This window comes from Bos javanicus, chromosome 26, assembly GCF_032452875.1.
Source record: "Bos javanicus breed banteng chromosome 26, ARS-OSU_banteng_1.0, whole genome shotgun sequence".
Classification (NCBI taxonomy): domain Eukaryota; kingdom Metazoa; phylum Chordata; class Mammalia; order Artiodactyla; family Bovidae; genus Bos; species Bos javanicus.
In genome coordinates, this window is record NC_083893.1 from 26125163 (window position 1) to 26197251 (window position 72089).

The following is a 72089-nucleotide window of genomic DNA, read 5'->3' on the forward strand; positions in this document are numbered from 1 at the left end:
GTGTTCCCAATAGATGAAGTATGGACTGAAGACTAGAATGCCTGCTTTGGGGGTTCTAGCTTTTTCATTTTGGGTATTTATTATATGTAACTGTGGCTGAGCTATCTACCTTCTCTCTTCCTCAGTTTCCTTATATGGAACATCATGATCATCATCCCTAGAGAATAGGAAGTATCTTCTATTTCCTCTGCATTACCCAAACCATAGAGGATAAGATTGAACACATGAGATAATTTAAATTCTGTGTGTATGTGTACATGTATGGAAGTATGAAAGTCCTTGGGTAGGGAATGCAGAAAGTTTACAAAGATAGAATTTCAATAGCCTTCTCAGTTGAATGTTTTTTGATGTCAAAGGAATTTATAATACTGGGATAACTTTGTCAACTGATAAAGCCCTCTTTCTGAAAATGCTGAAAGGTGCAAAAGATGCTCTTTTCTTTCCAGTTTTTGCAGCTAGGCCTCAGTTTCTTCTGGCAGGTACATCTTTGACTAGGTGTTATTCAGTCCATCCCTGGGTCTGGAACATCCTCTGGAGAAGGCAATGGCAACCCGCTCCAGTACTCTTGCCTGGAAAATCCCATGGGAGGAGGAGCATGGTAGGCTACAGTCCATGCGGTCGCAGAGTCGGACATGACTGAGCGACTTCACTTTCATTTTCACTATTCAGCTCTTAGGGCCAGCGCTTCCTCTCCACATGCCAACTCTTGTGTGGACACACATGAAAGCCATGCTTGATGTTAATTCACAAAAGCACCTCACAGGGGCTGCCAGCCCTACACCTGGAAAATGACTGCCAGGCTGAGATTGACTCCAGACAGAAACATGGTTCTGTTTAATTTGAAGGCTTTTTAAATTGTGCTCAGGGAACGATAGATGGCTAATGGAGAAAGTGAATTTATTAATTTTAATTTTATTAAGCTGTGGCTCCTTATTAAGAACTCTCTTATGTAAAATATGCTGGGATTGTTTGGAGATAGCAAAGCATTCTTGCACTGATAATCTTTACACATTAAGTGCTCCTGGTGCTGGGGCTTTATTGCAAATCCATGCTCTCCAACCTCAGCTGCAAGAGGTCTCTCAAATCATCCACAACCCTTATTCTTCTGATCTTAGCCCTGCTGCTTAAACACTGGTCTCCACAAAAGACCCCACTCCTCACTTTCTAGTTTTCTAAGGATATATTTAGTAAGTGCCCATCATAAGCTAGGTATCCTGATAAAAAGGACCCAAATGAGTAGTACACAGTCCCAAGATATACTTCAGATAATCTGCATATTTACAACTTTTGCCTCAGTTCTGCTAAAAAATATATCCTGGAATCCTCCTCTTCAATTAAATAAAAGAAATAATATATGTTCCTTTTGGGGCAATTTTTAAAATTACATATATGAATTATGACAGAGTCCTTAATATAAATGTGTCAGACTCTGTCCTAGGTCTTTTGAATACCACAAGGGTGAAGAGAGGCCAAGTCCCTATTTTTTAGAGATTAAATTACAATTATAGATATATTTTATTTAAAAATATAGCTGAATAAAGTGATTCTGGAGAATAATAATAATGTTATAAAGAAACTAAGTTCTATCATGAGAGAAAGAGAAAAAAAATGTGTATATATGTGTGTGTGTGTGTTTAGTGTTCCTTCACATATGGTTATCAGGAAAAATAGTATTTGAAGAGTTGACACTAAGTAATTAAAGACCAAGCCATACAGCTATTTTGGAACTGAATATTCTGGAGAGTCAAATCAGTGGGTGCAAAGGTCTTAGGCTTAGCATATTCTAGTGAACAAAATGAAGGCCTAAGCATAAGAGTCAAATCATAAGAATGAGGTAGGAAAAGAGATAGGAGAGGAAAAGGGACAGAAAATGAGGGCTGTGGTCAGGAGATCTTTGAGGATTGTGTCAGGAGTTTGGATTTTATTCCAAAGCTGTGAGAAGGCAATGGAGAGTTTTGTGAAGATAATAAAATTTTTAAATTTTAATTTCAAATATTATTCTTAATTTACAAAGAAGTATGGATGTGTTGTTGTTGTAGTTCAATCACTAGGTCATGTCTGACTCTTTCAGACCCTGTGGATTGCAGCCTACCAGGCTCCTCTGTCCTCCCCTGTCTCCCAGGATTTGCTCAAATTCATGTCCATTGAATTGTTGATGTTATCCAGCCATCTCATCCTCTGTCACCCCCTTCTCCTTTTACCTTCAATCTTTCCCATCATCAGGGTCTTTTCCAATGAGTTGGCTCTTCGTATGAGGTGGCCAAAGTATTGGAGCTTCAGTGTCAGTTCTTCCAATGAATATTCAGGACTGATTTCCTCTAGGATTGACTGCTTTGATCTCCTCACAGTCCAAGGGACTCTCAAGAGTCTTCTCCAGCACCATAATTTGAAAGCCTCAATTCTTTGGTGCTCAGCCTTCTTTATGGTCCAACTCTCACATCCGTACATAACTACTGGAAAAACCATGGCTTTGACTATACGTACCTTTGTCAGCAAAGTGGTGTCTCTGCTTTTTAATACACTTTCTAGGTTTGTCATAGCTTTTGTTCCATAGAGCAAGTGTCTTTTAATTTTGTGGCAGCAATAACCATCGCAATGATTTTGAAGCCCAAGAAAATAAAATCTGTCATTACTTCCATATTTTCCCTATATTTGCCATGAAGTTGTGGGACTGGATGCTGTGATCATTGCTTTTTGAATGATGAGTTTCAACCATGCTTTTTCACTTTCTTCTTTCATCATCAAGAGGTTCTTCAGTTCCTCTTTACTTTCTGCCATTAAAGTGGTATCATCTTTATATCTGAGGTTTCTGATATTTCTCCTGACAATCTTGATTGCAGCTTATGAGTCATACAGCCTTGCATTTTACATGATGCACTCTGAACAGAAGTTAAATAAGCTGGGTGACAATATACAGCCTTGTAGTACTCCTTTCCCAATTTTGAACCAGTCAGTTTCCTGTGTGGTTCTAACTACTCCTTCTTGAACTGCACACATGTTTCTCAGGATACAGATAAGGTGGTATGGTACTGCCATCTCTTTAAGACTCTCCCCCAGTTTGTCATGATTCACACAAAGTCTTTAGTATAGTCAATAAGGCAGAACTAAATTTCATTTTTTTAAATTCCCTTGCTTTCTCCATGATTCAACAAATGCTGGGAATTAGAGCTTTGGTACCTCTGCCTAGCTTGTACATTTGGAAGTTCTTGGTTCACATACTGCTGAAGCTGGAAGAATTTTGAGCATAATATTACTAGCATGTGAAATGTACAACAGCATAATTGAACCATTGTTTGAACATTCTTTGGGATTGACCTTCTTTGGGATTTGAATACAAACTGACCTTTTCCAGTTGGGTTATTATCAGCAAAATGGGGAACAGAGAACCAATTCCATGAGATCACTGGAATTAGTCTGTGAAACAAATAATTATAATATGGTCCAGCGTGTTATAAACAAAGCAGAGAGGTTCACGATGTGTATTGGGTGTAGGACTAATGAGAATTGCTGATACATTCAATGGAGGAGATGAAATATAGAAAGAATGACTCTTAGGATGTTCGCTTGTATCCGTCTATGTTGATACCATTTACTGAGGTGTGAAAGACTGCAGGAGAAACACATTTGATAGTGATGAAATATGTAGTTTTTCTATGGAGGCTATAATTCTGAGATGCTTATTAACTACCTAAGAGGAGGTGTCAAGTAATCAGTAAGTTGGTGTTTGGAGCTCATTCAAGTGGTCAGAAAGAGAAATTATAAATTTGAGCCTCATGATTACACAAATAGTACTTGGCTGAATGAGATCAGCCAAAGAGGAACAGAGAATGTATCGACAAAAGAAGTGATACAATAGAGGACAAACATATTTAGAGATTGAACAGAGGAGGAAGAGCCAGCCCAAAATAGAGAATTGCAAATGGCCTGAGGGAGGAAACTAGTGTGATGTCATTAAATTCAATAGAAGAAAATACAGACAGTCCCTAATCTTTGATCTTGTTGTTTTCTCAATCCCTCAACAAGTCTTTCCTTTCATACTGTACCAGGGTTTCTCGCCCTCAGCACTATGTCCTTTGGACTGCATGATTCTTTGTTGTCTAGAGCTCTCCTATGCTCTGTAAGATGACTAGCAGCATCCTTGGCCTCTAGTCACTGGATAATAGTGGCAGGCACTCCTCTCCCCATTGCGACAACCAAATATGCCTGCAGATATTGTCAAATGTCCCCTGGGAGGAAAATTGCCTCATTGAAAACTACTGTTCCATGCTACTTACTTTTATTATCCCCACCCTCTGATTGCTAAATTCTATAATTTGGTTTCCATATCATTAGTCAATAGTTCTCTTTCTGTGAAATTTTCTTTAACCAAATGCAATGACTATTTGGCCTATATCATTTTTGTTTCCCATCCAATTTTGAAAATCTTTCTTGAAACTACCTTCCATTGGCTTCCATGATATTCTATCTTCTGTTATTTCATTCCGCTTCTAAAATTACTGCCATTTTCAAATCTCTTCTCCTTCTGTACTTACCATGTAAAGCTCTATAAACCTGACTTTAACCACATCTATTTCTATTATTTCCTCACTTAAGCCCCAAACTTCCATTTTGACCTCGCTGTAAATAGGAATCAAATGTTTATAGAACCTTAGGCTCTCTTCCAGTCTAAGAATTATATTTCTTCCTGTCTTCTTTTTCCTTATGTTTATAAATTTCTCTGAAACTTGAAAGTTCAAACTCAGTAACTGACCATTTCTCTCAGCCATACAGGACATTCCAACGTAGTTATTTACGTTAATGATACCACAACATTCCTAATACTTTAGTGTCAGAGTGCTAGTATAATCTTTGATCGTATCTCTGTAGCATTCTTAACCACTGTCTTGTACTGGCCTAATTCCTTCATCTACACAGACATTGCCCAAATTTAATCATTCATTCACTGGCCTAGAATATTCCTCTGGCTGATTTTATGATATCCTGGCCTACAATTTATTTATCTTCTAATTAGCCCTTGACACTGCTTTTCTACTTGTTTCCCTAAAACAAATACATAAACATGATGCCATGACATCCCTCCACTCCATCAATTACATCCCATGTTACACAAATATATTTCTAAATTGTTTAGGCTACCATCAGGTCCTCTTTTATCTGGTCTAAACTGTCTTCCCAAATTGAGTTCCCTTTGCATAAATCAAACATGACACAGACATGTCCCTCCTGTGTAACTCACATTTTTCTTTTTTTTTTACATTTTCGGATTGCTTATGATTCTCAAGTATGGAACAACAGACTGGTTCCAAATAGGAAAGGGAGTACGTCAAGGCTGTAGATTGTCACCCTGCTATTTAACTTATATGCAGAGTACATCTTAAGAAACGCTGGGCTGAAGAAAGCACAAGTTGGGATCAAGATTGCCTGGAGAAATATCAATAACTTCAGATATGCAGATGACACCACCCTTATGGCAGAAAGTGAAGAACTAAAGGGCCTCTTGATGAAAGTGAAAGAGAGTGAAAAAGTTGACTTAAAGCTCAACATTCAGAAAACTAAGATCATTGTGTTTGGTCCCATCACTTCATGGCAAATAGATGGGGAAACAGTGGAAACGGTGACGGACTTTATTTTTTGGGGCTCCAAAATCATTCCAGATGGTGATTGCAGCCGTGAAATTAAAAGATTTTAATCTTTTAATGTAATGCTTACTCCTTGGAAGGAAAGTTATGACCAACCAAGACAGCATATTAAAAAACAGAGACATTACTTTGTCAACAAAGGTCCCTCTAGTCAAGGCTATGGTTTTTCCAGTAGTCATGTATGGATGTGAGAGTTGCACTATAAAGAAAGCTGAGTGCCGAAGAATTGATGCTTTTGAACTGTGGTGTTGGAGAAGACTCTTGAGAGCCCCTTGGACTGCAAGGAGATGCAACCAGTCCATCCTAAAGGAGATCAGTCGTGGGTGTTCATTGGAAGGACTGATGTTGAAGCTGAAACTCCAATATTTTGGCCACTTGATGCGAAGAGCTGAGTCATTTGAAACGACCCTGATGCTGGGAAAGATTGAGGGCAGGAGGAGAAGGGGATGACAGAGGATGAGAGGGTTGGATGGCATCACTGACTCAATGGACATGAGTTTGGGTAGGCTCTGGGAGTCGATGATAGACAGGGAGGCCTGGTGTGCTGCGGTTCATGGGGTCACCAAGAGTCAGACACAACTGAGAGACTGAACTGAACTGAACTGAACTCACTCTGCTTTGATTCATGCCCCGGCTGTCTTACCGTGAAACAAACGTATCTGCTTTGACAAATTCTCCTAATCTATCCAAAACCTTTAACCTGCTATCTCCCCTTATTTGATTTATTGGAAAGAAAACATTTTTACAGAGTTCTTACAATCCATCATGCACTATGATAGATTTAAATATATATACTACATAATATAGTATATATAGTAGTATATATTTGGACTGCTTGCAAATAGGGAAAGGAATATGTCAAGACTTTATATTATCACCTTGCTTAGTTAATTTATATGCAGAGTACATCATGAGAAATGCTGGGCTGGATGAAGTACAAGCTGGAATCAAGATTGCCGGGAGAAATATAAATAACCTCAGATATGCAGATGACACCACCCTTATGGCAGAAAGTGAAGAACTAAAGAACCTCTTGATGAAAATGAAAGAGGAGAGTGAAAAGGTTGGCTTAAACTCCAGTGTTCAGAAAACTAAGATGGCATCTGGTCCCATCACTTCATGGAAAATAGATGGGGAAACAGTGGCAGACTTTATTTTTTTGGACTCCAAAATCACTTCAGATGGTGACTGCAGTATTGAAATTAAAAGATGGTTACTCCTTGGAAGAAAAGTGATGACCAACCTAGACAGCATATTAAAAAACGGAGACATTACTTTGCCAACAAAGGTCCGTCTAGTCAAGGCTATGGTTTTTCCAGTAGTCACGTATGGATGTGTGAGTTGGACTATCAAGAAAGCTGAGCACTGAAGAATTATGCTTTTGAACTGTGGTGTTGGAGAAGACTCTTGAGAGTCCCTTGGACTGCAAGGAGATCCAACCAGTTCATCGTAAAGGATATCAGTGCTGAATATTCATTGGAAGGACTGATATTGAGGGTGAAACTCCAATACTTTGGCTACCTGATGTGAAGAACAGACTCATTGGAAAATATCATGATGCTGGGAAAGATTGAAGGCAGGAGAAGGGGATGACAGAGGATGAGATGGTTAGATGGCATCGCTAACTCAATGGACATGAGTTTAAGTAAACTTCGGGAGTTGGTGATGGACAGGGAGGCCTGGCATGCTGCACTCCACGGGGTCGCAAGGAGTCGGACATGACTGAGCGGCTGACCTGACTGACTGACTATATAATATAGAGACAATGTAGTGTACTTCTATACTGTATGAATATATATGTATGTGTGTGTGTATGCACATGTGCAGTTGTGTCCAACTCTTTGATCCCATGGAGTGCAGCCCACCATGCTCCTCTGTCCATGGAATTTCCCAGGCAAGAATACTGGAATGGAGTGGGTTGCCATTTCCTCCCTGGAACTGTGTGGATCTAAGACCAGGGCTTCATCCACTCTAAACATGACTTAAGAAGTAACATTACCTTCCTTTAACTGTTCATTACTCTTTTTCTAAACTTCTATTTTTTTTTTTTTTTTTTTAGCATTTGTCTTTCAATATTGTGCAATAGTTATGTATGTAGATATTTCATTTTTCCTTAAGCTCCCAGAAGGTCTTTATTTGAATCTTATGTATATTCTCCAAAGTATATCACCCAGCACTTCACACATTCAGGTGAGTTTTGCAGAAAACCTCTATGACTGAAAGATGCAGTTTTGTTTTTGTGGATACAGCACTGAGCTGAGGTCTAGATAACAGTTCCAATTCCAGACCCAGTGTACTGACTAGTGCTTTCAGTCATCACAGCTTGAGCTTTAGACCCCTACCATCTGAAGAAGCGTCAATATGCCTAGTGTTATATTAAAAGGAATTAGACAGGGTCCCTGCCTCTAATGGGCTTCCCTGATGGCAGAGCAGGTAAAGAATGTGCCTGCAATGCAGGAGACCCAGGAGATGCAGGTTCGATCCCTGATTCAGGAAGATCCCCTGGAGGAGGAAATGGCAACCCACTCCACTATTCATGCATGAAAAATTCCACAGACAGAGGAGCTTGGTGGGCCACAGTCCAAAGAGTCACAAAGAATCAGACATGACTGAGTGACTAAACATGCACACCTGCCTCTTAATACTGCAGTCCCCAAATTTTTACCTGAATTAATGTATTTATTTCATGCAAAGATGGGCTCAATAAAGGACAGAAATGGTATGGATCTAACAGAATCAGAAGATATTAAGAAAAGATGGCAAGAATACACAGAAGAACTGTACAAAAAGATCTTCACGACCCAGATAATCACGATGGTGTGATCACTGACCTAGAGCCAGACATCCTGGAATGTGAAGTCAAGTGGGCCTTAGAAAGCATCACTACGAACAAAGCTAGTGGAGGTGATGGAATTCCAGTTGAGCTATTCCAAATCCTGAAAGATAATGCTGTGAAAGTGCTATACTCAATATGCCAGCAAAATTGGAAAACTCAGCAGTGGCCACAGGACTGGAAAAGGTCAGTTTTCATTCCAGTCCCAAAGAAAGGCAATGCCAAAGAATGCTCAAACTACCGCACAATTGCACTCATCTCACACGCTAGTAAAGTCATGCTCAAAATTCTCCAAGCCAGGCTTCAGCAATATGTGAACCATGAACTTCCTGATGTTCAAGCTGGTTTTAGAAAAGGCAGAGGATCCAGAGATCAAATTGCTAAGATCTGCTGGATCATGGAAAAAGCAAGAGAGTTCCAGAAAAACATCTATTTCTGCTTTATTGACTATGCCAAAGCCTTTGACTGTGTGGATCATAATAAACTGTAGAAAATTCTGAAAGAGATGGGAATACCAGACCACCTGATCTGCCTCTTGAGAAATGTGTATGCAGGTCAGGAAGCAACAGTTAGAACTGGACATGGAACAACAGACTGGTTCCAAATAGGAAAAGGAGTTTCTCAAGGCTGTATATTGTCACCCTGTTTATTTAACTTATATGCAGAGTACATCATGAGAAACGCTGGACTGGAAGAAGCACAAGCTGGAATCAAGATTGCCAGGAGAAATATCAATAACCTCAGATATGCAGATGACACCACCTTTATGGCAGAAAGTGAAGAGGAACTAAAAAGCCTCTTGATGAAAGTGAAAGTGGAGAGTGATAAAAGTTGGCTTAACCCTCAACATTCAGAAAACGAGGATCATGGCATCTGGTCCCATCACTTCATAGAAAATAGATGGGGAAACAATGGAAACAGTGTCAGACTTTATTTTTGGGGGCTCCAAAATCACTGCAGATGGTGACTGCAGCTATGAAATTAAAAGACGCTTACTCCTTGGAAGGAAAGTTATGACCAACCTAGATAGCATATTCAAAAGCAGAGACATTACTTTGCCAACAAAGGTTCATCTAGTCAAGGCTATGGTTTTTCCTGTGGTCATGTATGGATGTGAGAGTTGGACTGTGAAGAAGGCTGAGCGCCAAAGAATTGATGTTTTTGAACTGTGGTGTTGGAGAAGACTCTTGAGAGTCCCTTGGACTGCAAGGAGATCCAACCAGTCCATTCTGAAGGAGATCAGCCCTGGGATTTCTTTGGAAGGAATGATGCTAAAGCTGAAGCTCCAGTACTTTGGCCACCTGATGCGAAGAGTTGACTCATTGGAAAAGACTCTGATGCGGGGAGGAATTGGGGGCAAGAGGAGAAGGGGACGGCAGAGGATGAGATGGCTGGATGGCATCACTGACTCCATGGACGTGAGTCTGAGTGAACTCCAGGAGTTGGTGATGGACAGGGAGGCCTGGCGTGCTGCAATTCATGGGATCGCAAAGAGTCAGACACAACTGAGCAACTGATCTGATCTGATTGGAGGAAAAATCATTATAACTTGTAAAGTGGAATCATAGTTGGGTGGAAAAACACATTCATTTGTAATTACTGTTGATTACAGGATTTGTTTCTTCTATTTACAGCAGATCCTAGGTTATACCATAACATGAGTGTAGAGGAGAGTCTAAGTTCTATACCCATCTCTAATATTTACTAGTTATGTTGATGTGGTCAATTTTTTAAACATCCTGAGCCTCAGATTCCTCTTCTGTAAACTGAGGGGTTTGCTAACACCTACTAGGGTTGTGAGAGCTTTGATTGGGTAACATATAAAATATTTAGCAGAGTACCCAACACACTGAAAACCCATTTTGAAAATAATAGTAATATTCATATGTGAGGAAATTTACACATACAGGGATATATGATACTGTAAATGTATATATACTTATATGTGGAGCTGTATGTGTATATACTCATTTGTAGAAAAAGATAGTGTCTTTGTAACTCAGTCATACAACACTTCCTCTGCCTCCACCTCATGGGAGGATGAGCATATAAAATGCAAAATAACGATGTCAGAAAATAAGCCTAATATCTGTGGAGTATCCTAACTCTCACACATCTCGTTTTTCTCCTCTCTCTGTTTCATACATATTGATCTGAATAACAACTTCATGGATAGCAGTTCGATTATAGCCATTTGGAAAGATCTCAACACTAGTAGCAAGTACATAAGGATGTTTGATGTGACACCAAGTAGAAGGACATTATTTGGGCTGCTTCCAGCCATTCATAGGGGCATTTTGTTTGCTTCTTGTGACAGATGGCAAAACCTTTCCGCCTCTTAGGAGAGATTTTACCTCTCAAGCTGAACTGTTATGGGGTATAAATTAAATGCTGATCCCAGCTAACCAAAGGGCTGAGACTGATAGCTTGGTTGTAAACTGATGATGACATGTAAATTCTAGATTGAGGAAGAGGGCCAAAGTGAGCTGTAACTAGATTTCAGGATAAGGTGCCAGTAGGCAGTGGACACAGAGATGAGAGATCATTGACAAAGCAACTCGTTGACCTAGAGTGATGTCTCACAGCTTTTCTGCACCTTATTTTCTTGTCTATACAATGGGAATGATAATGTAAACCCCATCATATTGTTGAACTGTGAAGAAATTAGGTATGTAAATGTGCCATGCAAGTCATTTTTATGACTCTTGACCATAACAAATTGGTGTTATGATGTTCAGAGCCCTGGTTATCATTCTGTGAGAGCCAATGCTCTAATAGGCTCAGTTTCCATGCACTGAAGATTTTTCTTGCTTATGTCAAAGGCACCTTGATTTTCAGGTGGGACTAACAGCTTCCAAAGATATGATAGGTTGGGCAAGAGAGTCCTGATTCTCTCCTTCATTGAGTGATTTGTCTCTTGGAAAAAATCTTTTCCTATATTAGGAGAAAGAACATACATTTGAGACCAGGAAGTATGTGCCTATAGTTGTGGTAATTTTTAGAAAGGCATAGCAATAGGATAAAAATAAAGTGTCCTTAAATTCTCACTGAGTTTCTTTCAGTATGGAGCTGTATTTTCTAAAGTAAAGCTCCTTTTTCTCCCCTCTATTATTTTAGAAGCCTTGTCCATTGGATAAAATATTAATCAGCTCATGGTAACATATGACCATGATAAAAAGACAAAGGTTTTAATCATTCATTCGGCAGAAATTTATTTTGTGCCTACTGTAGGCTGGGCTCTGTGATCCTCACAGTCTGGAGGAAAGGGTGGAGGTGATGTGAAGACAAAGAGGTGTGCAGTGAAGTACAATGATACACAGCAGGCAATTAACTCAGATGTGGGGATCAAAAAGTGCCTCAAAGGAACTAAAGAGACCTGAAGGATGAGAACAAATGAAGACTGGAAAGGAAATGTTTTCAACTTGGAAAGAGCCATATGTGCTAAGACAGTGCATTTGTGTAACTCTCTTCTTGAGTGAACCATATTTGATCACTGAAGAAGGTTGGAAGGTGAGATGAGGGCAGAGCATGTAAAATTATGCAAAGCATGTTAATTTGAGCTTTACCTTAAAAGCAAGAGATAGGGTGGCATCAAACTATTGTACCAGGCATATGATTCAAGTTTTAGTAAGGCTGAGGCTTAGAAAAACTGAGATATCCCATCAGGTACCCAGGAGAGATGGTGGTAGCCGGATCTAATGTACGGCTATTTAGCAAGTACATAGCACACACATATTGTGTCACTAGATTTGTCCTGGGTCATATTGGAGAAATAAATTGTGTTGGTGCCTTCCTACAAGGGAAATCTGTTTGCTATTTTGTTAAAATTTCCCCAAACAGCTCTATGGCAGAAGGGAGGACATTTGTGTCCTAGAATTTTCTTGGCCCTCAAAGCAAAAGTTGCACTGGACAAAGTTAAAGATGGAAGGAAGACTTTTTCAACACGATTGCAACAGGAGATAGAGACCAGACTGCAGTCTGAACTCAATATTGCTGAAACAAGAGGCTGGAGAGATTTTAAGAGCTAGAGTGGGGAAACTCTTAGGCCATCTGTGTTTGCTAATTGGCCTTAACCAAAGGAAAAATAAACTTTCTCTTATCTTCCTGACAGCAGGTAGTTTTATGATGAAACTCCCACAGAAGTTAGACCCCTACTCTCCCAGACACTTGGTGATAGGGATACTATTTTCCCTTGGTGATTATATTTCAAATAGATAGCTCCCAGGTCCTTGAGAAAGACATTCCTGGATGATAAAACTGGCAAGAGACTGGAAAAAGATTTACATCTCAGAGGAGCAGATAAAGAATTTGTAATTACAAGTTTCTAAAGTAAATGCTCTTAAAAAAAAAAAAAAAAAGGATGTCAGGGGCTTAGAGGCAGGAGAAACTTTTCTAAAATTCAGTCAAGCTGAGGGAAACATTGAGGCTGACTTGGTCAGAAGCAACCTGCCATCATGCAGTATATTGATCAGAAATACAATTTTATTTTGGAATCATATAGTGTGTATTTTATTTCACAGTGTATGTATTTATCAGATGTAAAGATGTTTGGCTTGGCTTGGGTTCTGCCAAGAACAGAGCTTGAGATAAATACTTGATTTGGGGTGGTGTCTTTAGGAAATCATTTCAAGAGGCATCAGTGAGAGTGAGGTGAAAGAGACAGGGAAGGTAGAAAATTCAATAAAGGCATATTATAAAGGTGTACTATTGAATTGTTGGGGTTGGCTATGAGAACTGAATGTGGCAAAGACCTCTGGGGTAGTACAAAAATGCAGGGAATTTAATAAAATGAGCTACAAGCTTTCCTCCTGCAATTGGTTCTGAGAGTAAAATTGATATACATTCTGTACCTTCCTCATCACCCATCCTAGATTTTTCTCACCTTCAAGGAGAAATTTAGCCCTGAGGTTATTTACTCATTCTCATTGCAGTGACGAAAGCCAACCTTTCTTCCTTAGGGATAATCCCTTGATTTTCCCTCACTTGTCAGGCTGTGTTGGCTTTAATTTCCTACTTACAGTACAGACCAGACATAAAACTCCAAAATGCACATTAGTAAATTCCCATAGTTCCAAATATAATCCTTCTCATCTCTTGATGTAACAGCAACCCAGCTTTTTGTGATAAGCAGGGTTGAGAACACCAATCATTCTTTGCCTGCTGGCCTTCCTATGTGTAGTGCCCAAAGTGACCTGGCAGCATTTTTAACTTTGGGTCCAATGGAATTTTCACTGCATCTCTCAGTGGAAATATTCTTTGTTTGAAAACAGGAATCTTAATCCAGCAAAGCTTAACATTGTGGTGCCAGAAAACACAAAGTCCCTGGACTGGTTTCTGGGAATAATGAATAAAAAGACCAAACATATATCCATCTATTGCTCTCCAATCTGATGTAGCCTCGCTTTTGACTCTATTATTATTATAGTGCATATACAGAAGTCTTGAGAACAACTTCTATCCATTAGCATTTCATCTGCAAGCTGGTGCCTTAGCTGAGCCCTTAATAATTTATTAAAATTCTATCAGGACATCTGCTTTGAGACGATAAAGCACATGGTAGGCAGAATCAATACTCTGGTCATGAGTCCATTATCATATCTTACTTGCTTTAAAGTGAATTTCTTGGTCCAAAACAAAACTTTATAGGATTCATGCCCCTAAGTCAGGCTCATCTTAACAATCCTGCAAGCCCTTGGATAATAGGGCTGGCAGAATATTCTAGGAAGATGCCAAACTCATATCTGAATGAGTTGTTATTTTTAATAAGGAAGAATAAGTGCTTCATCAGGGTTGAATGAGTCCAGTGGAGTCACCTTGCCACCAAGTGGCTCTCTGGTTTTCTTGAAGCATATTCCCATATTGACCAATCAGCCACTGATATTGACTGGTTGGACGTGGATCAGCAGCAGTGGCTAGATCAGCTTTGATGAGAAAGAGCCCTTCTTGAGACCCATCCCTGCCACCATGGCTGCTCCTTTCATCACCCATTGTACAAGCCCTCGAAAGGCTAAGGACAGAAATGGGCTGACATCCTCTGAATGAGCCATTCTGTCTACCATATATTTTAATGCCTCATCCACAGTTGAAGCTCTCTGTTGGCCATCAAAGTGAGACACAAAAATCTGCACACTTTTTGCTATGTCTTTGGATCTATCTATATGTTTCTTCCCTAGAGTTGCTTTTTTTGCATGTCCCCTACTCAGCTGGGAAGTGAAGTCTATGGATTTCTTATTTAAGTCTATCTTTTCCTCCATATCAAGTTGATGACAATATAATGAACCAGGGAAATGGCCACTTCATGAATCCACATACTTATTGGATACTTGTTGGAAGAACTTAGGCCAGGCTTATATTTATCACTTGCCATGATTTTAGAAAATAAACTGCCCTCTATCTTCAGGAAATGGAAGTCTTTTGAATGTGGCCAAAAAACAAAACAAAAAAACACCTGCTTTCATAATGTGCCTGAAGCTATTGATGGAATCCTGCCATTCTCTTTCCTTAAGGTACCTAAAGCTGTATGACCAACCTAGACAGCATATTAAAAAGCAGAGACATTATTTTGTCAACAAAGGTCGGTCTAGTCAAGGCTATGGTTTTTCCAGTAGTCATGTATGGATGTGAGAGTTGGACTATAAAGAAAGCTGAGCACCAAAGGATTGATGCTTTTGAACTGTGGTGTTGCAAAAGACTCTTGAGAGTCCCTTAGACTGCAAGGAGATCCAACCAGTCCATCCTAAAGGAGATCAGTCCTGGGTGTTCATTGGAAGGACTGATATTGAAGCTGAAACTCCAATACTTTGGGCACCTGATGTGAAGAGTTGACTCATTTGAAAAGACCCTGATGCTGGGAAAGATTGAGGGTAGGAAGAGAAGGGGATGACAGGGGATGAGATGGTTTGATAGCATCACCAACTCAATGGACATGAATTTGGGTAGGCTCCGGGAATTGGTGATGGACAGGGAGGCCTGAAGTGCTGCGGTTTATGGGGTTGCGAAGAGTTGGACACGACTGAGCGACTGAACTGAACTGAAATGAAAGCCACCAGCAATGCAAGAGAGCCCAGTTCAAGTATTCCTGGGTCAGGATGTTCCTCTGGAGAAGGGATAGGCTACTCACTCCAGTATTCTCCATCTTCCCTGGTGGCTCAGATGGTAAAGAACCCACCTGCCATAAGGAGACCTGGGTTTGATTCCTGGGCTGGGAAGATCACCTGGAGGAGGGCATACCAACTCACTCCAGTATTCTTGCCTGGAGAATCCCCATGGACAGAGGAGCCTGGTGGGCTACAGTCCATGGGCTTGCAAAGAGTCAGACATGACTGAACTACTAAGTACAGCCCAGCACGAAGCTGTCAGCAAAAGCCAACCTACTCCACTCTTCTTACAGTGCCTATTGCACCCACACTGTCCAAATGCTGAAGCTGTTATATCCACCAATGTTTGCCCTTACATCTGTGTTATATCCCAATCTGTCACAAGCTGAAATCATGGTAATTGTGGTATTTCCACACATCAAGTGTTATCATGACTGCACTCACTGTTAGCAATGGAGCTCTATTGGCATCAGAATGACCCAATGTCATAGTCGCCACCTGAATGTCTGTTTCCTGGCCTCATTCCTACAGTCCTGGCTTGTTTGTCCTTGTGATAGGGGTCAGGTACAAGTATTTCATTTGGATAGTGATCCTTCAAGGCAGGAATGAGGGAATGGAGAAGAGTGACGTAACCTATATGTTTTTCATGATCAAGTTTGCTTCTGTAGTAAATAGAGGTTCAATTCCATAGGAACCTTTGAAAGGTTCCTCCCCAAATTACCTGACAAAGAGTAAGAGGCTCAGGAACTTGTCTGTTGGTTCTTGTCCCTCTTTGAGAGTGGCCCCCTCTCAAGGGTTTGAATAGTCCATCGATTATGGGTTCTACATTCACTTGGTGAGGTGGATCCCTGAGTCATGAGGCAGAAATGCAGAGATTCACCATGGCTTTGTGAGAGGTAGTGCTGCAAGCCTGCATGCCTCATTCCTAGCCCTGTGACTCAGATCAGAGGTGGGCCAAGAAGATGTGATGCTGGACACCAAAAGCACATTACAATATTCTTTTCTAAACCATCCAAAATGAAAACAAACAAATAACAAGACCAGCAAACCAGCAAACAAATAAAGCTCTAGGATGATGAATCATGGATATCTCATGGTTCTTGCTATTGCTTGATAATCAGCTGCTTTTTATTGAGCTTTTGCATGGCCAATCTTGACAAACATGACCAGAGGAAAATAACCTTCCCACATAGTTAATATTCTAACATATAAATGCAACAATATTTATTGGTTGAAAAAAAGTAAAACTATTAGTTGATCAGTTGTGTCTGACTCTTTGTGACCCCATGGACTATAGCTCGCCAGGTCCCTCTGTTCATGGAATTCTCCAGGCAAGAATACTGGCGTGGGTAGCCATTTCCTTCTCCAGGAGATGTTCCCGACCCAAGGATAGAACCCATGTCTCTTGTACTGCAGGCAGATTCTTTACCATCTGAGCCACCAGGGAAGCCCATTTATTGGTTACCAGATCCCAGTACAAGTAGCTCAGGAGATACTATTGCAGAGAAATTTCCAGTCAAATTTGAGAAGCTTCTATGTGTAGGGAAAGTGAATAGGATTCAGTTTAAAAGAAAGAAGAAAAAGCAGGATGTAAGATTCAGTGAGGAGGGAAAGATTAGCTGAGAAAATCAACATGGCTTTATGGAAAAGATCGGTTGATTCAGACGCTGAAGGATAGAACATTGAAATTATTGAAAAAGGATAAGGTTATTTGAGATGAGTGCTCTACTGGAGAGAACAGTAGAAGGAAAGACAGTGTGTAGTCAGTGAATACCAAATAGTTCTATCTGGGATGGTTCCAAGATGAGTTAATTCTTTCTCAAAATGAGAAGCTTAGGAAAATAAATGCTGTCATAATATGAAGAAAAATTATTTTGTAAGTTGTATTAAGTCCTAATGAAGTCACCTTGTGATCCACACCAGGAATGTCATCCATTGAGAATGAACTGCCAAATCCTGAGTTTCTAAAGCCACATGGTACAGATGTCAAACTCAGAGGCTTCTGTGCCACAGCCATTAGGGAGTGTCCACAGTCTGCACTGCATAATCTTGGGAGGAAAAAATAGACCGTGGTTTCAAATAATGTCAAGGTCTTGCCAAGGAGAACACAGAAATGGAAAAAAGCAGCAAGGCAGAACTGTGATTTTCTCTAATTATTCACTCTTGAAACTTGAGATTTTTCTCAAAGCAGAACAGAACTGCTCTTTTTAATTTATTTTTTTCCCTAAGGGCTGGGCTGAGGTTTCAACTTTAAAGTGCAGGTGGGCTTTCAAGTTATAGCGCGGCAGGTCTCCCTGTTACCAACAACAAAATTTCTTTCATCAGCGCTCCTTGTTCAAAGGGAAGAAAAGCTTCAAATGCATATGTTTTCAAAGGAACTAAAGGGACTGATCATCTCTAGAGCCAGTCACAACTGTGAGCTCATGCCAGCTACAGTCAATCTATAAACACGCTTAGGAAAAAACAAAAAAAAGAAGTCATCTCTTAAAGGGCAAATACTGAGTCCTTTTTGGTGTCTGATGCCTTGCAGGCACTCAGCTCCAAGGTGTTGATGAGAACTAGGGTCATGAAATCTTTATTTTTTTGTATCTTTTTCTTTTAAAATTTATTATTAATGTTATTTGAGGTGCCTGGACACAGTGAAGGATACAGGATAGAGGAGAAACAGAAGTTTCCCTTCTAACCAGAGCTGGTGCGGCTATTGTCAGACTCACTTCTGGATGCGGGCCAGTGAACTGTTAAACTTTTCTCCCAATATACTGAATATACCACATGGTATCTGACACTGGACTCAATCCCAGAGCGAAGCACAGGTTCAGTAGGAAGTCAGTTGGATTCTTGCCTAGTAGATAACAAAGTCTCTTCATTAAGATATTTCCACTAGGTATGTTTCTATCAAAAGAACACATTCAGAGGGGCAGTCTGTTACTCTGCATTATGTGGGTTGGTATGGGTCACCTTGCTCCACTGTCCATTTCTTCCCTGTCATCCTGTAACAATGCTATCCTTTGAGATAGCGTGAACGGCTCTTTGAGTATGTATGCCTTTATGTATGCATTTCCAAAAGTACATTATGAAAGTGTTCTGATAAAATAGAATGGTTTAATTAATTCAGCAATTAATCTGGACAGCACCCATATCATTTGCTGCTTGGAGCATCTACACTTACCTGATTCATGGGTAAGGGGAGATGTGACATAAATAGAGGCTCAAGCCGGGGCTTACAAAGAATCTGCTTGTAATGTGGGAGACACGCGTTTGATCCCTGGGTCAGGAAGATCTCCTGAATAAGGGAATAGTTCCCCACTTCTATATTCTTGCCTGGAGAATTTCATGGACAGAGGAGCCTGGCAGGCTACAGTCCATGCAGTTGCAAAGAGTTGAACACAACTGAGTGGCTGTTTTTTAGCCTTATTTTAAGGGAATCTGACACACAAAATATGCAAATCAATTAACTAGGACACTATATTTACTATATTTAGTTAAAGGCAGGGATTCTTTGCATGTTAGTTTTATAAGGATTCTATAGTATTACATGAGTAACACAAATTTGTTTATACTCAACTCTTCCCCCCTTTGGAAGGAATCATGCTGAAGCTGAAACTCCAGTACTTTGGCCACCTCATGCGAAGAGTTGACTCATTGGAAAAGACTCTGATGCTGGGAGGGATTGGGGGCAGGAGGAGAAGGGGACGACAGAGGATGAGATGGCTGGATGGCATCACTGACTCAATGGACATGGGTCTGAGTGAACTCCAGGAGTTGGTGATGGACAGAGAGGCCTGGTGTGCTGCGATTCATAGGTTCACAAAGAGTCGGGCACGACTGAGTGACTGAACTGAACTGAACTGACTCCCCCCTTGAGACTGGCACATGTCTAGGTATGTCAAGTAGAAATTCATCTATATATTCACAGAAGCTAAAAGGAAACTGTATTTTATATTCAACTACTATGAAGTCATAATTGATTTTATTCTTTTGTTTGTGTGTCTACCTTTCCTTTAAATTCTGAACAACTTGAAGATGGAAACTAGGGTTGTTTTTTTTTTAATTTAGCTAACTTATTATTATTTTTTTTAATTTTAGCCTAACGTTTGGCCATAACAATAGTAATAATAGTAGTAGATAGTCACTTAAAATTGTTTGGTATTTGCTATGTGCCAGGTACATAGTGTGCTTTACATGCATTATTTTAGGGATAATCACATTTTTCGATGGAACAAGCACAGCTGAATTTTACAAAGAGGAAGATGAATATATTACCCAAAATCACACAGCTACTGTAATAGAAACAAAGACTTGAACCCAAATATTTTGACTCTAGAATCCATATTCTTATCCACCTTCTGTATAGTAGTCTTCTGTCTTTGACTTGGGTTCCCCAAGAAGGGGGACCCTGAGGTATGTATTTGATTGCAAAAAGTTTGTTTGGTAAGTGATACAAGGAACATGGGTAGGACACGTGGGGAATGAGTCAGGAAAGGAAAGGAAGCCAATGACAGGATGCATTAATGAGCAAGTTACTGCTCCCCTTGCTGGGGCTCTTAGGGAGATGGTGTAGGTCACACCCAGCATCTTCACCCAACCAGCAAGGAAGCTGATATACCAGCTCCTATTTACTGAGAGTTGCTCCTACGGTGTCAGCCCTCCAACATGTCTGGTCTTCCCTACGTGGGGACAGTCATGGTGGCCTAGGGATAATGATGGCTTCTTCAACACAAGCATGCATGTTTGTACCAGAAAAAAAAAAAAATTAGAGACGTGATATATTCATCAGTTCTGGGCCCTTTGATGATCAGTTAAGAAAAAAAAAAAATCGTGCAAGTTCCTAACGGGGCTCTCCAGTTGCCATGCCAATTTTGTGGATCCCAGCCCTGTTCTGAGAGGAAGATTTTTTTTTTTTTAGTGACATTTTAAAGCTGTTCAGACAATTACTACATGGTCATTTTCCTTTACCAGAGATAGTGCAGCCAGCCTTCCCTGGCACCAATTAAGTGAAGGGAAAAAAAGAAAAAGAAAAAAATTAGAGTTTCCTGTACCACTTCATTGCTTTACTTAATTGACCTGTTTGAGTCTGTGCCAGAACTGAATCTTGTTAGTGGCAAAGTTTAAAAATCAACTCAAATTTCAAATTCATGCTGCTTTCAACATAGAAAAGTTTATAGTTGTTGGTGGTGGGGGTTAGTGACAATGAGCTGGGTTGGCGAATGTGTGTTTAGGAAAAGGAAACAAATTAGTAGCTTCATGTGCTGAAGTCTTTAATAATATGGTAATATAAGGCTGAGTTATTATGAATTCTGAATAAGCGTTGTCTGCTGTTTAAAATTTCCCATGGCTTACTGTCAAATATATTAAAATGGATTTGGAAAGTCTGTAAGCCTTCTAATCATGGATGAAATATATTCTTTTACGGGACTCTAAATTTGTGGTAATTATGTGCCATTTAGTTAATCTCCCTACATTATTTACTGAGCATATTTTGTAGTCAAATACTTGAAGAGTTGACAGGGTAATGTTCAACAGCAGCTATAAGCAGAAATGAGAGAGAGAGAGGTTAGGGAAAAAAAGCATCTGAATGTAAAAATGATTTGTTTTCATGTTAGTTATTTATGGATTATTCCATTCAATGAGTAACATAGTTAACAGAGTCTCCTGTGTTCCATTAAACACTCAGCTTTGGGTGTGTGTGAACACATGTTAAAAAATAGAGTCTTAGGAAGACAGTGACCCCCAACACAAAAAGTGGATTTAATGAGACTAAGTATTAAGAATCCAATTTAGTACCCACATCACAGATACTGGTAAACAGCCATGGCATGTGAGGACACAGCAGCCACTTAGATTTTCTGGAGCCCCTAAGTAGTTGTTCACAATAAATAGCTTTTCTGAAGCTGCTCAGAATTGGAAGGGATTTATTTTCCCAAATCATAATGGACAGATATTGAGAATGATGTTGTAACATTGCATTTGGCCACCCAAGTATTTCCAGATCATCCTTGCTCAGACATGGTAGCTGAAAATATCTTGATATTTATAAGCTCTCCTGCTGATGCACACCCTGGTGGGAACATTCAGAGTGGCCTTGTAGCTTTCTGGAGATCCCAAGGAAAGGGAATTAAGACTGCCATTTTTCACTTACAGCTATAGAACATATAAGAAGATACCACTTGTAAAGGGGGAGGTCTGGGCTGTTGGCATACAGAATTTCATTTTTTACTTTTGTGTGTGACATGAAGGTCCAATGTAAATCTTAGGCAAACACAATGCTAACCACATATCCTCAGCAGGAAATTTTTATACTAAAATTAATATATTACAGCAATATGATACATAGGTGATCACTTTAAACCAGAATCTCAATCATTGGATATGGTTCTCTTGTATTTTGCATTTTACAGAGCAAATAATTACAAGTATAGGAAAGGAAATAAAATGCCCCCCCCCCCCATTTTAAGCTACTAAGTTAACAAGATGAATGCCTATTTGCATATGTGTTGATCGCTGGGGGACTTCACTCTGTGCCTAATGCCAGTTTTCTCTGTCTTCATGTTCCCTGTATCCCATTCATTGCCTTGAAAAAAACTTGTCAGAAGCTGCTACCTTTCCATCCCCTTAACACAAGTTCTTGTGTTGGCTTCTCTTATTACGCGGGTTCACCAAGTCTCAGCAGGTTTTATTTATTTTAAAATACAGCTAATGATGCTGGGTACAATGAATATTGGGCTTCCCTGGTGGCTCAGATGTTAAAGAATCCACTTGCAATACAGGAGACCTGTGTTTGATCCCTGGGTTGGAAAGATCCCCTGGAGGAAGGCATGGCAACCCACTCCAGTATTCTTGCCTGGAAAATCCCCATGGACAGAAGAGACGGAAGGGCTACAGTCCATGGAGTCACAAAGAGTTGGATACGACTGAGTGACTAAGCACAGCACATAATGAATATTATCCTGGAAACTTCCACTTTCTTCTTGACCCCCACATGAGGTCTCTGCCTGACTACTTCTATGTTATAGGGCCTTCTGTGAGAAGAGAAATAGAAAGATTAATTGTAATAGACTAGAAACTCTTGGGGAGAAGGCAATGGCACCCCACTCCAGTAGTCTTGCCTGGAAAATCCCATGGATGGAGGAGCCTGGTAGGCTGCAGTCCATGGAGTTGCTAAGAGTCGGACACGACTGAGCTACTTCACTTTGACTTTTCACTTTCATGCATTGGAGGAGGAAATGGCAACCCACTCCATTGTTCTTGCCTGGAGAATCCCATGGACAGAGGAGCCTGGTGGGCTGCAGTCCATGGAGTCCCACAGAGTCGGACACGACTGAAGCGACTTAGCAGCAGCAGCAGCAGAAACTCTTGGAGGGTGTAGTCTTACTCTATTTTATATATCCTCAGAGCCTGAACACAATATATATATATATATATATATATATATATATATATATATATTTTTTTTTTTTTTTTTTTTTAAAGACTTCCCATATGAGAAGTGAGCATCTGTTGAAATGAATGGACATATATGCACAGACAGGCAGCTTGCCTCAGTTTTAACTCTTAAATGTCTTAAGTTTTAAACCAGTCACAGGAGGTCAGGCACTGATATGGCTGAGTAGGTGACTTTAGCTACCTTACATGCTTTGTGTGGTTCTATGAAGATATACTTGGAATATAACCCCCCCGATTTTGATCTGACTACCAAACTGCTAAAGGAGATTCTCTAAACAAGTGGAAACAATAAAGGCAAGACTATTTTGCTAGAAATGCAAACAAAGTGTTTGAGGGCCAGGTGGTGAAGACACATCTATCTGCTCTTAAGGAGAGGGTGAGGAGGTAATATCAATACTACCATTTGACTTGAGAGATTTCTTGTCTTCAGAGTTACCAAAATTCATCTTACTCTGTTTGTGAACCAATTCATTAACATGCACAGGGAAATGGCAGTCACATCTATTCTACAGATAGCAAGACTAACAGATGGATAGCATGTAGCTTTTCAAGGTCACTCAGAGATGGTGATGAAATGGTTATCTATCCTCTACTGATTCATGAGTTCAAGGTTTTCCCTCCCTAAACACCTTAACACTGAATATCCTATTCTCCCCACTTTTGCTCTCCTATTATTAGCTAAAGTGTGTGTTGGCACTGAAGGCATGCTTGAAACATGCAGCCACATCTGAACACCTTCACAGATCAAATGAGTGCATCTTGAAAAAGAAATCTACAGTGAATCTAAACATGTATATTTCATTCATTTTGTATACATGATACCAAAGGAACTTTTCAAAGCTTGCTTATTCTGACTTCTAACAGCACATAAGCCAGTCTTGTAAATAATGAATAGCCAGTACAGAGTGCTTTATACAAATGGGAGCAGATCCAGGGGATATGATAATTGTATGTGTGTGCTAAGTAGCTTCAGTTGTGTCTGACTCTTTGCGACCCTATGGACTGTATCCCAGCAGGCTCCTCTATCCATGGAATTCTAAAGGCAAAAATACTTGAATGGGTTGCCATGCCCTCCTCCAGGGAATCATCCAAACCAAGGGATCAAACCCACTTCTCTTAAGTCTTCTGCATTGGCAGGCAGGTTCTTTACCACTCACCACCTGGGAATGTATGTGTGCAATTGTGTCTGCTAAATTTTGTTATTTGTAACAAATCTGCTTACTCTCACCAGAGTAAATACTAGAAATGACTGAATCTACTGGTCTTTTATTTTCTAGAGATGGAACATAATTTTCATAGATAACAAGAACATTATTTTTTTTAATGACAGATCTCAGCTGCTCTAAAAAGAAAAACACATTATTTCCTCTTATCACATTTATTATATTTTTAAAAAAATACTTTTACCAATAGCACTACTTAGAGGGCAGTTTAGTTCAGTTCAGTTGCTCAGTCGTGTCTGATTCTTTATGACCCCATGGACTGCAGCACGCCAGGCTTCCTGTCCATCACCAACTCCTGGAGCTTGCTCAAACTCATGTCCATCAAGTCGATGACGCCATCCAACTATCTCATCCTCTGTCGTCCCCTTCTCCTCCTGCCTTCAATCTTTCCCAGTATCAGGGTCTGTTCCAATGAGACAGTTCTTCACATTGGGTGACCAAATTATTGGAGCTTCAGCTTCAGTATCAGTCCTTCCAATGAACACCCAGGACTGATCTCCTTTAGGATGGACTGGTTGCATCTCCTTGCAGTCCAAGGGACTCTCAAGAGTCTTTACCAACACCACAGTTCAGAAGCATCAATTTTTCAATGCTCAACTTTCTTTATGGTCCAACTCTCACATCCGTACATGACTACTGGAAAAACCATAGCTTTGACTAGATAGAACTTTGGCATCAAAGTAATGTCTCTGTTTTTTAATATGCTGTCTAGGTTGGTCATAGCTTTTCTTCCAAGGAGCAAATGTCTTTTAATTTCATGGCTGCAGTCACCATCTGCAGTGATTTTGGAGTCCAAGATAATAAAGTCTCCCACTGTTTCCATTGTTCCCCTATCTATTTTCTGTGAAGTCATGGGACTGGATGCCATGCTCTTAGATTTTTGAATGTTGAGTTTTAAGCCAACTTTTTCACTCTCCTCAAGAGGCTCTTTAGTTCTTCTTCACTTTCTGCCATAAGAGTGGTGCCATCTGTATATTTGAGATTATTTATATTTCTCCAAGAAATCTTGATTCCAGCTTGTGTTCATCCATCCCAGCATTTTGCATGTTGTACTCTGCATAGAAATGAAATAAGCAGGGTGACAATGTACAGCCTTGACATACTCCTTTCCTGATTTGGAACCAGTCTGTTGTTCCATGTCTGGTTCTAACTGTTGCTTTTTGACCTGTATATAGATTTCTCAGGAATCAGATCAGGTAGTCTGGTATTCCCATCTCTTTAAGAATTTTCCATAGTTTGTTGTGTTCCACACAGTCAAAGGTTTAGCATAGCCAGTGAAGTAAGTAGATGCCTTGCTTTTTCGATGATTCAACAGATGTTGGCAATTTGATCTATGGTTCTTCTGCCTTTCCTAAATCCAACTTGGACATCTGGAAGTTCTCAGTTCTCATTCTGTTGAAGCCTTGCTTGGAGAATTTTGAGCATTACTTTGCTAGTGTGTGGGATGAGTGCATTTGTGTGGTAGTTTGAACATTCTTGGCATTGCCTTTCTTTGAGATTGGAATGAAAACTGATCTTTTCCAGTCCTGTGACCACTGCTGAGTTTTCCAAATTTGCTGGCCTATTGAGTGCAGCACTTCACAGCATCATCTTTTTGGATTTTAAATAACTCAGCTGGAATTCCATCACCTCTATTAGCTTTGTTCATAGTGATGCTTCCTAAGGCCCACTGGACTTTGCACTCTAAGATTTCTGGCTCTAGGTGAGTGATCACACCATCATGGTTGTGTGGATCATTAAGATCTTTTTTTGTATAGTTCTTCCGTGTATTGTTGCCATCTCGACTATCACATCCAGGGAGATCCAGACCGCCGTGCGCTTGCTGCTACCTGGGGAGCTGGCCAAGCACGCTGTGTCCAAGGGCACTAAGGCTGTCACCAAGTATACCAGCTCCAAGTAAATATAATATGCCTAGCCGCTGTTAATGGAGAAGGCAATGGCACCCCACTCCAGTACTCTTGCCTGGAAAATCCCATGGACGGAGGGCCTGGTGGGCTGTAGTCCATGGGGTCGCTAAGAGTCGGACACGACTGAGTGACTTCACTTCACTCACTTTCACTCTGTGTATTGTTGCCATCTCTTAATATCTTCTGCTTCTGTTAGGTCCATGCCATTTCTGTCCTTTATTGTGCTCAGTTTTCCATGAAAATTTCCCCTGGTATCTCTAATTTTCTTGAAGAGATCTCTAGTCTTTCCCATTGTATTGTTTTCATCTATTTCTTTGCATTGATCACTTAGAAAGTCTTTCTATTCTTTGGAACTCTGCAGATGGATATAGCTTTCCTTTTCTCCTTTGCCTTTTGCTGCTCTTCTTTTCTCAGCTATTGTAAGGCCTGCTCAGACAGCCATTTTGCCTCTTTTCATTTCTTCTTCTTGGGGATGGTTTTGATCATGGCCTTCTGAACAATGTTACAAACCTCTGTGAATAGTTCTTCAGGCACTCTGACTATCAGATTTAATCTCTTGAATCTATATGTCACTTCCTCTGTGTAATTGTAAGGGATACAGTCAACACATTAAAGATTATGTCAAATGATAGCTATATCCAGGAGAGGCCATATACCTTAAAAAAGTAAAAATTAGTATGGCCTAAAATAATCTAACTAGTTTAGTCTGATACATTTTATAAGAAGATAATATACTACACTTTGCATACCCTGGGATACTAAAAACATTGATGTTGTAATAAATAATAATACATATATCAATGTATTCCAAAAAGTAGAAATGGCACAGATGACAGCCTTTAGTAAAAATTAGTAAACCAGTATATAAATAAACTAATAAAACTATAAAAGAGAACATGGAGAGAATAAAAACTGAAACCACAAATTTTATAGAAAGTAAAATTTTAAAAAGCTTATATTCTTGCATATGAAATTAGCAAAATCAATGAAAAAATATAATTTTGTTTAAATAATAGAAAGTAAAAACAAGTAAATTAAGCATTCACATCATTTAGTTAGGAAGTGACCAGCTATAAAATGTATAAAAATGTGAATAAATATATTAATAAAGATATAACAAAAATTTGTTACTAAAGAGAAAAGCAGTAAAAATAATAAATCTATTTACTTATTTGAAAAATACAAACAAAATAAAAATAGATTATACATTGAATTAAAGATAAAATAGGGAAAGCACAAACACACAAGTAAGAAGTGGGAATGGGGATGAAACTACTGATACAAAGGATATTAGTAAATTAAAATATGTCAGCTCAAGCCTGTGCAAACAGATTTGCTATCCACATAAACTAAATGTATTTCCTAGCAAATATAAATGACTAAATCTATCCAAAGCAGAGAATAAAATGCAAAGCCAAAGAGAGCAATAATGGACAATTATTCAAGTGCTATTCTTAAAAGAGTGCAAGGATCAATGGTTTTATAGGTATATTTACTGAAACTTTAGGAATAGATAAGTGTATTTAAGCGTATTGAAACACAGATGATAAGGAATTTTTTTATATTCTTTTAAAAGATAAAGTTGGTGTAATACTATTCCAAAAACTTGATAAATACATTAAAAAACCACTCATAGGCTAATTTCTCTTGTGAGTCAATGCAAAAAGTTCAAATAATGTCTAGAAACATATTAAAATAAGGCTTGATCATTAATATACGGTTCAAAAGAAAAACACAATGACCTTTCAAAATCGGATCAGTTAAGGTATTTCATGGTTTTAGTCCAAAAAGGAAGAAAGTCATTTCCATAAAAGTTGAAAAGGAATTAAAAATTCAACAGGGCATAACTTCCATCATCTATTACTAATTTAATGTTTATCTTTGTAGACTAAATGCATCTCTATTCCAAAAATATATGTTTTGGGGCATACTTAAAATCTTTTATGTAGATAACATTAAACTATGCAGATCTTTTTGTAAGTTTTTTATTTCCATACTATATTTGTGAAATGAAATATATGAACCTACTAAACTATGTTGATATTTATAGCTTTAACTTAATTATTTCAAATGTAACTTATGGCACTGTTGATTTATCTATTTTTTTGTTGATAGACATTAAGTGGTTTCAATGTTTTTCTTTATAATAGTAATGCTGAAAACATGCCTTTTGTTGTGGTTTAGTTGCTAAGTCGTGTCTGACTGTTTGCAACCCATGGACTGTAGCCTGCCAGGCTCCTCTGTCCATAGAATTTCCGAGGCAAGAATACTGGAGTAGGTTGCCGCTTCCTTCTCCACGGGATCTTTCTGACCTAGGGACTGTCTCCTGCATTGCAAGCAGATTCTTTACCACTGAGCCACCAGGGTAACCCCAAATACCTTTTCATGTCTTTTTACAAGACAATGTGAAAATTTTTATTATATTCCCACGACTTTAATTAATTGCTTGTAGTGTAAGTACATCTTAATATTTACTACTAAGGATTTGCTCAGTCGTATCCGACTCTTTGCGACCCTGTGGACTATAGCCCACCAGGCTCCTCTGTCCATGGGATTCTCCAGGCAAGAGTACTGGAGTGGGTTGCCATTTCCTTTAGAATGTACTAAATTGTTCTCCTAATCAATGTTACAAATTTATCTTCCTATTAGCAGAGTGCAAGGCTCCACATCTTTCCCAAACCCCAGAGCTGACATATTCTAATTGTTTTCTCTGATATACGTGAAATGATATGCCATGATTTTAGTTGCATTTCCCTGATTCTCTGTTCCAGAGCATAGAAAAGAAATAACTTCCTCATTTCTTTATTGAAGCCCAGTATAATAAAGATAGTAAAACTCAACAAATATATTACATGAAACATAGAAACAAAAGTCAACTTTCCATATGAACAAAATAATAGAATTAATAAATACAAAGTTATCAAAATAATTGAGAACACATTGAAAGAAAGCAATTTAAATAACTATGTATAGTATTTTTAATTAAAAAATTTGACATACAAAAACTATATATATTTAATATATGTTGATGAACTTGAAGATAAGTATACAACTGTGAAAACTTCCTTGCAAAGTATGTCATGAACTTATCCATGACTTCCAAAAGTTTCCTCTTGTCCCTATATTTATTGTCATTATTATTATTATTATTATCATTTTGCTAAGGACATTTAACATAAAATCTACCATCTCAGAAAAATTTTAACTATACTACGTAATACACTACTGGGACTCTAGGCAGTATGCTGTACAGTAAGTCTAGGACTTACTCATTTTATATAACCAAAACTGAGCTCTTTGACTAACACTTCCGCTTTCTACTTTTCACTTCAGGCCTGGATAACCACCTTTCCATTCACTGCTCCTATGAGTTTGCGTATTTTAAATTCCTAGTAAAAGTGTTATTATGTAGTATTTGTCCTTCTAGTTTATTAACTTAGCATAATGTTTTCAAGATTCATTTTCATTGTTGCAAATACCAGTCTTTCCTTCTTTTTAAGGCTGAATAATATTGCATTGTATGCGTATACAATAGTTTCTTTGTCCATTAACAGTCATGGACAGCCAAGTTGCTTCCCTGTCTTGGCAATTGTGAATAATGCTGCAGTGAACATGGGGGTGCATAGAACCTTTTTGAGATCCTGATTCCAATTCTTTTGTATTTATACTGAGAAGCAAGATTGCTGGATCATATGGTAGTTCTATTTTTTTCTTAAACTTTTTCAGGAATGTTTTTATTGTTTTATATAGTGGCTGCATCAATGTGAATTCATAGCAATACTGTGCAAAGGTTCTGTTTTCTCCAAATCCTCATCAACATTTGTTATCTTTTGTTATTTTGATAAGAGCCAACCTACCAGGTGTGAGGTGATATCTTGTGGTTTTGATTTGTGTTGCCCTGATGATTCGTGATGCTGAGCGCCTTTTCATATCTCTGTTGGTCATTGGTAAGTCTTCTTTACAGAAATATCTATTCAGTTGCTTTGCTCATTTTTTAGTTGGGTTATTTATTTTTTAATATGGAGTTGTAAGAATTCCTTATATTTTTAAGATACTAACCCTTTACCAGGTATATGGTTTGCAAATATTTTCTCCCTTTCCATAGGCTTCATTCTTATTAAGAATGCATACATGCTAAGCTGCTACAGTCACGTCGGACTCTTTGAGGCCCTGCGGACTGTAGCCTGCCAGGCTCCTCTGTCCATTAGATTCTACAAGCCAGAATACTTGCCTGGGTTGCCATGCCCTCCTCCAGGGGATCTTCCCAGCCCAGGGATCAAACCTGCATCTCTTAGGTCTTCTGCCTTGGCAGACAGGTTTTTTACCACTGGCTCCATCAGGGAAGCCTCTTTGAAAGGATAGGTAGTGTTAAAATTGGGGGAAAAAATTAAAAACTGTCATTTCCTACAGAGGATATAATTATACACATGAGAAACAAAGTAATGTAATTAAAAACATTAAAATCGAATGATATTGTAGTTTCACCAAAAGTTAATTGAAATGTTCCACAGATTTCTGATCACAAGTGGTACCTTAGCAACAGAATATATGTTTACTATCTAGAAACAAAGATTTGAAGAAATATACAGTATATATTTATAAATTAATAAAAGTAGACTAATAATATCAAGCATTAAATGTTTAAAAAAATTATACAGTGACTGTAATTAAAAGAGTATAGTCAATTATCATAAGAATGGCAAAGTTTAGAGATTAAAAAGGGAGTCAAATAAGTTTTTTTCTTTTTATTTATCTGATACAATTCTAGTTTAAAGAGGGTGATTTATTCAAAAATAATATTGGAGCAACTTCTAACATTTTTGGCAAAAAATTCTATTCTTACAAAATATATGTATATTCCACTTCTGCCATAAAAAAATAATTTGGCTTGGATGCCTGGGTAAGTGTTTCTGCCAAAAACAAGTTTAAAACTGAATTTTATATGTATGTGTGTGTGTGTGTGTGTGTGTGTATATATATATATATGTTTCAATATATATTTTATATATACTGAAAACCAAAGATAAACAGAAGATACTAAAAGCAACCATGAAGAAAAATGATATATTACATACAGGAGAAAAACAATATGAATGATAGTTGACTTCTCAGACATCATGAAGACTGAAAGACAAGAGAATGACATCTTTATCTTGCTATAGAACAGCTAGTCCAGAATTTTGTATTCAGCAAAAATATTTTTCAAAATTAAAGATAAATTAATAACATCATTAATCTTTCTGAATTCTCTGATATAAAGTATGCATGATTTTTTTAAAGCCCATTTCATAATCAATCAGTGAAATCTGTGCTGCTAGAGGATTTTGCTTTCAAATGCCTTATTAACATTTAAAATTAAGCTAAACTCAAAGCAATAACATTTGCCACTCTCTATCAGTCAACGTAGTGGGTATGCTCTTTTCCTTTATATCTCTACCATTTTCACACTTCTGTCCACCCTGGGTTGCTAATTTTTATGAATGATATCACAGGCTCACTCGCCTTAATAGCTTTCAGTTGAGTTTACCCAGTGGAAGGTACCAATGGGACAGTGGTTTATGAGTTTCTTTGTCTGTATTCCTCCACCAAAGATCAGGCTCCTTATAGCCATTTCCTATAGCTATAGCTCTTGTTCATGGTACTGGCGATGTTTCCTATTCTGTCTTCCTCAGAAGACAGGGTGATAACTCTCTGATATGGCTAGCTGCAGAGTACTTCACTGTCCTTTGTATCAGCAGTTTTCTCTTGATACTGCCCACAGCTTCCCTGAGTTATCCTATTGAATGCATAACCTATTTCCATAAAAACCTGGAAAGATATAGTCAGGGTTCTAATTTACAAATAACAGAGCAGCAGCTGTGTGGCACTGGAGAGGCCAAGAGAGATAACCCACATACAAGGTCAGGAATACGGGCCGTGAGGAGATACCCCACATCCAAGGTTAGAAGTAGGGAGTGTGAAAAGATACCTCCCCCATCCAAATTCAGGAGCAGGGGCTGTGAGGAGATACCCCACGTCCAAGGTCAGAGAAACCCCAGTAAGACAGGAGGTGCTTAGAGAGGGCATCAGAGGGCAGACAGACAGAAACCACAGTCACAGAAAACTAACCAGTCTACTCACATGGACCACAGCTTTGTCTAACTCAATGAAACTATGAGCCATGTTGTGTAGGGCCACCCAAGACAGATGGGTCATGGTGGAGAGTTCTAACAAAATGTGGTAATTGAAGAAGGGAATGGCAAATCACTTCAGTACTCTTGCCTTGAGAACCCCATGAACAGTATGAAAAGGCAAAGAGATAGGAAACTGAAAGATGAACTCCCTAGGTTAGTAGGTGCCCAACATGCTCCCAGAGATCAGTGGAGAAATAACTCCAGAAAAAATGAAGAGATGGAGCAAAAGCAAAAACATCACCCAGTTGTGGATGTGGCTGGTGATGGAAGCAAGGTCTGATGCTATAAAGAGCAATATTGCATAGGAACCTGGAATGTTAGGTCCATGAATCAAAGCAAATTGGAAATGGTCAAACAGGAGATGGCAAGAGTGAACACTGACATTTTAGGAATCAGTGATCTGAAATGGACTGGAATGGGTGAATTTAACTCAGGTGACCATCATATCTACTACCATGGGCAAGAATCCATTAGAAGAAATGGAGTAGCCCTCATAGTCAACAAAAGAGTCCAAAATGCAGTACTTGGAAGCAATCTCAAAAACGACAGAATGAACTCTGTTCGTTTCCAAGGCAAACCGTTCAATATCACATTAATCCAAGTCTATGCGGTGACCAATAATACTGAAGAAGCTGAAGTTGAATGGTTCTATGAAAACCTACAAAAACTGTTAGAACTAACACCAAAAAAAAAAAAAAAAAAGATATCCTTTTCATTATAGGGGACTGGAATGTAAAAGTAGGAAGTCAAGAAACACCTGGAGTAACAGGCAAATTTGGTCTTGGAGTACAGAATGAAGCAGGGCAAAGGCTAATAGAGTTTTGCCAAGAGGACACACTGATCATAGCAAACACCCTCTTCCAACAACACAAGAGAAGATTCTACACGTGGACATCACCAGATGTTCAACACCGAAATCAGATTGATTATATTTTTCAGCCAAAGATGGAGAAGATCTATACAGTCAGCAAAAACAAGAGTGGGAGCTGACTGTGGCTCTGATCATGAACTCCTTACTGCCAAATTCAGACTTAAAGAAAGTAGGGGAAACCACTAGACCATTCAGGTATGACCTAAATCAAATCCCTTACAATTATACAGTGGAAGTGAGAAATAGATTTAAGGGACTAGATCTGATAGACAGAGTGCCTGATGAACTATGGATGGAGGTTCATGACATTGTACAGGAGACCGGGATCAAGACCATACCCAAGAAAAAGAAATGCAAAAAAGCAAAATGGCTGGCTGAGGAGACCTTACAAATAGCTGAGAAAAAAGAGAAGCAAAAAGCAAAGGAGCAAAGGAAAGATATACCCATTTGAATGCAGAGTTCCAAAGAATAGCAAGGAGAGATAAGAAAGACATCCTCAGCGATCAGTGCAAAGAAACCAAGGAAAACTATAGAATGGGAAAGACTAGAGATTTCTTCAAGAAAATTAGAGATACCAAGGGAACATTTCATGCAAAGGTGGACTCAATAAAGGACAGAAAGGGTATGGACCTAACAGAAGCAGATCTTAAGAGGTGGCAAGAATACACAGAAGAAGTATACAAAAAAGATCTTCATGACCCATGTGATCATGATGGTGTGATCAGTCACCTAGAGCCAGATGTCTTGGAATGTGAAGTCAAGTGGGCCTTAGGAAGCCTCACTCCGAACAAGGCTAGTGGAGGTGATGGAATTCCAGTTGAGCTATTTCAAATCCTGAAGCATGATGCTGTGCAAGTGCTGCACTCAATATGCCAGCATATTTGGAAAACTCAGCAGTGGCCACAGGACTGGAAAAGGTCAGTTTTCATTCCAATCCCAAAGAAAGGGAATATCAAAGAATGCTCAAACTGCCAAACAGTTGCACTCATCTCACATGCTAGTAAAATAATTCTCAGAATATTCAAGCCAGGCTTCAACAATATGTGAACTGTGAACTTCCAGATGTTCAAGCTGGTTTTAGAAAAGGCAGAGGAACCACAGATCAAATTGCCAACATCTGCTGGATGATATAAAAAGCGAGTGAGTTCCAGAAAACCAGTTTCTGCTTTATTGACTATGCCAAAACCTTTGACTGTGTGGATCACGATAAATTGTGGAAAATTCTGAAAGAGATGGGAATACCAGACCTGCCTCTTGAGAAATCTGTATGTAGGTCAGGAAGCAACAGTTAGAACTGAACATGGAACAACAGACTGGTTCCAAATAGGAAAAGAAATACGTCAAGGCTGTACATTGTCATCCTGCTTATTTAAATTATATGCAAAGTACGTCATGAGAAACGCTGGGCTGGATGAAGCACAAGCTGGAATCAAGATTGCCAGGAAAAATATCAATAGCCTGAGATATGTAGATGACACCACCCTTATGGTAGAAAGTGAAGATGAACTAAAGAGGCTCTTGATGAAAGTGAAAGAGGAGAGTGAAAAAGTTGGCTTAAAACTCAACATTCAGAAAACTAAGATCATGGCATCTGTTCCCATCACTTCATGGCAAATAGATAGGGAGACAGTGGAAACAGTGGCAGACTTTATTTTGGGGGGCTCCAAAATCATTGCTAATGGTGACTGCAGCCATGAAATTAAAAGATGCTTACTCCTTGGAAGGAAAGTTATGACCAACCTAGACAGCATATTAAAAAGTTACTTTGCCCTCAAAGGTCTGTCTAGTCTAGGCTATGTTTTTCCAGTAGTCATGTGTGGATGTGAGAGTTGGGCTATAAAGAAAGCCGAGCACCGAATAATTGATGCCTTTGAACTGTGGTGTTGGAGAAGACTCTTGAGAGTCCCTTGGACTGCAAGGACATCCAACCAGTCTATCCTAAAGGAAATCAGTCCTAAGTGTTCTTTGGAAGGACTGATGTTGAAGCTGAAACTCCAATACTTTGGCCACCTCATGCAAAGAGCTGACTCATTGGAAAAGACCCAGATGCTGGGAAAGATTGAAGGCAGGAGGAGAAGGGTATGACAGAGAATGAGATTGTTGGATGGCATCACCTAGTCGATGGACATGAGTTTGCGAAAACTCTGGGAGTTGGTGATGGACAGGGAGGCCTGGCATGCTGCAGTCCATGCAGTCGCAAAGAGTCGGACATGACCAAGCGACTGAACTGAGCTGAATTGAATGATGGAAGTTTGAGGAAAAGTAATAATGACTAAGCTTGCCCAATCAGGGTGCTAGAATGGCTAAACAGTAAGAAGAGTATCAACCATGCTTCTGATAAATTCTTGAAAATTTTTGTGATGCTGTTTCTTAGCACATGTACACATGCAGTGCTGTTACCACCAAGGTCAAAAGCTGGACATTGCTGGCGATTGACTCAAACCTAAGGAAAAGAGGTTAAAGATGCTGGCAGTCATTTGTAAAGTATGCCAATTTGGCTAGCTGCACAGCTTTCTTTCCAACTTCTGGTTCTTAAAAGAGAAAAAAGAAAAGGCTATTCTTATGTAACTTAATGTATCATTCTTCATAGTATTCCCTTAGTTTCTTATAAAAAGTATTAGCCCAGAGAAAACTTACCTGGTGGACTAGTGGTTTCGACAGCACTTCAATGCAGGGGACGCAGGTTGGATCCGTGGTGAAGGAACTAAGATCCACATGACATGTGGTACCACCAAAACAAATGGAAAACAGTTACCCCAAAATTCATCAGTTATTGCATCCACTTCTAAATCCATAATCTCTGTACCACGTTTATCCTACTTACTCTATGATGATTATAGTAGTCTGGAAAGCAGAGAACAAGATGGGGTTAAATATGCATTGATTTCAAGCATATTAAATCATTCAGGGTGTAAAATACAAGAAGTTTCCAGAAAACTCCTGTAAAATGAGTGAGACAACTGGGAGAGGTTACGAATGATTAGGAAAAGGGGTCATAGTTAACTCCCAACTCCCCATCCGTTGAAGGAAAGAGGGAAAGAAGGTTGGGTGGAGGCATCCTGAACTGATGTGCATTCTAAAGAAAGTTCACCAGAGCTATTGAGGAGTCCTGAGCTGAATTTCTGCCTTAGAGGAGACCTGTGTGTCCTAGGAAAGGGCCTATTTTAGTATTGCTGCCACAGCTGTCACTGGCTTGGTACAGTCCATGCAAAGTATAGCCTCAGCACAAATGCAGTTTTGGATTTCAGAACACAGCAGCTGAGAATGCTGGTTAGTTATAGACCCCATGCTTGGGAATGTATGTTGCATATTCTTATGGCCACTATAATGATCCTGTCTTAATGTTCTATAACCTGTGAAATATATTGTACAGTCTGTCATTAGTATACTGTCATATGTCAAATCATGGTACAAAGGAAGAATGAAGAGGGAAATTAGTTTTAAAAGATGGCTATTTTAACTAGATGTATATACAGGGAGAACACCAAAACAAACCAAAAAAAGGTTAGTGTTACAGTTCTTGTTTCTGTAACTGGCCCCAAGGGCATAATTAGTACTTCCAGTAACCTTTGCCGCTCCTGACTCCGCATTCAAATTGCCCTCAGCAAATATATCAACTGGAAATTTTCCTGAGGAAAGTGAGCTTTTGATGATTTTGTACATACAGGATTCCTGTAGTCTTCCATTAAAATTTATCCTGGAACAAAGCAGTATTAATGTCTATGGGGTTCTTCTAAGATCCATTGCGGTCTTTCTTGCTCCTGCTGTGTAATTACACAGCAAGCCTAAATCCATTGGTGAAGGGAATCAACCACCCTGTGTAGTGCTGTACGTTCTCCCATCAATTTTGTCTGTATTTTCTGGTTGAGAGAGGCTTTCCTGATGCCTCAGCGGGTAAAGAATCTGCCTGTAATGCAGGAGACAAAGGAGGCATGGGTTTGATCCCTGGGTCAGGAAGATGCCCTGGAGAAGGAAAAGGCAAAGAACCTGGCTGGGGGCAATCTCATCTTCAGCTTCATTTCAGTGGAATCTTTTTTTTTTTTTTCTTGTGGTGGAAGAGGTCCCCCCCCCCCCCCCACTTAAGTATGGCTGTTTTTAAGCCAACAAAGTCCAGCAAATAAAAATAAAGCAAAAAAAAATTTTTAGCATTGTAAATATATCTTTATCTAGAATAATGAGACCTACATTTTCTTTTATGCTTGTATTCTGCCTTTGAGAGAAATGGTACCCAATGCCTTACATCTTTCCTGGTGATTTCCTTGGTTAGAGCATATGGAGTATTGGATATTATGATGATAAGTTACTCTGCAATTTCATAGAAAATGATGCTGACAGAAGAGTGGCAGACATAAAGGAGATGACCAGTTTTAAAAATATGTCTCTTCTGGTGAAGACAAACAGTTCAACTCTCCAGGATGGAAAGGGGCTAATACAATACCCTTTCCAATACGGATCATGTGCGTAATCTGGTGTTGATTGCTGCTCTCGCAAAATCAGGCATTCAAGTAGGCTGGGTGCATCATATACATCTAAGATGTTTTGTGTAACACTCTGCTTGAGAGTCATTCAGTGACTAGGTGTTCTAGAATAACTAGAAGCAATGTTCTAGAACCGTTATATTCCTTGGATTCTTGTGAGATAAAAGCAACTTCAGGATCTGAGGGTGAGGTTTAGAAAAAGCCATGTTTTAAATGCAAAACAAGACAAACATCAACATATAGAAAAGTCTGAAACTGGTCTTCTTTAGAAGGAATTCACATAACAAGATTTTTTTCTTATTCATTTAAGGAAGATCAGAGATTAGTTACAGGGGCACTAGAGAAGCAGTTAAATATGTTGTTGATGAATATTTATTTTATAATTCTGTGCTGGATTCAGGTATATGATCTTGGTACAGTAGCCTTTCCCAAACTCTATTTTCTTATTAGTAAATGTGGAAAACTATAATTCCTTCCTTACAAGATAATTATGATATACTTAGGATAGTTTCTGTAAAGTACTTAACACAGCATGGTACATTCTGAGTATTCAATAATGGTGACTGTTGTTTTTGAGAAACTGTAAGTCCTCTGAAAAATGGATCAAAACTGAAGTTTTCATAACTTATAAAACACATATTAGCAGAATAAGGATGGCCGGTATATAATCTAGAAGATAAACTCTGAAAGAGTAGATTCTCTCCTTTCAAAGGTGAGAGGAGTTTTATTTATTTATTTATTTATGGTTATTGTATATGTATATTTTATCATTGAAAGTGGAAGTGTTAGTCGCTCAGTTGTGTCTGAGCCTTTGCAACCCTGTAGACTGTAGCCCGCCAAGCTTCCCTGTCCAAGGAATTCTCCAGGCAAAGGCACATCAGCTTTTACACAGTTAGGATAAAATTTCTCTAGACATTTAAATGTTCCTCAATATTCCATACAATATTCTGTAAGTAACAAATTTTAATTTGAAATACTCCAAAATCTGAAAACTGAGTTCTCATTTTCTCCCTCTCTCTGGCTGCTTTCTTTCTTCCCTCCCTCCCCCACTTTCTCCCCTTCATAATTTTTAAGGTCTGAACTGCATTTATATGAAACTCTTGTTAGTCATTATCCCTCTCCTACCCAATCCGTGACACAGAACTCATAGGGATGTTGAATAAGTTACATGAAAAAATATTACTAATATATCACCTTTCAAAAAACCCTAAAAATTCTAAACTCTGAATCATATCTGGCATCAGTGGATTGGGACAAGGGTGCGTAGACTCACCTACCTTTTTAGGTACCATGACACTAAATTTGGAGTATCCTGCCAATTAGATAAAATTATTTTAGACACTGGAAATGTAAGGATTCTGTTTAAACAATGGGTCTTAATTCCAGATCAACTATAAATTTTCATTTCTGATTCTGTCAAATTGAGAGCCCTCACTTCAAGCTTTGCCTCACTCTGGTACTTTCATGTTGGCTCTTCCTCATTGACTGGCAGTTCCACTCTGCATTGGGTCTGTGTAGCCAACCTTTACCCTGGAGGCATTCTCCTCATGGTTCTCCACCTCCCCCAATTGCAAGGTAGGAGCGTCAGTCCCAGGGCTCTTAAAACAACTGAGTGGTCCTACAAGCGGGATACTGCCACTGGTATCTGCATTGCGCCCGCAACAAGATCACTTTGGTTTTCTGTGTTGGCTTTCTTTATATTCTCTTTACTGAGAAAGCGAGACTACTTACTTAAGTAGGATTTCTAGAACTCTGAAATGTAGCCCTGTAAAATTAAATCTTCAAATTTGTTCTTTGTTGAAATTTTAAACACATATGGGCACTTGTATATCACTTAGCCAAAAATGAATTTTTATACTTCCTTTCAAATGGATGGGCAATGAATGGAGCAACAAATCAATTAAAATCATAATTGTAGTAATGAAAGTAGTCATGATGCTTGGAATATCAGCACCAATAGCAGTGACAGTAATTACAACCACTGTGACCACCATCGCACTGGTTAGCATGTTCTCAGTGTGTATGCATGTGCCAGATACTGTGCAACGTACTTTACAGATATTATCCCCGACCCTGCTGCATAAACAATTCAGCCCATTTTACTTATGGGAAAATGATGTTTTCAGAGTACAAGTAAATTTCTCAAGTTCACATGGCCATTAGATAATGAAGTCATGTTCTGAATGCAAGTGCATGAAAATAAAGCTGATACATACTCGCTCTGCCATTTTATTTGATCATTTTATTCCAGCTTGTCTTAAGTAACTTTGATTTTGGTTATGGGGATTTATAAATCATTTTCCCACACATTCTTGTCGCCACGCCCCCACCTGTGGAGTAAGCCTCTCAGCACTTCTATTTTCTTTTCACTGCCTTTCTGTCCATTGAGCTTTTGAACACAGGGTTCTGGGCACAGCAGTTGTTAAGTAAATATTTGTTAACTAACTTTCCCTTTTTTATTCATGCAAAACATTTCCCACAGTGTTCACTACTCTGCCAATTACCTTGTTTCAAGTCTCAAAGTTACTCCATAAATTAAAGTTTAACCAAAGGCTGAAACAATCTACCAAAGCTTTGTTCATTTTCCCAACTAAAAATGGTAAAATGCACCAGTGAAGTACTTAAAGTGAAAAAAGAAAACAAAGAAAAAGATTTGGGACTAAGTAGGTAAATACAAAACTTAAAGCTTACAGACATCTAGCCAAAGAAAGGAAAAAAACAAAAGCAAGTAAATAGAAGGTTTGTAAATGAAAATATGCAATGAAGGACTAAAACAACTTGACATTTCTCAAAGTGAAAATTCGGTTGGTCTATTATACCAAAGTAAGAAGGTAAATATACATTTTCTTCATTTCTAGTTTTTAGCTAATGTTGAGAAATGAAATTATATTTGCTGAAGAACTTAGAGACTGCTGGCAATGTTTTCACTTGGATTATTAAAAAAAAGAAAAAACTCTTCAAAAAGAGATTTTTACCCCTGCAAAAGCTCATTTTAGAAAACTGCAGATTTTAAAATGAAAGTTCAACAGATGAATTTAAAGTTTGAAATTAATTTTTAGAGTTATATAATTTTTAGTGGCTGTCGACTGGTATTTCCACTCAGGATGAGAGATTAAGGAAAGGTGTCACAAGGCAAACAATAAATGACACTCTGAAACAGCCAACTCTGATCAAAAAGAAATAAAAGAGAAAAAATTCTGCTTTGGCTTGTCTGTACAGCTTGATCAACACAATGGCCCCCAGAAGCTGGGGCTTTTAAGGCAGACTAGGGGCTGGCAGTTGACCTATCAGTCCCAGTGTCCTCAAAGTTAAGGCCAGCTCTTTAATAAGTCCCACTTACAGTCAACTCTCTTCCATACAATATAGGGTAAAATAAAGAGCTAGAAAGTGAAAGAGCTGTGCAAGAAAATTTTATGTCTAAGCAAGAAATAACCAAATGGAAATAAAAATTATCCCACACTTAATCCTAGGTCTTTAAAAATACAAAACCACAAATCAAAAAACCTTACTTGTCAGCTCAATTACCTAGTCTCTCTCTTTCAGTTGGAGAAATGGCAGATGATAATAATGAAGCCAAAAAGCTGCTTTTTTTTTTGAAATTGGAAGAAAGTTGCACTATTTGGGTGGGTGCACAAGCCTTTGTGAATTGACCAAAGCAGACCGGACCATTTAAAAACATTATGAAATATGAGAGCTGTATCTATGTGTGAGTATACAAGGTGTGAATCATTAATAAAATAAGGCACATACATTTAATAGGAAAGCCAATGAAGTATAGAAACATAGAGAACTTTGTATGCAGAAATGTAAAGAGACCACAGAACACAAATACATCCATACCAACTGCACTGTCGAGTACATCTGGAACCTTGAGTGTAGCCTAGGTGATGTGTCTTAGACCAGTGGTTCACAGCAGTGGCAGTCTTCCACTGTCTATCCCCTCCCATCCCAGCAACATTTTTGGCTGTCAAAACTGGCAGGGGGGTAGGGATTGTCTGCCATTGGCATCTAATGAGTCGAGACCAGGGATCTTTCTAAATGTCTTACAATGCGTGGAGCAAATGACCAAATGAAAAATTTATACAGCTTCAAATGTCAAGAGTTAGGAGTTTGCGAAACTCTCATTTAAACAAAATTCCAAATAGGCTGGGAAAAAAATAAGAGAAAATCATTGCAATGAGCCTTGCTTCTCCTTCTACTCTCCAGCTTCTTTGTAATATAAGTAAGAAAACTGTATCAAGACATCAGAGGCTAACAGACACAGAGTCAAAAAAATTCAAGTCCTGTAGGTGCCCCAAATGAATTCAGGGCATGTGTAGTTCAACCTAGATAAATCTTGCCTAATCAGCCCGGGAGGTGTCAGAAATCGTCTTTCCCCGGAAGCTCTGTAGTCCTCAAACTTTTGCCTTCTAAGCTTCTGTAGAAAATACTCTCTCAAATCCTTCGGACTACATGTGTTATTTTTCATTTTAGCTGACCATCCACATGCTCAGGATCAGGGAATTTCTCATCTCATTTGAAAATATACAAGGAGCACTGCCTAAGTTACCACCTGCCTATTTCCATTGTAGACCTACTGTGGGCTTCTCTGGTGGCTCAGATAGTCAAGAATTTTCCTGTAATGGAGGAGACATACTATGCGAGGAGATGAGAAGCAGTGAATAGCTACAGTGGAGTAAAAACCGCAGTGAGTGCTGGTGCATGGTTGACTATGCTGCCGTGGCATGCTCTCTCTAGGTGAGTCCCACTGCCACAACAAGCCATTATTTTCAGCAGAAATAATGGAATTGCCAATTAATTCAGGCAAAATCCTGACTCGGAGTGTCCCTTCAGTACAGAGCAATTAGCAGATGCTCTTTGCTGCTGAAAGGGTATGAATGTTTTCTGGGAAGGGGGCTGTCACCCTCTCTATATCACACAGCAGTAACCTCAGTGTCTTTGCTTGACCTCTGCAGATCCAGCACTGAGCTCAAATAACGTGAACCTCTATAGTGGAAAGAATATAGAATAGGAAGAGGCAGGAATAGATCTTTCCTAAGAGGGGTTTCCATCTTTTCACACTGCCCATTGCACAAAACACCATAAGAAAACCATGTCATGAGGATATCAAGTGGAATTTTATATTCTGCTAAATTTTTTGTCTAAAGCTGAGAAGTTGAGAAATTTATTAGAGCGGGTCCTGGGCAAGCTAAGTTCCAAAGTTAAAGCATCACAGTATATTCCTGGAAATGTAAGAATAAGGTGAGAACAAGTCTCTGGTGGCTCATCTGGTAAAGAATCGTCTGCAATGCAGGAGACCTGGGTTTGATCCCTGGGTTGGGAATATCCCCTGGAGAAGGGAATGGCTACCCACTCCAGTATTCTGGCCTGGAGAATTCCATGGACTAGTCCATGAGGCCACAAAGTTGGTTCTCAAACTTTGGTACACTTTATAATCACCCAAGGAACTTTATAAAACACTGAGTTCCTAGGACCAGACATGGGCATTGTGATTTAATTGGTCTGTGATAGGACCCAATTATCTGCATTGTCCAAGTGTTTCCCAGATGATTCTAGTGTGGAACTAGACTTGAGAATCACTGGAATAGTGTGGGCCCTGGCAGAGACCAAGGGTACCACCTGGGAACTTGTTAGAAAAGAGAATTATTGGGTTCCACTCCAGACCTGCTGAGTCAGAAACTCTATGAGTTGGACTCAGCAACCTATGTTTTATCAAACTCATGAGGTCATCCTGTTGCATACTAAAGATGTGCACATTAGAATGAGTTGCTTTGTTTCCTTGACTCTCTCTACCCTCCTATCCCACGAGTATCCAGTATTAGTATTGGTGGCCTCCTTTTCTTAGAACTATTTTTTTTTTTAATTTTACTGGAGTTTAATTGATTTACAATATTGTGTTAGTTTTAAGTATACAGCAAAGTGATTAATATATATATATGTATGTATGTATGTATACATATGCTGCTGCTGCTACGTCACTTCAGTCATGTCCGACCCTGTGAGACCCTATAGACAGTAGCCCACCAGGCTCCTCCGTCCATGGGATTCTCCCAGCAAGAGTACTGGAGTAGGTTGCCATTTCCTTCTCCATGTGTGTGTGTGTATATATATATATTCTTTTTCAGATTCTTTTTGCATATAGGTTATTATATAATAGTAAATAGAGTTCCCTGTGCTATACAGTAAGTCCTTATTGGTTATCCATTTTATATATAGTAGTATGTATATGTTAACCCCAAACTCCTATTTTTCCCTGCCATGTTTTCTTTTTGGTAACTGTGAGTTTGTTTTTGAAATCTGTGAATCTGTTCCTGTTTTGCAAATAAATATGTCATTTTAAAAATTATATTCCAAATATGAGTGATATGATATCCATCTTTCTCTGTGTATTTCACTTTGTATAATATTTATTTCACTCACTTTGATAATCTATAGGTCCGTCTGTGTTGCTTCAGATAACATTATCTTGTTCCTTTAGTGGCTGGGCAATATTCCACTGAATGAATGAACCATATCTTCTTTATCCATTCCTCTGTTGATGGACACTTAGGTTGCTTCCATGTCTTGGCTATTGTCAGTAGTGCTGCAGTGAACACTGGGGAACATGCGAGTCTGAATTACAGTTTTCTCTGGATATATGCCCCAAAGCAGGATTCTGGATTTTATTTTTAGTTTTTTAAGGAACCTCCTTACTAGAACCTCCTTACTCGTTAGTATTCTCCATAGGGTTTGTACTGGCCCTGTTTTTTCAGAGCTCCCCAGAGTTGTAACCTATTTCTCTAACCTTTACAACTGGAACCATGTAACCCTAACTATATGTTAATTCTGATATCATATTTGAGCCAATAATATCCCTATATCCAGCTTAAAATAAATAGTAATGATAATGGATAGTTAATAAATATTCATTGCAGTGGATCATCACTTTTAAGAGAAAGCTTCATCCCAACCATATACAATGGTCTCATCAACTTCATCCTCCACTTTTCCTTAAGGGGAGTTGATTGGAAGGAGACAAAATTCTTTCAGATAGAAAGATGACTATTTGCTATTTACTAAGGATCAATGCCAGGCCTGGAAGTTATAGCTACCCTACTCTTCTTGATCCACAGATTAAAAAAAATAAAAATTAAAAAAAATTAAAAGACAGATTGCCCACATCACCATGTGTTGTGGCTGAGTGGAAGGAAAATAGTCTGAGATTTGGACATTGAGGGAACTTCCCTGAAAAGTAGAACTCCATAAAATAAAAACTGAGTAAAAATATCTCCTTTTATACTCATTGAGGATTATTAAAATAATGCCTGAGGCTGTTGACACTGGACAAAGCCTTGAGACTCACCGGGAGGGTTTTTAACTGCAAGGACAAGAAGACATGTGCTTCCCGCTATTGGCTGGGGGTCAGTGAAGTGGTGATAGGAGGGCATATCTTCCCAGGCTCTAGATTTTAGAAAGTCAGAGGTGGCAGAAATGCTGGTATTTGGGCTGGGTTAAGTGATGAGAACTGTACTCTTTAAGTAGAGCATATTTCGCCTCTAGATTCCTTATAGAATAGAGGTGAAGCTCCGGGAATCAGTGACTACATCCTAGTAAGAGTCCCAATTACTGCCGTGTATGGAGTCAGTACAATCACAAATGGTTCTTTGGGGAAGTGCGGGTAGAACACATTCTGTGTTTGTTACTACACACCTGCCACCAGATTGCAGAAGTCTGATTTCTAACAGATTAAATAAAAATTAAATTAAAACAAAACAATCTATGAGTTTGCTGCCTGGCATTAAATTTTTATGAAAACAGATGGGTGAGCATAATCTCTCAGAGGAACTCATCCAGGCTGAGGCACTTTCTTCAAGCTGCAGGTGTAAACATTTCAAGAGCCCCCGGGGTCTCCTTTTGAAGAACAGACGCAAAAGCAAAAATCTAACTGAGAGAATTGCACTGTATATGGTTCCCAGTGCTAGGTATTTGCAACTATTCTAATGATGAGTGAAATGAAAGATAATCCATATATGTTTCCATATTACATGGATGGAACATGCAGATTCATGTCTCTTTGATTCATTGATTCTTCATGTCCACCAATAAAAGTTTTAACTGTGCTTTAAACTTTCTTGTACATGTACACGCTTATATGCCTCTCTGTGAACAGTCCACAACTTATAAGAGGCCATCAAAGAAGAAAGGGGATTCTAGTAGGTTAGGTCTGTTTCAAAGTTTGTGGGCTCTGCAAATAGGAAAATATCTCTGAATGCTGGCCTTATAATTTAACTTTACTACATTGGGTGATATTCAAATGTCTGTTACTTTCCTCATCTACAAAGTTGGACTGTTTTAAGAATTACATAAGCTAATACCTGTAAAACAGTCAGCTTCATGGTTATCATATACATATGTAAATACTGTTGATGGTGATGACAATTTGAGGGGATTAAATTAGAGCTTTCAAATACTTAAGCATCCAGCAAGAATTAAGATGATAATCAATTTTATTTACATTAATATAGATGGCAAATCTCCTGAGGATACAATAATCTAAGTCAGCACAACTATTTTAATAATTGTACTTTCAGGAACTTAGATATGTTGTGGGTCTGGTTATGTTTTTTGGAATTTAAACCTATAAATTTGAATGGTGATCTAACAGTTAATCTAGAATATGTACAGAGAACAATTCATGGAGGAAAAAGACACAAGATCACTTTTGGAATAACATCTATCTCTCTTCTTTACATAAGTTATTTCTGGGAATCTATTTCTAACTTGTCATTTTAATCTTATTGTTGCCTGTATTAAGTAATGTGTTACTCCCACATGTTCATGACTTGTGAAAAGAAAGCACATACTAACTACTATTCTAAACTGTATCCTTGCAGGCACCCCAAAAGGCACTGTTGTTTCTAATTAATTCAATCCAGATTTATTGAAGTCTTACAAATGTGCAATATACTGGAATGTAAAAGGATGTTGGGCCATGGTTCCTTTCCTAAAGAAACTTATTTCTTAATATACATATAATACAAGGCAGAATAAGATCAGAACTACAAATGTAGAGAGAGTGCTAGAAATTGGAAGGCAGAACAAGTGGCTTTAACCTGGTGATATTAAAAATTACAAAATGAAAGATAAGAAATTTTAAGGGGCTTTGAAAAAAGAGCATAGATTGTTCTAGGTGAGACAGAGGAGGAACACACAGGTAATTCTCACATCAGGAGGAGCAAAGGTATGGCAGTGGGAGAGAACAGTCATATATTCTAATAAAACATTCCAGTTTGCTGGATATAGATGTAACATGTGAGACCATCCAAGCTGAGATTAGATTATTTTTAAAAATTGGTAAACAGTATTGACCCAAAGCCAGCAAGTGATGAGAAAATTTAAAGATATAAGTGGGAGAATGATCAGTTTCACATTAAGATGATGAAGAAAGCTAAAGATAGGATATCTTGTGTCAAGTGAATCGTTACTTCAGGCAAGAGGTAATGGGGATCAAAGCTAAGGGAATAATATGGAGGCAGAGACATAGAGAAGGACTAAAAGCCCTATGTTATGATGATTGAAAAAGGATTCAGTGAGAAGAGACTGAGAAATAAGACAACGTCCAAGGTCCATTTTTCTTCCCTACCCATCCTTGTGGTCGAGAACGCTGAAGGTTATGTAAGGAGGAAGGATACATGTAAAAGTCTTTCTGGGCCCACTCAGGGATGCACAGCAGAAACAGGTTGAAAAAATGTGAATTTCAGGGAAGAGTTGGCAGCACTACAGATTTATTAAATCCATTTAGGGTTTCACAACAGACAGAGGAGAGCTGAAGCCAGAGAGAATTCATCACCAAAGGATAGTGTGTTGGGCTACCTTTCTTTATTTTCTTGGGCTCCATAATCACCATGGATGCTGACTGCAGTCATGAAATTAGATTTTCTCCTTGGAAGAAAAGCTATGATAAATATAGATAATATATTAAGCAGAGACCTCACTTTACCAACAAAGGTCTGTGTAGTCAAAGCTGTGGTTTTTCTGGTAGTCATGTATGAATGTGAGAGTTGGACCATAGAGAAGGCTGTGGCCAAAGAATTGATGCTTTTGAACTGTGATATTGGAGGAGACTATTCAGAGTCCCCTGGACAGCAAGGAGATCCAACCAGTCAATCCTGAAGGAAAGGAAGTCAACCCTGAATATTCACTGGAAGGACTGATGCTGAAGCTGAAGCTCCAATACTTTGACCACCTGATGTGAAGAGCCGACTCATTGGAAAAGACCCTCATGCTGGGAAAGATTGAAGGCCAGAGGAGAAGGGGACAACAGATAATGAGATGGTTGGATGGCGTCACTGAATCAATAGACATGAGTTTGAGTAAACTCCAGAAGATGGTGAAGGACAGGGAAGCCTGGCATGCTGCAGTCCATGGTGCCACAGAGTTGGACACAACTTAGTGACTGCACAACAGCAAAACCTTTCTTATATGTTTTGCAAAATGAGGCTCTCAAAGGTCTAGTGAATAGTGCTCAAGGCTGAAGAGTTCAGGAAGGTATTAACAGAAAACACATGGAAAAATAACTACACTAGTGCTGCAAATCAACAAAGGCAGCCAGCAGCAGATATTTATTTTGAGTAAATATTGGAAGACAGAGAGCAAATGAAGTCAGATTGAAAGGTAAAATGAAGCAAGGAGAACTCATAGTCACCCGGTGAGATGCTAAGCTTCAAGTCAGCAGACATACAGAGCAGAAGTGGGCCTTGGGCAGTGCTCAGGGTAACTGACTGTGAACTGTTCTCAAAACAACTGAGCTAGTTGCATGCATGTTCCTCTCACATGCATATGAGAATCTGGCCCTTAGAGAGAAATTTATAGTGCTACTTGCCAAAGAAAAACGTGTGATCTTTCTGGAGAAGAGTCCACGTGTGGGTAACAAGGTCTGAGACAGCACATAATCCAGACCTTATATCAGGCCACAGTGAGGGAGGGGGTTGTTGATTCCACAATCCAGAGTAAAGAATACCTTAGTCTAGAAATTATGGGCACCTTCCTGCCTGCCTTTCTTTTCCACACCAAGCCCAGAGAAAACTGGGTGTGGTCCTGTCCAGCTATAAAAATCAATTAGACTTCTGATTCACTTACTGAAGCCTCAAATCAGCTGAGTCAAAGTACAGAAAAAATGAGGGAGGGATGAAGGAGATGGAGGGAAAGTGAAGATAAGGTGATAGCACTGTGGAAAGTGGAGACTGAAGAAAAAGTGGGTGGAATTAGAGAAGCAGATCCGAGTGTGCTCGTGCTCATCCTCTGACACACACCAGAAGCACCTGCATGGGTTGTTGGACCAGCCCCAGCCACAGACAACTTGATTCAGTGGGTCTGAGTTAGGATATAAGTGTGTGCTTCCCCAAAAAGTTCTCAGGAGATGCTGATCCAAGGACAAATTTTGAGAAGCAAAGGTCTAGAAAGTTAGAAAGTTTTAGGTTGGGAGAGATCTGTGAGCCAGTAAGTAGGGGTTGCTGATTTAATAGGGCTTCATTGGAAGGGCTGATGTTGAAACTGAAGCTCCAATCCTTTGGCCACTTGATACGAAGAACTGACTCATTGGAAAATACCCTGATGCTGGGAAAAATTGAGGGTGAGAAGGGGGTGACAGAGGATGAAATGGTTGGATGGCATTACTGACTCAATGGACATGAGTTTGAACAAAGTCCGGGAGATAGTGATGGACAGAGAAGCCTGATGTGTTGCAGTTCATGGGGTTGCAAAGGGTCGGACACGATTAGTGACTGAACAACAACAGTTTAAGGAGCTGGTAAAAGTTGGTCAGAGGGCCAGAGTGGCTGATGAGGAGTAAGGACTAGGTAGCCCCTTGAACAGTGTATATGTTTCCTGTTTCTGTTGTAACCAATTCCTAAAATGTAGTGGATTAAAAACAGCACAGCTTCATTCCCTTATGGTTCTGGAGGTCAGAAATCCAAAATCAATTTCAGTTTCACTGGGCTAAAATAAAGGTATCAGCAGGACTGGCTCCTTCTAGAGAGTTTGAAGGGAAATCCATTTTCTTGCCTTCTTCGGTACCTAGTGATCATCTAGAAGTATTCCTTGAATTGTGGCCCTTATTTCTATGTCAAAATGCACCACTTTAATCTCTGCTTCCATTATCACCTATCCTTCTCCTCTGAATCTGTCTTGATTACACTGGATTCACTTGGGGAATCAAAGATAATCTCCCTATTGCAAGATTCTTAATTCAATCAATCAATAAAACCCCTTTTCTTCAGTAAGGAAGCATTCATAGGCTCCTAGGATTAGGACATGGACATATTTGATGGAAGGAATTATTCAACCTGCCAAAAAAGATGTTCAATATAGTGGCCTTTCATTTGTGCAGCCTTGTGGGTCTACACTATTGCCCTGAACTAAGACGTGAAATTAAATTACATCAAGCTCAACATCCAGAAGTCATCTAGTTCTCTTGCCACCTTACCTCAAAACTTGTTTGTTCTTAAATAATCAAAGCACCTCTTCTGTATTTCAGAGTAGCAGCATCTGTATGCTATTCAGTTGATTCCAAATATTGATACATTGCAACTTTAATCCAGACCAGCTCTAACTGGAACAGTCATTTTAGACAGAAGTTTTTCTTCTCTAAATAAAGGGTAAGTGATAAACCAAACAGACAAGCAACTCTCTTTGGCGGACTTTATTAATACCTTTCAGGGCTTAGTTCAAAAATAGCCACCATTAATGATAATAAAAGGGAGATGGCAGAAGAGAATGCTTAAGGGTTTGAAAGTCCACAGATATCATTATTGAACTTATTAAGGCAAGAGTAGGGAACTCATCCAGTTATCACCAAGTCTCCTTCTTTTGGGATCATTATTTTCTGCAGTTTGTTTTGTGTACACATCAAACTGACTTCCTTTATTCCAGGTACGTAATTGGCCATGACATAATTCATGCTGTTTTTTCTCCCCTTCTCTATATATCCTGACTTGTTCTTACTTCTCAGACCCACTCTCTGAGTTGGGTGCTACATTCTAGGTAACGTATCCTTTTTTCTCAAAAACGTATCCTGTTTTTTGAGTTTGCTTTCTCCTAAAAGAAGACATAAGAGTAGCTGTATAAATGTTTTGTATAATATAATCTCATATATAGAATATTTGACTCCTGTATTCTGTCAGAGGGTAAAATGTGGCTGCTCATGAGAGGCTATGTCACACAATGGTTAGGAATGAGAGCTCTGTAGCGAACTACTGTCTATTTTGAATTCCTAGTCCCTTGAAAGCAATGCCACATTTGACGAGTAATAACCTTACTTTTTCAGGCCTCATTTCCTCTTCTGTAAAACAGGGATAGTCACCATAATTACTTAATAGAGTTGTTGTAGGGATCAACGAGATAAACCATAAGAACTGGCACATAGAAGGTACTCAATAAATATTAACTCTGAATTTTAAAGCTGGGATGGACATCTTTTGAACATCCTGAGAGTGCCATAACTGGTACAATATGTTAGTTAGTAGCCTACCCTGTGGTCATCACTATATGTCTAGAGTAACAGTATGCAGTTCATTTCACATAAGAGCACATTTTAAAACATTGCTTGGATTCCCCAAAACAAATTTACAGAGAGATAGTTGCCATCATTTAAAATGACGTGATGAGTTCACAATATATATATTTTCAGAATGATAAAATATAGTCTTTGTAAAATAATATAAAACCCTTAATTGCATCTCCTCACATACAACAAGCAAGCATATACTTCAGTATCCTACATAAGAAATATATTTCACAACAACAGAATAAAGATACAGAAAATCTCGGAGGGGGAATTAGAATTTAAATGGTAGCTGTCATCCAAAACTATCAGAGCACACCATAATTCTTTGACATTTTTTTCAGTCTATAAGTTATCACAATATTTTATTGTTTAAAATGAAACTTTTAAAAGACTGGCCTCTCTCAGTAGCGTCAAGAAAAGGAAATAATCAGATATGATTTTCTCTACCTTCCAAGCAAGAAAATTGAAGACATGGTTAAGTTATCCATCCCAAACAAGATAAAAACTTCTTGTGGTATAGCAATGCACCTTTAAAATTGAAAATAGTTATTATCAATGTAAAAAACAGGGAAAAATGTATTTGAATGATGAATTTAATGAATTTACTTGCTCTCAATTCATTTGTAGATAAATATAACCTCTTTGTTAAGGCTTATAGAACATTTCCCCTTTATTTTTCCAGTTTAAGTTCAAGTGATCAACAAAGGGATTTAGATAGACTTTCATTGTCTGCAGTTTAAGAGGTGGGAAAAATAAAAGAAGTATTTGGTGGTGTTTGAATCCATTTCTTGGTCTCTAATAAATTCCCCAGAGGCTTGACATCTTGAATTACCACCACAATTATTCCCTTGGTTTTCTAAAATTGAATGAATATAGGACTAAGGGAAAACTAAAGTGTTTCCCAATTAAGTAACACCAGAAACCAATCTTATAAAATAACTATGCCTGAATGTCAAGATTATTGGTAAGTAGTTTTATGAGTCTTTCCCTTCCAACATGTTATATCGATTCCCAGTGTTATTTAATTGGAAAATACTTAATCCAATTTTCTTGTGACTCCAGATTAGCTCAATTTTAGAAAATACTAAAACTCAGGGCATTGTAATGTGACATCACTGTACTGTTTCCTCCCTGCTTCCATTTCCTGTTTTAATGTTTAAGAGCTCCCCATAAGAATCTATGTTCCAATATGTTGGCCACCTGATATGAAGAGCTGACTCATTGGAAAAGACCCTGATCCTGGGAGAGATTGATGGCAGGTGGAAAAGGGGCCAACAGAGGATGAGATGGTTGGATGGCACCACTGACTCAATGGACATGAGTTTGAGCAAACTCCGGGAGATAGTGAAGGACAGGGAAGCCTGGCTTGTTGCAGTCCTTGGGGTCACAAAGAGTCAGGCATGACTGAATGACTGAAAAACAACAACGACATATGAATCTGTATCCCTCATATTATAAACAAATGGAAGATACATAAACTAATGTAATGGCAGATACATAAATTAAACATTTTAACTGCAAGTAGCTCACTGTGTCACCCAACCCAGGGGCATGTACACTTGATAATCATCAGAACACAGTGCTTATACTGAAGTCATGAATAAGAGAGGAGAGAGTTTAGGCGCCGGATTCACGACAAAATGGAATGGTGACAAATTCAGTGGAATCAAATTCAGTAGGTCTATCTAGCCCTAGTTTCTCTCTTGCTAGCTGTGTATCTCAGGATGGTCACTTAATTCTCATGATCTTTATATTTCAATCCTGAAAATAAAGTCTCATCTTTTGTTTCATCCTATGTGCATAATCATTTTATACAGATATAAATGTAAGTATTTATTGTATTTATATTGCAATAAATACCAGTTGAGCTATTCCAAATCCTGAAACATGATGCTGTGAAAGTGCTGCACTCAATGTGCCAGCAAATTTGGAAAACTCAGCAGTGGCCACAGGACTGGAAAAGGTCAGTTTTCATTCCAATCCCAAAGAAAGGCAATGCCAAAGAATGCTCAAACTACCATACAATTGCACTCATCTCACACACTAGTAAAGTAATGCTCAAAATTCTCCAAGCCAGGCTTCAGCAATATGTGAACCATGAACTTCCTGATGTTCAAGCTGGTTTTAGAAAAGGCAGAGGAACCAGAGATCAAATTGCCAAGATCTGCTGGATCATGGAAAAAGCAAGAGAGTTCCAGAAAAACATCTATTTCTGCTTTATTGACTATGCCAAAACCTTTGACTGTGTGGCTCACAATAAACTGTGGAAAATTCTGAAAGAGATGGGAATACCAGACCACCTGATCTGCCTCTTGAGAAATTTGTATGCAGGTCAGGAAGCAACAATTAGAACTGGACATGGAACAACAGACTGGTTCCAAATAGGAAAAGGAGTACGTCAAGGCTGTATATTGTCACCCTGCTTATTTAACTTATATGCAGAGTACATCATGAGAAACGGTGGACTGGAAGAAACATAAGCTGGAATCAAGATTGCCGGGAGCAATATCATAACCTCAGATATGCAGATGACACTACCCTTATGGCAGAAAGTGAAGAGGAACTCAAAAGCCTCTTGATGAAAGTGAAAGAGGAGAGTGAAAAAGTTGGCTTAAAGCTCAACATTCAGAAAATGAAGATCATGGCATCTGGTCCCACCACTTCATTGGAAATAGATGGGGAAACAGTGGGAACAGTGTCAGACTTTATTTTTCTGGGCTCCAAAATCACTACAGATGGTGACTGCAGCCATGAAATTAAAAGACACTTACTCCCTGGAAGGAAAGTTATGACCAACCTAAACAGCATATTCAAAAGCAGAAACATTACTAGACCAGACTAACAAAAGTTAGTCTAGTCAAGGCTGTGGTTTTTCCAGTGGTCATGTATGGATGTGAGAGTTGGACTGTGAAGAAGGCTGAGTGCTGAAGAAGTGATGCTTTTGAACTGTGGTGTTGGAGAAGACTCTTGAGAGTCCCTTGGACTGCAAGGAGATCCAACCAGTCCATTCTGAAGGAGATCAGCCTTGGGATTTCTTTGGAAGGAATGATGCTAAAGCTGAAACTCCAGTACTTTGGCCACCTCATGCGAAAAGTTGACTCATTGGAAAAGACTCTGATGCTGGGAGGAATTGGGGGCAAGAGGAGAAGGGGATGACAGAGGATGAGATGGCTGGATGGCATCACTGCCTCGATGGACGTGAGTCTGGGTGAACTCTGGGAGTTGTTGATGGACAGGGAGGCCTGGCGTGCTGCAATTCATGGGGTTGCAAAGAGTCGGACGTGACTGAGTGACTGATCTGATCTGATACATGAATGTATATTCATTAATAACTATTGTTGATATAAATGTACTTCTAAATACTTATGACTGTCATGTTATCATTATACGAGTTAAGAAATGTACTCAAACAACATCTTTTGCCAGTCACTTTGTGTGTATGTGCACTCAGTCACTCAGCTGTGTCCAATTCTTTGCTACCCCGTGGACTGTAGCCCACCAGTCGTCTGTCCGTGAAATGTTCTTGCAAGAATACTCGAGTGGGTTGCCATTTCCTTCTCTGGGGAATCTTCCCGACCAAAGGATTGAATCTGCTTCTTCTGCATTTGCAGGTGGATTCTTTACCACTGCTCCACCTGGGAAGCCCCTGTGCTAGTTACCTAATACAAGACAAAAAAAAAAAGAAAAGAAAAGAAGTGATACGTGTTTCATACTTTCACGTATGCAACCTAGGGTACAAGGTATTAGCAAAGGAGGCTTTGCCAGTAAGAAAGGAGGAAGTGTATATATGCTAGATTGTTGTTGAGTTTTTAAGTCATGTCCGACTCTTTTGGGACCCCATGGACTGTAGCCTACCAGGGTCCTCTGTCCATGGGATTTCCCAGGCAAGAATACTGGAGTGGCTTGCCATTCCTCCTCCAGATTAGAAGAATTGAAGGTAAGAGTTGTGAATCTAAATTATGATAGATGAATGGCTGGAAGAAGTGAATACATTGTAGGTAGACAAAGAATATGAACAAAGGTGGTGAGACTGTAAAGAGACTGAACATTTAGGGGACAATGAGGAGTCAAAACAGATTGGGGCACAGGGGTTGCACATGGAATAAGTGAGATGTAAGGAAAGATCAGGAACTCTTCAAGGTCAGGGTGGTGGGTCATGCGTGCATTTGCTGCTCTAGGGAATCAGGTGGTGACCATGAGTGTTGGGCCAATGTGGAGATAGCCAGCCCACTTAGGCGACAGCCTAAGGGTGTGAGGTGACGTAGATCCACCTGATACCATGGTACCCCAGTTACCGGCACTTCTCCAGGAAGCTCTCCACATACCAAGGAGACTTTTTCTGGGAGAGAATTGGCCGACTTGTCATTTTAAACAGGATAAGTGCAGATTCGAAGTGTTTATTCTCATTGCCGATTGTCGTCTTGGACAGTGGTCGCTGCTTCCAGCATTCCTTTTCAGTGCCCCACTGGTTCTTTTCGCATAATAGGGTGGGTTGATATTTTAGTGCAAGTAGCCCAGAAGAAGATTCTGAAACTATGACTGATGGACAAGCTATTCATTAAGGAAGTGCTCCCTAGAGAAATTAATAAAAGAATGGAGAAACAAGGGCAAGGAAAGGGAAGAAGTCAAGTCAATAAGTGACTTTAGGCAAGGCACCAGCCTCAGCTGCATCTTACGGAGGAAAGAACTGTGGGGTATGAATTACACCTGAGTGTATTCTGAGCTCAGCAAGTCAAGGGAGATAGGTTTTAATTGCCATGTACTGATTAGTCATTGGCTAGGAAATGCTTATAGTTCAGTCACTCAGTCGTGTCCGACTCTTTGCGACCCCATGAATCACAGCACGCCAGGCCTCCCTGTCCATCACCAACTCCCGGAGTTCACTGAGACTCATGTCCATCGAGTCGGTGATGCCATCCAGCCATCTCATCCTCTATGGTCCCCTTCTCCTCCTGCCCCTAATCCCTCCCAGCATCAGAATCTTTTCCAGTGAGTCAACTCTTCACATGAGGTGGCCAAAGTACTGGAGTTTCAGCTTTAGCATCATTCCTTCCAAAGAAATCCCAGGGCTGATCTCCTTCAGAATGGACTGGTTGGATCTCCTTGCAGTCCAAGGGACTCTCAAGAGTCTTCTCCAACACCACAATTCAAAAGGGGAGGGAATAAGGAAACAAACTTCCAGGTACTTCGAGCTCCCTTTACTGGCAGCAAAGCTGCCCTCCTCAAAAAAGGAACTAGAAACAAGACTCAAAACAACACAGAAACCAGGGCATGGAGGCCCAGAAAGTTATGAGGGGATCCGGAATGAGAAACAGCAGTGAATGCTTCTCCCTGCTGGGGTGCGGTCCAGGGAAGGTGGGACTGGTTGTAAAGGAACTTTATTTTTTGCCCTCCTTTGATATTGTCCTGAACTTGCAATTTTATTGCCATTACTTTATCCCCCCCGAGAATCTGAAACAGATTTTGGAGGTTCCAGATTTCCAAGATACAGACTACCTCTTTTACCTCTCCAGTAAAAGGGTTCAGATTTAATCCTGTATCACAAGAAATAATTAGGTCTTTAAAATTTATAAATTACATTTGTCAGCAGCAGAGGAAACAAATGGAGTTTCTAGTCCTCTAGTGGCAATGATGAATGGCACATTGAACTTTTGCTGTAATAAACTTGCGTGGACCTAGGAGCTTGTTTACTGACTCTTAACGAAAAAACTATTAACCTCGACTATTTTATATGGTGGTGGCCAAGCTCTGGGTATAATAAGGATGTGTGTGGGGGGGGTGGTGTCCTACTGGACTGGGAAGTTTTACGTGGCTGACATCCCTCTGATGACAAGAGAAAATGCTGCCCAGACACCAATTTAGAGTAGAATATGTGGCAAAAGGACACAGATTGGACAACTCATTAACTAAGATTTATATAATGCTAGTAGGTATTAATAGCATTGATAGTATCTGTGCAGGACATCGATTTCTGGCTAACATTCATGAGGTAAACCCCTCAGATTCGAGTCCACAGGGCGATTTAATGGCAACACTTCAAAGTTTAAGGTAAGATGTAATTGATTAAAAATCATTCTAGAGGTACAGAGTGTGTAGGCTGCGAAGAAAAACTGGCTTGGCCAAAACAACTGCTAATAGGATACTAAGACCAGCCTGTGCTCTGTGTGCAGTTTTTGAGGAATATGGTGCAGGGAATGGCCCTGTGTGCTCGGGGAGGTGGGCACATCCAAAGCCTAGGGACATGGTAAAGCAGGTCATTATGTTGTGCATTTTGAAGATGCTAAAAATAGGACACCTGCCACCCCAGTTCTCCTCCTACAGCAATCATTAACTTGCTGTTAAGCAGGAAGGTACTATGGTTGGGGTTAACCAAAAAATCATTCCTCCTTTTTCTCCTCCCTTCTCTCCTGTCTTGAGGAAGGAGCTTACAACTGACTATTTAGGTAAAGATGTGTCTGCAAGAGTTTTCAATCAAACTGATTTGCATCCTGTAATACCATGGTGCTTGCTAATTGGAAGAAAAGCTATGACCAACCTAGACAGCATATTAAAATACAGAGACATTACTTTGCCAACATAGGTCCATCTAGTCAAAGCTGTGGTTTTTTCAGTAGTCACGTATGGATGTGAGAGTTGGACTATAAAGAAAGCTGAGCACCGAAGAATTGATGCTTTTGAACTGTGATGTCAGAGAAGGCTCTTGAGAGTCCCTTGGACTGCAAGGAGATCCAACCAGACCATCCTAAAGGAAATCAGTCCTGAATATTCATTGGAAGGCCTGAAGCTGAAGCTCCAATACTTTGGCCACTTGATGCAAAGAACTGACTCATTTAAGACCCTGATGCTGGGAAAGATTGAAGGCAGGGGAAGGGACGACAGAGGATGAGATCATTGGATGGCATCACTGACTCGATGGACATGAGTTTGAGTAAGTTCTGGGAATTGGTGATGGAGAGGGAAGTCTGGCGTGCTGAAGTCCATGGGGTTGCAAAGAGTCGGACATGACTGAGCAACTGAACTGAACTGAATACCATGAGTAGGAATCACATTGCTAAGTATAATAAACAGAAAGGTAAAATAGAACAACAGAAACACGGCTAAAAGAAATAATCCACCAACATCTCAGCTTGCTTCTTAGCAGTACACACAAGCAATCGGCAGAATAAACTAACTCATGGAAGATGTTCTCTTGGCTTAATGCTCATAGAAAAGTGAAAATCCTTTCAAGGTCCCTGTTCAGTATAGTTCAGGGGGAGAAAAAAGTCTTTTGGAATTTAAGTTTTTGTACAATTCAGATAACTCTGTCACCATCTGGAAATCTACATTTGTATTCATAAGTTAGAATTATTACTGTGAAATGCAGGAAATGTCTCCAGATTCTATGGGCTCAATGAAGAAAAAACAATTCTGATGCCTTTGCATCCATAAAAGGGTGTGCACGGTAAAGTTGTCTAAAAAGCACTTTGGGGTTCCACCTAATTTCTCATCACTGTTTACTCCTTGGAGAGAACTGTGCATGTGTCAAGTATTCATTTAGCCCCACAATGTGGAAAGGAGAGTGCTGCATTCTATGGAGATTGCAGGCAGGCATGAGGTTGGTCTCCGTTTCTCTAGTGGCTGTTCCTTGAGCTCAAGAATCCAAACAGATACAGAAATAATTGCTCTAACAGGCATCCTGATAGTCACCAGCCACACAATTGGAAAAATACCTTGTGCTTAGAATAGGCATCCTGGGAAAGATAGTATCACTTAACATAGGCAAAATGTTGAGTGTCGCAGCAACACAGCCTATATAAAGAAAGCTGGCCAAAAATACACAGCAGCCCCAAGCAAGCTGATAAATGAGCCCCTTCTCCAAAATAAATATTTCTTAAATATTTATTCAGTGTGTGTCAGTGAGGTAGAGAAAGTGATGTTTTTTTCTTAAGAAAATGTTATACAAAAAGTACTATAAATAGAAACAGATTCCTTCTTATTACTTCATAGCCATTTGCCAAAGAAGGTTCTAAAATCTATGAGTAAAACAATTTCTGCTTTCATGCAACATTTATTTATATTTTAATTTTACTTTATATTATTGTGGAGTTGATTAACCGTGTTGTGTTAGTTTCAGGTGTACAGCAAAGTTACAATATTCTCTAATAACCTAAATGGGAATAACCTATATGTGTAACTGAATCACCTTGCCCGAAACTTTTATTTATTTTTAATTTTTTAGAATATCTCTTCTTTAGATTTTTAACTTCTCTTAGGAAAGTGTTGTAATATTTGGTGTAAAAATCTTGCACTTCTTTTGATAAATTCTTGCCTCTATTATCCTATTTTTTGTTCTTTAAAAATTAAGGTATAGCTAATTTACAATATTAGTTTCAGATGTACAACATGATGATTCAATATTTCTTATAAATTAAATTCCATTTAAAGTTATTCCTCCAGCTCTGCTGTTCTTTATCAAGATGGTTTTGACTATTCTGAATCTTTTGTGTTTCCATACAAATTTTTTAAAAATGATCTAGTTCTAGGAGAAATTCCACCGGTGTTCTGATGGGGCTTGCACTGAATCTGTACATTGCCTTGGGTAATATGGTCGTTTTAAGAATATTGATCCTTCCAATCCAAGAACACTGTGTATCTTCCTGTCTGTATTACCTTTAATGTATTTCTTCAGTGTCTTACAGTATGTGGATTGCAGGTCTTTTGCCTTTTTAAGTAGGTATATTCCTATTTATTTTATTTATTGATGCAATGATAAATGGGATTATTTCCTTACATTTCTCTTTCTGATGGTTTGTTGTTAGTGTACAGAAATGCAACAGATTTATGCATATTTATTTTGTATCCTGAAACTTTACTGAGATCATTGATGAGATCTAGTAGAAAGATGGTATCTTTAGGATTTTCTTTGTATGTATGTTTTATGTCATCTGCAAACAGTGAAAGTTTTACGCCTTCCTTTTCAATTTGGATTTGTTTAGTTTTCTCTGGTGATATGGTGATAGTGGGCATCCTTGTCTTGTTTCTGATCTTTGGAATGTTTTCAGCATTTCACTGTAAAGTATAATATTAGCTGTGGTTTGTGACATATAGCCTTTATTATGTTGATGTATAGTCCATCGATGCTCACTTTCTGGAGAGTTTTAAATCATAAATGGATTTTGAATTTTATCAAAAGTTTGTTTCTGCATCTATTGAGATGACCATATGATTTTTATTCAGTTTTTTATGTAGTATATCACATTGATTGACTTGCAGATATTGAAGAAATCTTGGCATCTCTGGGATAAATCCTACTGAAGATTTTTGTATCTATGTTCATCAGTGATACGGAGAAGGCAATGACAGCCCACTCTAGTACTCTTGCCTGGAAAATCCCATGGATGGAGGAGCCTGGTAGGCTGCAGTCCATGGGGTCACACAGAGTCAGACATGACTGAAGCGACTTAGCAGCAGCAGCAGCAGCAGCAGCAGCAGTGATACTGGTCTGCCATTTTCTCTTTTTGTGACAAGTTTGTCTTGTTTTGGTATCATGGTGATGATGGCTTCATAGAATGAGATTGGAAGTATTCCTTTATTTGCAGTTTTTTTGAATAATTTGAAAAGGATAGGTGTTAACTCTTCTCTAAATGTTTGGTAGAATTCACCTGTGAGGCCATCTGCTCTTGGGCTTTTGTTTGCTGAGAGTTTATGTTACAAATTCAATTTGACTTCTAGTGATTGGTCTATTCAGGTTGTGTCTTCTTGATTCAGTCACAGAATGTTGAATGTGTCTAGAAATTTGCCCATGTCTTATGTATAATTTATTGGCATGTAATATTAAGTAGTGTTTTATTATGAATTTTTATATCTCTGTGGTAATGGTTGCTATCTCCCCTCTTTTATTTCTTACTTTGTTTACTTGGATTCTCTTTACTTATTGATGAACTTGGCTAAACATTTATTGACTTTGGTTCTTTTCAAAGAAACAGTTCTTGGTTTCATTGATATTTCCTATTAATTTTGGTCTTTATTTTATTTATTTTTCCTGTGACTTTTATCATTTCCTTCCTTCTGTTTACTTTGGGACCTATTCTGTTCTAATTCTTTTAGGCTGAATGTTACACTGTTTAAGATTTTTCTTGTGTTTTGAGGGAAGCCTGTATCACTTAAAGCTTTCCTCTTAAAATTGCTTTAGCTCTATCCCATAGATTTTGGAAAGTTGTGTTTTCACTTTCATTTGTCTTAATGTACTTTCTGATTTCCTCTTTCACTTACTCATTGACCCATTGGAGTTTTTAGTATCGTGTTGTTTGCTGTCCATGCGTTTGAGATTTTCCCATTTTTCTTCTGGCAATTGATTTCTACTTTCATACCCCTGTGGTTAGAAAAATATTTGACATAATTTTTGTCTTCTTAAATTTGTTGAGACTTACACTGTGTCCCCATGAAAATATAATAGATTCATCAGTGTTACTTTTCTAGATTCCATATATATGTGTTAATATATAATATTTGTTTTTCTGACTTCCTTAACTTCATATAACAGGCTATTCACTCCGTATAACAGGCTAGAGGTTCATCCACCTCACTGCAATTGACTCAGATTAATTCCTTTTTATCACTGAGTAATATTCCATTTTATATGTGTACCACACTTCTTTGTTCACTCACGTGCAAATAAACATCTAAGTGGCTTCTGTGTCCTGGCTGTTGTAAATAGTGCTGCAGTGAACATTGGGGTATATGTATCTTTTTCAATTATGGTTTTCTCAGGTATATGCCCAGTAGTGGAGTTGCTGGGCCATATGGTATTTTATTCCTAGTTTTTTAAAGGAATCTCCATACTGTTTTCCATAGTGGTAATCTCAATTTGCAGTCTCACCAACAGTGCAAGAGGGTTCCCTTTTCTCCACATCCTCTCCAGCATTTATCATTTGTAGATTTTTTGATCATGGCCATTTTGACTGGTGTGAGGTGATACCTCATTGTTGTTTTGATATGCATTTCTCTAATGATGAGCAATGTTGAGCATCTTTTCATGCCATATTATGTATTTTTATGTCATATTTGATCCTCAGCCTTTACAATATTTTAGGCTTTACTAGTGGATTTGTTCTCTTCATATAGATACTTCTTGTTATAGCCTTTTATTTTCCACTTAGAGACGACTATTTGGTATTTCTTTCAAGGTTTTAGTGTTGATGAACTCTTTCTATTTTTGCTTGTCTGAGAAATTTTTTTTATCTCTCCTTTGTTAGTTTTTCAGGACTTTTCTCTAACTTTTACAGTTGAGACAAATTGCTCTGTCTTTTCATTTTGCTTATTTTCCTATGTCTCTATAAAAATTAGATGAAGTAGTTACTTACAGAGGTCTTAGAGGGTTATCTTTGTGTGGTGATCATCCCTATACACTCTACCTGTGCCCAGGGGCTTTGTTGGGAGATTTGGATTTGGCAGGAACACCAGTCACGCCTTTCCTTAGGGTGTGCAGGCAGTTATCACTTTGGTAGGGGGCAGAGCTGGAGAAAGAGGTACTAGGGCCAGAGCCAAGTGTAAGGTGGGGCTCCTTTCTGCTCAGTGGCCATCTCTGCCCTCGGAGTTGGGTCAAGTCTCAAGTTGCTGGAGCAGAAGTCCTGAAGGTTGGGTCCCAGCTGCCTCAGTTCCCTTTAAGGGTGTGTGCTTTTCTCCCTTCCAGCTCCAGCACAATTAGCCTCATGGAGTGAAGTGAAAGTCACTCAGTTGTGTCCGACTCTTTGCAACTGCATGGACTATACAGTCCATGGAATTCTCTAGGCCAGAATGCTGGAGTGGGTAGCCTTTCCCTTCTCCAGAGGATCTTCCCAACCCAGGGATTGATCCAGGTCTCCCACATTGCTGGCTGATTCTTTACCATGTGAGCCACAAGGGAAGCCCTTAGCCCCATAGAGGGACCCATGTAGGTATTTGTTGAGGGTCAGGGCACTGGGGCATGGTGGTCTGGCCACCATCAGAGATCCAGACCACCTCTGATGGGCCACCTGTACAATTGCTAGTAACGGCTCTCTTCAGTTGCCGCTTAGGGTTTTACCTGCCACATCATCTCACAGCCTAGTCTTTTCTCAATTGTGGCCACTCACATTCTAGTATGGAGCTGTGATGTGAAGTCAGTTGTGCTGGAGCATTCACTCAGCTCTGTCTAGAATATTCACTGGGGCAGTAGCAGGAAGCCAGTCATTAATGTGATCTTGGTTAAATTAGGATATGTTGTGAACCTTATACTAAGAGGAATCCTAGTGATTGAAGCTGTTTCAGAGACTTGTGATGAAGGATCAAACCCCTCTAGCCTGTTTAGTTTCAACACAGCACTTGTCACTCTGACATTTTCTTATGTGTTCACACATGTATTGCCTTGAACTCTCCAACCTCTTAAGTATGTACCTTGTTCAATGTGTTCACCACCACTGTACCCCAGAACCTGGGACTATATTTGGAACAAAGGAGGCAATTCTTTGCATGAGTGAAAGAGAAAAGAAATGGATTTTAAAGTCTCTGCACAATATAAAGGGCTCTTTTATTACTAGGATTATTATGCTTATCCTCTTCATAACACCTCAAGGTGGTTAATTATTATTCATTTTCTCCATGAAAGATTTGGGCTTTGACTTGAATTGGTATCATTTCCTTCATTTTAGCTCATGGTATTTGGCAGTTTTAAAGACTTCTTTTTTTCCCATCAAACACAGATTCATATATATTTGAACACAGACACATAGATATTTGAGACAAAAGATTAAACGTTGGAATTCCTCATTATCAAGAAGAATCTATTAGAAAGAACCAGACATGCTGTTAGTGGCACACTTGTTATCTCAGAGATACTAAGACAAAATGTAGCATAGTTTGGGTGGATTTTGTTACTCATTTTGTTTATGGTAATTGACTACTTCTCCTCCTTAGATGGAAATATAATTTCATTGCTGACACTGAGCCTCCAGGCAGCCTATGGGAAGAGAGCTTAACAGTGAGAAAGAGAGGGAAAAGTCCTGCTTTTTCCTTTGATGGCTCATCTCTTTAAATTGCCTCCTGAAACTGTGTTAAAGTACTTATAAAACAATTAATTTGCTGGGTTGTTAGAGCCACTCTAGATCCATCTTTTTCATCGGGCTCTCCCTGCCAGGGACCAAACAGTCTGGAACAGGTTTACTAGAACTCTATTCCCAATATAACAGAAAACTAACCAATCTAATCACATGGACCACAGCCCTAACTCAGTGAAACTATGAGCCATGTCGTATAGGGCTACCTAAGATGGATGGGTCATGGTGGAGAGGTCTGACAAAATGTGGTCCTCTGGAGAAGGGAATGGCAAACCACTTCAGTATTATTGCCTTGAGAACCACATGAACAGTATGAAAAGTCAAAGAGCTAGGACACTAAAATATGAACTCCCCAGGTCGGTCAGTGCCCAGTATGCTACTGGATGGAGATCAGTGGAAAAATAACTCCAGAAAGAATGAAGAGACAGAGCCGAAGCAAAAACAATACCCAGTTGTGGATGTGACTGGTGATGGAAGCAAGGTCCGATGCTGTAAAGAGCACTATTGCATAGGAACCTGAAATGTTAGGTCCATGAATCACGGCAAATTGGAAGTGGTCAAACAGGAGATGGCAAGAGTGAACGTCAACATTTTAGGAATCAGCGAACTAAAATGGACTGGAATGGGTAATTATAACTCAGATAACCATTATATCTACTACTGTGGGCAAGAATCCATTAGAAGAAATGGAGTAGCCATCTTAGCCAAGAAAGAGTCCAAAATGCAGTACTTGGATGCAATCTCAAAAATGACAGAAAGATCTCTGTTCATTTCCAAGGCAAACCATTCAATATTATGGTAATGCAAGTCTATGCCCCAACCAATAATGCTGAAGAAGCTGAAGCTGAATGGTTCCATGAAGACCTACAAGACCTTTTAAACTAACACCTAATAAAGATGTCCTTTTCATTATAGGGGACTGGAATGCAAAAGTAGGAAGTCAGGAAACACCTGGAGTAACAGACAAATTTGGCCTTGGAGTACAGAATGAAGCAGAGCAAAGGCTAATAGAGTTTTGCCAAGAGAATACACTGGTCATAGCAAGCAGCTCTTCCAACAACACAGGAGAAGATTGTACACATGGACATTACCAGATGTTCAACACCGAAATCAGACTGATTATATTCTTTGCAGCCAAAGATGGAGATGCTCTATACAGTCAGCAAAAACAAGACCAGGAGCTGATTGTGGCTCAGGTCATGAACTCCTTTAAATTCAGACTTAAATTGAAGAAAGTAGGGAAAACCACTAGACCAATCATGTATGACCTAACTCAAATACCTTACAATTAAACAGTGGAAGTGAGAAATAGATTTAAGGGACTAGATCTGATAGACAGAGTGTCTGATGAATCATGGATGGAGAGGTTCATGACTTTGTACAGGAGACAGGGATCAAGACCATACCCCAAAAAAAGAAATGCAAAAAAGCAAAATGGCCATCTAGGAGGCCTGACAAATAGCTGAGAAAAGAAGAGAAGCAAAAAGCAAAGGAGAAAAGAAAAGATATAAGCATCTGAATGCAGAGGTCCAAAGAATAGCAAGGAGGGATAAGAAAGACTTCCTCAGGGATCAGTGCAAAAAATAGAGGAAAACAATAGAATGGGAAAGACTAGAGATCTCTTCAAGAAAATTAGAGATACCAAGGGACCACTTCATGCAAAGATGGGCTCAATAAAGGACAGAAACGATATGGACCCAACAGAAGCAGAAGATATTAATAAGAGGTGGCAAGAATACACAGAAGAACTATACAAAAAAGATCTTCATGACCCAGATGATCACGATGGTGTGATCACTCACCTAGAGCCAGACATCCTGGAATGTGAAATCCAGTGGGCCTTAGAAAGCATCACTACGAACAAAGCTAGTGGAGGTGATGGAATTCCAGTGGACCTATTTCAAATCCTGAAAGATGATGCTGTGAAAGTGCTGCACTCAATATGTCAGCAAATTTGGAAAACTCACAATGGCCACAGGACTGGAAAAGGTCAGTTTTCATTCCAATCCCAAAGAAAGGCAGTGCCAAAGAATGCTCAAACTACTGCACAATTGCACTCATCTCACGCGCTAGTAAAGTAATGCTCAAAATTCTCCAAGCCAGGCTTCAGCAATATGTGAACTGTGAACTACCAGATGTTCAAGCTGTTTTTAGAAAGGCAGAGGACCAGAGATCAAATTGCCAAAATCTGCTGGATCATCAAAAAAGCAAGAGAGTTCCAGAAAAACATCTATTTCTGCTTTATTGACTATGCCAAAGCCTTTGCCTGTGTGGATCACAATAAACTGTGGAAAATTCTGAAAGAGATGGGAATACCAGACCTCCTGACCTGTCTCTTGAGAAATCTGTATGCAGGTCAGGAAGCAACAGTTAGAACTGGACATGGAACAACAGACTGGTTCAAATAATGAAAGGAGTATGTTAAGGCTGTATATTGTCACCCTGCTTATTTAGCTTATATGCAGAGTACATCATGGGAAACTCTGGGCTGAATGAAGCAGAAGCTGGAATAAAGATTGCTGGGAGAAATATCAATGCCCTCAGATTTGCAGATGACACCACCCTTTAGGATAAAGTGAAGAAGAACTAAAGAACCTCCTGATGACAGTTAAAAAGGAGAGTAAAAATGTTGGCTTAAAGCTCAGCATTCAGAAAACTAAGATCATGGCATCTGGTCCCATCACTTCATACCAATAGATGGGGAAACAGTGTCAGACTTTATTTTGGGACTCCAAAATCGTTGCAAATGGTGACTGCAGTCATGAAAATAAAAGACACTTACCCCTTGGAAGGAAAGTTAACACCAGCCTAGACAGCATTTTATTTCTTTTTTTTTTCTTTCTTTCTTTCTTTCTTTTTTTTTTTTTTTGAATAGCTTTTCTCTCTTTTTTTAAAATTTCATTTTATTTTTAAACTTTACAAATTGTATTAGTTTTGCCAAATATCAAAATGAATCCACCACAGGTAAAAAGCAGAGACATTACTTTGCCAACAAGGGTCCATCTAGTCAAGGCTATTGTTTTTCCAGTAGTCAGGTATAGATGTGAGAGTTGGACTATAAAGACATCTGAGCACCAAATAATTGATGCCTTTGAACTGTGGTGTTGGAGAAGACTCTTGAGAGTCCCTTAGACTGAAAGGAGATCCAACCAGTCCATCCTAAAGGAGATCAGTCCTGAGTATTCATTGGAAGGACTGATGTTAAAGCTGAAGCTCCAATACTTTGGCCACCTGATGTGAAGAACTGACTCATTTGAAAAGACCCTGATGTTGGGAAAGATTGAAGTTGGGAGGAGGTGGGGATGACAGAGTATGAGATGATTGGATAGCATCACCAACTCAATGGATATGAGTTTGAGTAAACTCCAGGAGGTAGTGATGGACAGGGAGGCCTTGCATGCTGCGGTCCATGGGATCACAAGGAGTCGGATACGACTGAGCGACTGAACTGAAGTGATGCCCAATAATTTGAGTTCTTGATTTCTGGAAACCTCAAAGCATCAGCATAGGGTTTTATTTAGATAATGATCATACCACCTCTAGAATTTTACTAATACATTTTCCCTAATAGATAAATGGAAGATTTTTTCTGTTTTCACATACACTGGAAATGGTAAAGCTGAGACAACCTCCAATTTTTTAAAATTTGTTTCTCATAAATATGTATCAAAATGTTGTTTTTCTAATAGAGGGACTGAATCTCTGAAACACACCCTGGATCATCCTGCATGAGTGGTAGGTGATGGGAAGAGATTTTATCTAAGAGACATTAATTCCCACCAAGATGCATCTGCACCACATAAACTCCAAGTTAACTTTAAACTCATAACTAGAGGAAGATATATTAGTACTTTTTCTAAACTATCAGTAGCATAATCAGTTCAGTTCAGTCGCTCAGTCGTGTCTGACTCTCTGCGACCCCATGAATCGCAGCATGCCAGGCCTCCCTGTCCATCACCAACTCTCAGAGTTCACTCAAACTCACGTCCATCGAGTCGGGGATGCCATCCAGCCATCTCACCCTCTGTTGTCCCCTTCTTCTCCTGCCCCCAATACCTCCCAGCATCAGAGTCTTTTCCAATGAGTCAACTCTTCCTATCAGGTGGCCAAAGTACTGGAGTTTCAGCTTTAGCATCATTCCTTCCAAAGAACACCCTGGACTGATCTCCTTTAGGATGGACTGGTTGGATCTCCTTGCAGTCCAAGGGACTCTCAGGAGTCTTCTCCAACACCACAGCTCAAATCATCAATTCTTCGGCACTCAGCTTTCTTCACAGTCCAACTCTCACATCCATACATGACCACTGGAAAAACCATAGCTTAGACGGACGTTTGTTGGCAAAGTAATGTCTCTGCCTTTGAATATGTTGTCTAGGTTGGGCATAACTTTCCTTCCAAGGAGTAAGCATATTTTAATTTCATGGCTGCAGTCACCATCTGCAGTGATTTTGGAGCCCCCAAAAATAAAGTCTGATACTGTTTCCACTGTCTCCCCATCTATTTACCATGAAGTGATGGGACCAGATGCCATGATCTTAGTTTTCTGAATGTTGATTTTTAGCCAACTTTTTCACTCTCCGCTTTCACTTTTATCAAAGGCTTTTTAGTTCCTCTTCACTTTCTGCCACAAGGGTGGTGTCATCTGCATATCTGAGGTTATTGATATTTCTCCTGGCAATCTTGATTCCAGTTTGTGCTTCTTCCAGCCCAGCGTTTCTCATGATGTACTCTGCATAGAAGTTAAATATGCAGGGTGATAATACACAGCCTTGACATACTCCTTTTCCTATTTGGAACCAGTCTGTGGTTCCATGTCCAGCTCTAACTGTTGCTTCCTGACATGCATATAGGTTTCTCAAGAGGCAGGTCAGGTGCTCTGGTATTCCCATCTCTTTGAGAATTTTCCACAGTTTATTGTGATCCACACAGTCAAAGGCTCTGGCATAGTCAATAAAGCAGAAATAGATGTTTTTCTGGAACTCTCTTGCTTTTTTGATGATCCAGCAGATTTTGGCAATTTGATCTCTGGATCCTCTGCCTTTTCTAAAACCAGCTTGAACATCTGGTAGTTCACAGTTCACGTACTGCTGAAGCCTGGCTTGGAGAATTTTGAGCATTACTTTACTAGCGTGTGAGATGAGTGCAATTGTGCAGTAGTTTGAGCATTCTTTGGCATTGCCTTTCTTTGGGATTGGAATGAAAACTGACCTTTTCCAGTCCTGTGGCCATTGTGAGTTTTCCAAATTTGCTGACATATTGAGTGCAGCACTTTCACAGCATCATCTTTCAGGATTTGAAATAGGTCCACTGGAATTCCATCACCTCCACTAGCTTTGTTCGTAGTGATGCTTCCTAAGGCCCACTTGATTTCACATTCCAGGATGTCTGGCTCTAAGTGAGTGATCACACCATCGTGATTATCTTGGTTGTGAAGATCTTTTCTGTACAGTCTTCTGTGTATTCTTGCTACCTCTTATTAATATCTTCTGCTTCTGTTAGGTCCATACCATTTCTGTCCTTTTTCGAGCCCATCTTTGCATGAAATGTTCCCTTGGTATCTCTAACTTTCTTGACGAGATCTCTAGTCTTTCCCATTCTCTTGTTTTCCTCTATTTCTTTGCATTGCTCACTGACGAAGGCTTTCTTATCTCTTCTTGCTATTCTTTGGAACTATGTATTCAGATGCTTATATCTTTCCTTTTCTCCTTTGCTTTTCCCTTCTCTTCTTTTCACAGCTATTTGTAAGGCCTCCCCAGACAGCCATTTTGTGTTTTTGCATTTCTTTTCTATGGGGATGGTCTTGATCCCTGTCTCCTGTACAATGTCATGAACCTCCATCCATAGTTCATCACGCACTCTATCAGATCTAGTTCCTTAAATCTATTTCTCACTTCCACTATATAATCATAAGGGATTTGATTTAGGTCATACCTGAATGGTCTATTGGTCCACTGGAGAAGGGAATGGCAAACCACTTCAGTATTCTTGCCTTGAGAACCCCACGAACAGTATGAAAAGGCAAAATGATAGGATACTGAAAGAGGAACTCCTCAGGTTAGTAGGTGCCCAGTATGCTACTGGAGATCAGTGGAGAAATAACTCCAGAAAAAATGAAGGGATGGAGCCAAAGCAAAAACAATACCCAGTTGTGGATGTGACTGGTGATAGAAGCAAGGTCCAATGCTGTAAAGAGCAGTATTGCATAGGAACCTGGAATGTTAGGTCCATGAATTAAGGCAAATTGGAAGTGGTCAATCTGGAGATGGCAAGAGTTAACATCAACATTCTAGGAATCAGCGAACTAAAGTCGACTGGAATGGGTGAATTTAACTCCGATGACCATTATATCTACTACTGTGGGCAGAAATCCCTTAGAAGAAATGGAATAGCCATCATGGTCAACAAAAGAATCTGAAATGCACTACTTGGATGCAATCTCAAAAACGACAGAATGATTTCTGTTTGTTTCCAAGGCAAACCATTCAATATCACAGTAATCCAAGTCTATGCCCCAACCAGTATCGCTGAAGAAGTTGAAGTTGAACGGTTCTATGAAGACCTACAAGACTTTTTAGAACTAACACCCCCCCAAAAATGTATTTTTCATTATAGGGGACTGGAATGCAAAAGTAGGAAGTCAAGAAACACCTGCTGCTGCTGCTGCTGCTAAGTCGCTTCAGTCGTGTCTGACTCTGTGCGACCCCAGAGACGGCAGCCTACCAGGCTCCCCCATCCCTGGGGTTCTCCTGGCAAGAACACTGGAGTGGGTTGCCATTTCCTTCTCCAATGCATGAAAATGAAAGTGAAGTCGCTCAGTTGTGTCCGACTCCTAGCGACCCAATGGACTGCAGCCTACCAGGCTCCTTCGTCCATGGGATTTTCCAGGCAAGAGTACTGAGGGGGTGCCATTGCCTTCTCCGCAAGAAACACCTAGTAACAGGCAAATTTGGCCTTGGAATATGGAATGAAGCAGGGCAAAGGCTAATAGAGTTTTGCCAAGAGAACGCACTGGTCATAGCAAACACCCTTTCCAACGACAGAAGAGAAGACTCTATACATGGACATCACCAGATGGTCAACACTGAAATCAGATTGATTATATTCTTTGCAGCCAAAGATGGAGAAGCTCTATACAGTCAACAAAAACAAGACCGGGAGCTGACTGGCTCAGATCATGAACTCCTTATTGCCAAATTCAGACTTAAATTGAAGAAAGTAGGGAAATCACTTGACCATTCAGGTATGACCTAAATAGCATAATAATCTTTACTTAAAAATTTCTTCCCATCCATTACCCCATTCCATTCCATTATCAAAATTTTATACAGTCAATTGTTGTAGCATTGAATCCCCTGTGTTTTCAAGTTCAGCAAATTGACCTACAGTGTTTAGGTCTTGAATTTTTGCTTTGAATTTACTTCAGTGATACCATTTCAAGTACAAAGAAGGCTAAAATAATTAGGTTAGATAATATGATTATGTCAAAATTTAAAACTTTTTTAAGTTTTTAAACAGAGATTTAACTAAATAGAATGTAGTTCCATTTGAAGACGAGTAGTCCCATTCTAAGACAAGTAGTCCCATTCTAAGACAATGTGTTAGATGCAAATTAAATGTCTTTTAGAAATTGAAGTGAGTAATCACTTTACAGTTTGCAGGGCACTATCACATACAATAAATCACCTATAGTTTGCTACAGCTTTGGGGGAAGGGCTGGGGAAAGAGTCTCTTTAGGTAGAATATGGAGTCTTAACAAGCAGCAATGAGTTTCAGTGGGTTGAAATGACTTACTCAAAGTCCCAGGCCAACTCCCAAGCCAAGACTTACTCC